The sequence below is a fragment of the Cervus canadensis genome, chromosome 9, assembly GCF_019320065.1.
Source record: "Cervus canadensis isolate Bull #8, Minnesota chromosome 9, ASM1932006v1, whole genome shotgun sequence".
NCBI classification, from domain to species: Eukaryota; Metazoa; Chordata; class Mammalia; order Artiodactyla; family Cervidae; genus Cervus; species Cervus canadensis.
Genome location: NC_057394.1, coordinates 59,665,802 through 59,737,558, shown reverse-complemented (window position 1 = coordinate 59,737,558; position 71,757 = coordinate 59,665,802). Strand labels below are relative to the sequence as shown.

At 43.8% G+C, this 71,757-nt stretch overlaps 2 protein-coding genes across 3 annotated transcripts in view; one reads left to right on the top strand and one right to left on the bottom strand.

Moving 5' to 3' along the window:
* SUGT1 (SGT1 homolog, MIS12 kinetochore complex assembly cochaperone) overlaps window positions 1-7,807 on the top strand; it is a 42,913-nt gene extending 35,106 nt beyond the window's left edge. Inside the window, exon 13 of the mRNA XM_043478351.1 lies at window positions 7,682-7,807. Within this exon, the coding sequence (XP_043334286.1) occupies window positions 7,682-7,783 (102 nt within the window). The 3' untranslated portion in view covers window positions 7,784-7,807. The remainder of the gene's footprint in view (window positions 1-7,681) is intronic.
* A 15,041-nt stretch (window positions 7,808-22,848) lies between these two features.
* CNMD (chondromodulin) lies at window positions 22,849-52,199 on the bottom strand. Of its 2 annotated transcripts, none has more exons than XM_043478350.1 (7): window positions 51,901-52,199; window positions 51,300-51,440; window positions 45,825-45,965; window positions 36,880-36,993; window positions 32,296-32,449; window positions 26,742-26,911; window positions 22,849-23,453 (listed from the first exon to the last, which is right to left on the bottom strand). In XM_043478350.1, the coding sequence occupies exons 1-7, from the start codon at window positions 52,051-52,053 to the stop codon at window positions 23,241-23,243; spliced, it is 1,086 nt and encodes a 361-aa protein (XP_043334285.1). In that variant the 5' UTR covers window positions 52,054-52,199; the 3' UTR covers window positions 22,849-23,240. The 2 variants fall into 2 exon arrangements, with proteins under 2 accessions (XP_043334285.1, XP_043334284.1); XM_043478349.1 differs by having other exon boundaries at window positions 22,849-23,456; window positions 51,901-52,194.
* Window positions 52,200-71,757: the final 19,558 nt, after the last annotated feature.

Sequence of the window (71,757 nt, the reverse complement as noted above, 5' to 3'; positions counted from 1 at the left end):
GATGTTGACAGTTAAGATAGAGAACATTTCTGTTGCCACAGGATTCCCTCATTGTTGTCATCTTATACCCATGTTCACACCCTTCTTTCCTACCCGTCCTTAGCCCATGGGAGCCACTAATCTGGCGAGTTTGTCAGATACGAAGTTTGCAAATATTTTCTCCCAGTCTGTAGCTTGTCTTTTTCTTTTCTTAACAGTCTTTAGCGGAACTGAAGTATAATTTTGATGAAGTCCAGTGTATCAATTTTTGTTTTATGGATCATGGTTTTGGTGTCAAGTTCTAAGAACTCTTTTCTTAGTTCTAGAGCTCAAAGATTTTCTTTTGTGTTCCTTTTTTAAAAAAAATATATTTACTTATTTGGCTGTGCGGGTTCTTAGCTGCTGATCTTTGTCGCATCCTGCAACATCTCGTTGCAGTACGCGGACTCTCTAACGGGTGTGCGGGCTTCAGTAGTTGCAGCCCACAGACTTAGTTGCTCTGTGGCATGTGGGATCTTAGTTCCTTGACCAGGGATCGAACCCACATCCCCTGCATTGCAAGGCAGACTTTCAACCCCTGAACCACCATGGGCCTGCGTTCTTTCTTTTAATAAAAGTTTTTCTTACTTACTACATCATAGTCCATGATCCATTTTGAGTTAATTGTTATATGAAGTATGAGATGCAGGTTAAGCTTCTTTTTTTTTTTTTGACCTATATGTGTTCAGTTGCACCAGCACCATTTGTTGAAATGGCTGTCTTTCCATCCTTGAATTGCCTTTCATCTTTCTCAAAAATCAGTTGAGCATATTAGCACTGAGTCTGTTTCTGGGGTCCCTTTTCCATTGTTCTGAGTGTCTGTTGCTCTTTTAGTACCGCAGTCTAAGTTACTGATGCTATTGTAAGTCTTAAAATTGGACTGATTTATTACCCCTACTTTATTTTTCATTTTCAAAATTGTTTCATATATTTCAGTTCCTTTGCCTTTCTGTAAATTTTAGAATAGTTTGTCTAACGTGGAAAAAGTCCTGTTAGGAATTACATTGAGCTGTATACCAGTTTGGAGAAATTGACATCTTTACTGTGCCGAATCTTCCAGCTTCATTCATTTAGATCTCTGGTTTCTTTCATCATTGTTGTGCACTTTTCAGCATTTACATCCAGTATGCGTTTTACTAGATACACCAAAGTATTTGGTTCTTTCTTTGAGTGATTGTCAGTGGTATTATATATTTAATTTTCTTATCCACATGTTTGTTGCTAGTATCTAGAAATACAGGGTTGTTTTTTTTTAAATGTTTATCTTGTCTTCTGTGACCTTATTGAACTCAGTGGTTCTGGGAGATTTTTTTGGTAGATCCCTTGTGATTTTCTGTGTAGACAGTCTTCAAATGGGGACAATTTAATTTCGCAGTTAATCTCCTTTTATTGCTATACTGATTGACTAGACCTCCCATTATTATGTTGAATAAGATTAGTGAGAGTAGACAGCCATGCCATGTTCCCCATCTAAAGGGAAAAACTATTCAGTCTTTCACTATTAAGTATCATGTTAGCTGTAGGTTTTTGTAGCTGCTTATCAAGTTAAGAAAGTTTTGCTCTGTTTGTTTTCCTGAGTTTTTTTATCATGAATGGCTGTTGAATTGTGAAATGTTTTTTCTGCTTTGAATCAGTATACTTAGGTAGGTTTTTTTTCCTTTAACTTGTTTAAGTAGTGATTTTATATGATTAATATGATTATTTTCTTCATGGAACTAACTTTGCACCCCTGGGATATACCCCACTTGATCAGTGTATAATTCTTTTTGTAGTATATTATTCAGTTCTGTTTTCAAATGTTTTAAGCATTTTTGTATCTATATTTATGAGGGATATTGTCTGTACTTTTTTTGGTGCCATTCTTTTCTGGTTTTGGTATCAGGGTAATACTTCATAGAATGAATAGGAAAGTGCTCAGTCCTCTTTTTTGAGGGTAATGGATTTGTAGAATGAGTGATAATTTGTCTTTAAAGATTCTTTAAACCAATGAAGCCATCTAGGCCTTGATACTTCTTTTTTGGGGAGGTTTTAAATTATAAATTTCATTATCCTGATAGCTTATAGGACTGTTCAGGTTATCTATTTCACATTGAGTGACTTGTGGTAGTTTGTTTTTGAGGGATTGGTCTGTTTTGTTTAAGTTGTTAGTTGGTATGATTTACTTCTTACCTTTTTGACGTCTGCAGGGTCTGTAGTGATAACCCATTTCATTCCTGTGATAATAATTTGTCTTTTCTCTCTCTTTTTTTCTTTGTCTTGCTAGGGTTTGTCAATTTTACTGACTTCCTCCCCCTCTTTTTTTTTTTGGTTCCCCCAAAGAATCATCTTTTTTGTTGATCTTAAAGTTTTCCTGTTTTTTTGTTCTAAATTTCATTTCTTTCTGCTTTTAATTATTTTCTTCCTTATGCTTGGTTTGGGTTTATTTTGCTGTTCTTTTTTTTAATAGGTTCTTCAGATGTGTGCTTAGATTACTGATTCAACCCCTTCATTTCTTTTTTCTATTATATATGTTTATGCTATGTATTTCCCTCTCAGGAATTTTAGCTGTCTCCTATAAATTTTTATTTTATATTTTCATTTTTATTCAGTTCAATATGTATTTTTATTTCACTTGAGATTTCTTATTGTAAGTATATATTCCACTTGAATGTATATTCTGCTCTTGTTGAATGGAGTCTTCTATAGATGTCAGTTAAATCCTGTTGATTGATACTCTTACTGAATTTTTTTTAAATATTCTGAGTTGATTTTCTTTCTTACTTTCTATTCATTGTTGAGAGAGGGTCTTCAGCTATAATCATGGATTTATTGATTTCATATTTAAGTTTTGTGAGTTTTTGCTTCACATATTTTGCAGCTCTGTTTAGTTCATATGTGTTTAGGATTGTTATATTTTCATGGTAGATTGCTTTTTTATCATACAATGTCATTCTCTAGCTCTGGTAATTTTTTTGCTAATATTAATATAGCTGATTATATCTTTAATTTTTGCATGATATTTCCTGTTCCATCCCTTTACTTTCAGTCTGCCTAAGTCATACTTTTTTAAATTTTAGTTTTTACAAATTTTATTGGAGTATAGTTGATTTGCAGTGTTACATTAATTTCAGGTTTACAGCAAAGTGATTCAGTTATATATACACACACACACACACACACATTCATTCTTTTTCAGATTCCTAAGTCATATTTAAAGTATCATTTAGACAGCATGTATTCATGTCATGTTTTTTTTAATTTACTCTGCTGCTACTGCTGCTAATTTGCTTCAGTCGTGTCTGACTTTGCGACCCCATGGACAGCAACCCACCAGGCTCCTCTGTCCACGGAATTCTCTAAGCAAAAATACTAGAGTGGGTTGCCATTTCCTTCTCCTAATTTACTCTACCAATCTCTTTTAATTGATGCATTCGGACCACTTAAATTCAATTATTGATACATTAGGACTTATGTCTTCTATTTGTTCTGTATTTCTGTTTTTGTTTTTCCTGTTTTCCTGTGAGTCCATGGCCATTTTTTAGAATTTCATCTTGATTTATGTAGTATTTTTCAGTGTATTTTCTTTGTATAGCATTTTAATGGTAGCTCTAGATTTTATATTAGCTATATTATACTTAGTCTACTGGTATCATTTTTTGAAACTGAGTGACATTTAGAAATGTTACCTCTCTTTATGTACTTTTACCTTTTCTCATTTATAATTTCTTAAATATTTCTTCTGCATACATTTAGAATCACATCATAAAGTGTAGTAATTTAGAAAACTTAAAAGAGGACAAGCAAGTTCTCTTGTATTTCCCTGTCTTGTGGCCTTTCTTCTTTACTGTGTTTCAAGGTTCCAGTTTCTACTGTTTCTTTTCTGTCTAGAGAGGTTCCTTAAGGCATTCTTTCAGAGTAGATCTGTCCATGACAAATTCTCTGTATTGGCAAGGATTTCTTTGGGTTTATACTGATTGGGATTTGCTCAGTTTCTTGCAACTGTAGATTTATGTTTTTTGCCACTTTTAGGATATTTTCATTCATTGTATCATTGAGTACCTTTTCAAACCTGCCTTCTGTTTTCTTCTTCCTGGAACCTGATGACACAAATATTGGATAGTTTGTTACAGTACTGCATATTCCTGAGACTCTTCATTTTGTCTCTTTTCTCTCTGTCATTCAGATTTATATAGGTTCGTTTTCCAGTTCAACTATTTTCTCTATTCTGCTCTTGAGCCCGTTCACCGATCTTTTTATTTCAAGTGTATTTTTCAATTCTAAAACTTTCATTTGGTTCTTCCTTATATCTTTCTTTACTGAGGTTTCTATTTTTTTTCATTTGTTTCAAGCTAGTTCATAATTCTTGTTGAAACATTTTTACCCTGACTGCTTTAAAAGTACGTCAGATAATTTTAACTTCTCTGTCATCTCTGTTGTCATCTATTGGTTGTCTTCTCTTTTTAAACATATAATCTGAAATCTTTCTGATTCTTGGTGTTTTTCATCAGTGCCAAGTGGTACATAGTTGAAACCTGGACATTTTCATGTTGTGAAACTGTAGATCTTATTTAAACCTTCCTTCTGAAGTAGCTTTCTCTGACGACCACTCTGATAAAGGAAGGGAAGTCACTACTTCACTATTGCCAGGTGGAGGTAGAAATCCACGTATCCCACTCTGCCTCTGTAGACACCCCAGGGCCACTCCTTGTCACTGCTGGAAATAGGCAGCTGTTCAACTGCCCAGGTGGTTTCCACTGAGCCTGGTCAACAGAGGAGGCCAGTTCATGGTACCATAGCATGGATCGAAGTCTAGGCTCTTCACGGCGCTGGCCTGGGTGGAGATGGACCACAGTCTTCACTGTGGTTTTGACTGGAGTGATTACTGTCTAAAAGGTTTCTGTTTTCCTGTTAGTCTTTGTCCTTTGGCTAGAGAAAGTAGCCTTTTGTTGGATTTTTTGGTCATACCCTTTGGCATTTCCAGCTTCTTCAGTTCCAACTCTTGAAAAAATAAGGCAAAAGCAAACCCAAAGAACTCACCACTGTGTTGTCCCTTGGGTCTCAGGGTCCCTGGCTGATTTGTTTTCTTACATTTGTTATTTAAATGACATGCAAGGCTTTTAGTTGTACTTAGTGGAAAGAATAGGAAAAAGTATATTTACTTAATGCCTCCTAAAGGAGAAAGCAGTTCCCTAGCCCCCCACACACACTCTGTGGTTTGTGGGATCTTAGTTTCCTAGCAAGGGATCAAACCTATGCCCCCTGAAGTGGAAGTGTGGAGTCTTAACCACTGGGCCCCCAGGTGATTCCCAGAAATTAGTTTAAATATTGACTTTCTAAGAGCTTGCTAGACAAAATAGTGTGTAAAATTTCAAAGATACGGAATCTGTGTCCGTTTTCATATAGAAGCTTTGCTCATTGTAATTGAACTATACACATTCATAAATAAGCCTTCTGTCTGGCAACATTGATTTGGAACATAGTAAGGACTTGGCTTCTGTCCTTGTGGGAATACCGGCATACCTTGGAGAACTGTGGATTTAATTCTAGACTGCCATTTTAAATCAAATCTTGCAATAAAGTGAGTCATACTTTTTGGTTTTCTAGTTTGTATGAGAGTTACATTTACACTATGCTGTAGTCTGTTGAGTATGTAATAACATGTCTGAAAAACAGTCCATGTATCTTAATTTTAAAATATTTTATTGCTAAAATATGCTAACTTTATCATATGAGTCTTCAGCAAGTCGTAGTTTTTGCAGGAGTAACATCAGAGATCACTGGTCACAGATTCTTGTAACAAATATAGTAACAGTGGAAAAGTTTGAAATAGAGGAGAATTATCAGAATGTGACAGAAACATGGAATGAGCTCACACTGCTGGAAAAGTGACTTAGTAGACTCACTTGATGCAGGGTTGCCCCAAACCTTCCAATTGTAAAAAATGCAGTATCTACAAAGCGCAGTAAAGGGAAGCACAATTAAACAAGGTCCGCCTGTACAAAGAAGCGAACTGTGTCTCTTCTGTGATCTCAGTCTGGTTGGGCAAGAAGACCAGGGGTACAGAGTAAATCAGGGGAGTGCTCAGGTGCACTGCAGTCCATAGGAAGAAAGGGGAAGATAAATGTCATCAGCAAACATGATCAGGTTATAAATTAAATCTGCTTTTTTCAGTTCTCTTAGGAGTAATTTATTACATAGACATTGTCCGATTTTATTCAGTATTTTATTTGAAGCCTACTATGTGCCAGGCTACTGCATTTAAGTATTGGTAAAATATGTATGGTATGTATGGTAAAGTATTGATCTAGCATTTGAATATTGGTAATACATATGGTAAAAAAAATGTATGCTAAAGTATTGATCTAGCATATGTAAGTATTGGTAAAATATGCTCCTTGCCTTTTAGAAACTCTCAGCTTTAGTTTGAAGCCAGGGGTGGGAAGCAGGTTTAAGAAAGCAGATCCTTACAGTTTTAACTGTAAGTTAAATGTAAGTGTGATGTCATCCAGTTTATATTAATGGTAATCTTGCTCACCCAGTAGACAGATCTTACAAGAGGAAGTAGCTAGAGTCCTAAATAGGGTCAAAGAATGCCACAGAGAGATGTTGCCCTGTCAAGTTTGGAGGATAACTGAAGACATAAAAAGAAGCAGGATGGAGAAGAGCATCCCACGCAGAGGAACCCAGGGGAAGGAGCTTGGCAGAGAGTGTGGGGCATTGGCATTGTTCTGAGGCTCCAGTGTAATGGTAGCATGTATAACTATATATTCACCAATAACACAAGTTGGTTATTTTTAAATGTTTAGATTTTTAACACCTTACTTGCTGTGATCCAAGTCAGTGATTTTTTTTTTTATTGTGTAAAGATTACAAATGGTAGTGGTGCTTAGTCACTTAAGTCATGTCCAACTCTTTTGTGACCCCAAACACTGTAGCCCGCCAGGCTCCTCTGTCCATGGGATTTCCCAGGCAAGAATGCTGAAATGAATTGCCATTTCCTCCTCCAGGGGATCTTCCTAGCCCAGGGATTGAACCTGCGTCTCCTGCATTGGCAGGCAGGTTCTTTATCACTGAGCCCCTTTGGGAAGCTCCAAGATAGCAGTATTTAGAGCTTTATTTTTTTTTAGTGTATTTATGAATATGCTAGGATTGTTGGTAGCTGTTATATTCACTGGGTAGTAAATAGATGGCAGATTCTTCCCTGAGACACTGTATCTGTATGTGTATGTACCTTGATTCAAAAATAATTCCAGGGTACACCTGCATGTTTTGACATAGAAGGTTAAGAGACTCCTAGAGTTCTGTCCAACCAGAAGGAGTTTGCCTTGCAAAGTCTTTATTAAGCTCCACAAAAGAGATTATATCATCATTTTCCTTGGGAGCCAGTTTCATCTGAACGTAGTTTTTCCATATATACCTCTCTGCTGATCAGCAGGGAGACATGGTATTTTATATGGCAGTGTCTGTGGACATGGTCCTTCAACATAACTAGAGTTTCCTTTTCAGATTTTTGCAAAGTATAGTAACTCACCTGGAAAGTGTAACGTTAAATTAAAATATTGTGTTGTGTGTGTTGAGCCAAACGAAGCTTGTGTTTGGTGCTCTGTGCTTGGAACATTTTTTGAAAAATAATTGTTTGGATTATATGATCCAAGAATTAATCTATTTTTATTTCTTATTGCAGATGGAGTCTGGTGGTACAGTTTTGAGTACCAACTGGTCTGATGTAGGTAAAAGGAAAGTTGAAATCAATCCTCCTGATGATATGGAATGGAAAAAGTACTAAATAAATTAATTTGTTACCACTGTATTGCGTGTATTCACCTAACGCCCATTGTGTATTAATATTGCATTCTTGAATTTTGAACACTGAGTACATCTTTTCAAACATTATACCTCTTTACCTCTTTGTGCTTTAGAAATTATTTTCCTTCAAGTGTTCTAAAAGTCTAATGAAGAATGAAGATCATATTTTATCACTTTTGTCCTTAAGGATTTCGGATATGCTGAAATGGAATGAAGTATCATTTGCTACTAGACAGATTATTTCTACCTAGTAGTGGGAGTGGAGAAACCATTAATGGTTATATCTTGGGTTATTGCCTTATTTTTGATGCAGTATTCTATTAATAACTTATTAGATGTGGTAACTTTGGGTGAGCATAAATTTCTCAATTTCAGTGTTAGATCGTTTGCTTTCAAAAACTGCTTTTGAATGGAGTTGTAAATAGAATTTTTCTATGAAAAAGTTTGATTTATTTACCTTTTTCTTAAGTTTTTAATGAAAACTTTGAGAAATTATTTATCACAAGGAAATTCCCATTTGATTATTTTTATGAGAAATATTTGTAACTGCACTGAGAATTTTGGTCCTTACCTTTCAAATTCCTGTGTAAAACATTGACACCTGAGTTTTCTATTCTGTAAATTAACTATGTTGAAGTCTAATCTGTAAAGCTGGGTCACACAGTAATTTAGAAGAGCCTAACTCCACTTCTTGCTGCTTTTGCCACAGCAGGATTCCTGAAATTACAGCACTGGTGGCGTGATTTGATTTTTGTGTTTTTTTCTTTATTAGAAAATCTCTCTTCTCACAGCCCCATGATTACTTTTGGTGGTTTAGGGCAGCTGTTGAGAGAGTAAATTAAATATGTATATATTTAGTATGTATTCTGTTTCTAGAATAAATAGATACCATGGGAATACAAAAACCAAAAGACATGATCATTAACTTCAAAGACTTTATAATCTAGCAGAGAGAGAAAATTAACATGCATGAAGGAATTGTGGAATGGTTGAATGGTGAACTTACTATAAATAGAGGTTTGAGATAGAAAAAGTGTTCTATGATTAAAATTCTTGACAGTCTGAGCTGTTGCAAAGCAGAGGCCATGGATGACCTGTAGGCCTGATCGGTTTTCCCATTGTAGTTTCAGAACCAGAGTGCCCTCGAGGTTGGTGTCTGTTAGGTCTCACTGACGTTTTGTGGCAAAGCAGTACTGTGTACCCTCACAGCAGAGGATGGGGTACATGGGAGGCAGATTAGCCATCATGTCCAAAGAGAGTGGGGACTGAGTCTTTTGATTTGAATCATTGGACGTGATGTGTAGGAGAGTTCTTGAGGAGAGAGAGTTGGGGTGATTCCTGACTATGCTTCAACCTGCTGTCCCTGCTTGTTTATGCGCGCCTCAGTTTTCACTTGTCCTGCCCCCTTTGAGTTAGGGGCTACTTTTTTTTTTTGCTCTTGAACATTGAAAGAAAAGGCAACGTGAAGTTCTTGCATGTATGAATTTCTAAGATTTTCTGCTTGGGAAACAAGGCAGTGATCATGCTTTCTCAGTACCATTAGTCCTCAAGGGGCTCTCGTTACAGTTAGTAAGTCAAAGGCCTGCAGCACTACCCCAGAGACAAGACTCCTGGCTCCAGCAAGTCCCTACCACCCATTAGCTTTAAAATCCTTAACAGGCTTACAGCCTTCCTATGTCTTAGGTCCTTTATCTGTAAATAATCTGTAGGGTCTTAAAGTTTAATTAAAAGTCCATGATTCTAAGTAAGGAGGCATTTTTGCCTTTTGAAAGCAGCTTCTTTTTTAGGAATGACACTGTTATAACAGAAGGCAGGGTTTTGAAAAGGTTCTAGTACTATTAATAGTTGTGCTTGCATTTTAAAGGATGTATTATCTAAAGTTTGTTTATCTGTTGCCTAACGATGTGGGATTCAGGATTTTGCTGAGCCACATGGCGTTCCTAATATACATGACTCTGTTACACAATGCCTAGTCTAAATACAGTAGGTTTATGAGTGAAGAAGGGAATTTTAAGAAGTGGTTTGGATGGCTTGCCTTAAAGTAACAGGCTAAAGTACTGCTTCTCTTTTACCATTCTGTGAAATGAAAATTTATGACTCCAGTAAGTTAAAAAACTTCATTTGAGCCTCTTAACTTACTGTCTAGTATCACAACTTGGGTATTACTTGGTCCCACTTTGTTTCTAGACTCCGGTTTTCTTCCTCCCTGCCTGCCCCCTCCCCTCCTTCCTGGGTCATGGCTGTGCAACCTGGACTCCTAACCACCCAGCCACCAGGAAACTCCGGCTCTCCCATTTTCAGTTCCCAGATCTCCACTCCTGCTCTAGTTCTCCTTTTGTTTCTTCAGAACGTACGTTTTTTTCCTCTTAGCATTTGTTTTCTTTTTTGAGGTTTAGTCTTGGAGTACGTTTTTTCCCTTACATTCTCTCTCTTTGTGTGTGTGTGTGTGTGTGTGTGGCTTCAGTCGTGTCCAGCTCTTTGCAACTCTGTGTGTGTGTGTGTGTGTGTATGTGTCTTCAGTCGTGTCCAACTCTTTGCGACCCTGGGAGTACGTTTTTTCCCTTACATTCTCTCTCGTGTGTGTGTGTGTGTGTGTGTGTGGCTTCAGTCGTGTCCAACTCTCTGTGACCCTGGGAGTACGTTTTTTCCCTTACATTCTCTCTCTTCTGTGTGTGTGTGTGTGTGTGTGTGTGTGTGTGTGTGTGTGGCTTCAGTCGTGTCCAACTCTTTGCGACCCTGTGGGCTGTAGCCCACCGGGCTCCTCTGTCCATGGGATTCTCCAGGTTGCCAATCCCTTCTCCAGGGGATCTTCCCGACCCAGGGATTGAGCCTGCATCTCTTACGTGGCAGGCAGGTTCTTTACCACTAGTGCCACCTGGGAAGCCCCTCTCTTTTGCCAATTTCTGCAATTATTTGCACTTTGATGACTTCCCAGAATTTTACTGTTTTCAAAGAATCTTGAATGGGATAATCTGCTTCTTTAAATTTTGCTATAAAGTAATCTCTTTAGATGGCTATACTAACAGATTTGAAACATCAGAGTCAGTTTTGGTAATTTGCTGTCATGTGTCCTAACCATTCGGAGTTACTAACTAGCAAGTTCAGTCTTTAACAAAGGCAGTTAGTGACTGCTTTAATAACCTGGTTTCTATATCTTTATTTGGAGTGAAGAAAAAGATTGGTTTGTACTAATAACTATTATAGTTTCACCTGACCCCAGCATTTTCATTCCTTTGATTTGCAGTGTTCACTAACTGCAAAGCATCGATTCACCATTACTGTTGTCTTCCTGAGTCTGGAAAAACTTGTATGTTCTTAGCAGGTTAACTATATAGGATAAGGAAGAAAATAATTGACCTGTCCTAAATAAATTGTTCAGATAAATTTCAAGTGAACATTTAAAATGAAGCTATGTCACTATGCTATTATGAATAGTTTAGATAGATATTTTAATTCAATACTGAAATACTTTTTTGCTCTCCTTTCCTATTTTACCTTTCTCTCCTTCCCAGTTTTCTACACGTCAGATTAGGTCATTGCTCTGAGAGAGACATCACTGACCCAGAGCAGTGTTGCCTATGAAACGACCTTCTGGTCTGCCCAGTGAACTTTCATTGTACGGAGACCTTCGCCGTCCAAATTAGAGTGCGTGTTTCTGACTTGTCTCTTACATTTCCAAAACAGGTGAACATTTCTGGGTGTTTTGTGTGTGTGTTTGTTTGTTACTTGAGCTACTTTTTTTGGTACCAGCTAGGTATAAAAAGTTTACCTTTACACTCTTGCCTGCTATTTTAGCCCCATGAGAGTTATGAATATCTTGATGACCACATCCTCCATCCAAAAAAAATTATATATATATATATATCCCCATTATCTCTGCATTGGAGGAACCAAGGGGGAGGAAATATAAAAGCTGAAAGGACAAAATACTGATTTCTGTGCCAGGAGGGTCCCATGCAGTCTTTATCTTCGGCTGCACCATGTGCATGAGGAATCTTAAGTTCCCCGAAACCAGGGATCAAACCAGTTCCCCCTGAAATGGAAGTATTGTGTCTTGACCACTGGAATAGCAGGGAAGACCCCATGTGTAGTTCTAAATAAGAGGGGTTTGTCAGCATTGATCCGGTTTCTTTTGACTCCAACAGTGCATATTCGCTTGTAAAATCATCTTACACATACCAAAATATTTTACTTTGGAAACATTTGGGAACTTGTGGGTAAATTGGAAATAGTGAATTACTCAAAAGGGTAACTGTTGGGGGCTACACTTAGATTTGCTTCTGAAATGAATTTAACTCAGCCTTTCTTCCTCCGTCAGTAGACTTATCCCCCGAGTTGGCTAGAATCGTACACGTTGCTAACCGTGAGGGCAGTGGCAGTGGTGGCCGTTTGGTACTAGGGCTTTCCATGGGCCGGGTGTGTCTGTCTGTACTGCCTTGTTTGTGACAGTCTTGTGGAGTAGTGATGCCATCCTGTCAGATCAGAGAAACCAGGCCCAAGTTAAGTTCTTTGCCTAGTTCACACCACTGATAAGCGGTGGAGCTGGAATTTGAACCGAGCAAGGCCCATCAGGGTTCATTCAGTTCCCATGCTTTTTACAACTGAATGAATTGGGTGACTGAGTGATTTTTATTAATGCATCAAGTGTCTGACAGTGAAGCAGAGAATGTGCAAGTTGAAGTTTTAAATTCTTATGCATGGGCTGGGAAGTATATTTCTTAAAGATCAGAATATTATCATCAGTTTCTTAAGTCCTGTTACTAGGAGTCTAGATCTCTTGCCCTTTGTAGAGGTAATTACAAGCAAGTGGTCCTCACTTGTGTGGAAGATTTTGATTTTCTCAAATGCAGATAATTACAGAGAAACAAGATATGCTTACAACTGTACGGTTGAAAGACTAGCACATTATTCCTGACATATTCTTGTTCATTAAACTTGGGAGCTCACACTAGTTTTCCTTGTTCAAATGCTAAATTGTCTTAAGGTTTTTCTCCTACCTAGTTATACATATTAGGATCAGTGAATCCTTGATTTTTTCAGTAAAATTGGAATGATTCAGATTTAGTCCATTTGTTCCAATCATGTTAGCATTTTATGTATGTTCTGAATTTTGGCTTGTCTGTAATCTTCCAAATGTTACCTTTGATGTGCTTTCAAATTTGATTTTTTTTAACTCTTACGTATGCACTGAGACTTCTCATACATATCTCATTGACTTTATTTTCTCTCACAAGGTTCAGTTATAAAAAAGATGTTTCAAAAACAGTATTGTTGGCCCCAAAATTATTTTTTTAAATTAAGTTTAGTAAGTATGAAATAGCCACCAAAGAATGAGCTCTCTAAGTAACCCATCAAAGTAAATATTGACACTTGTTATTTATGGTTAAGTAAATTTATGTTTTCTTCTGTTAGACTTCAAGGCTGGTATGTTTTTAGTAAAATGCTCACGAGTGTGAAACCCCTCACATCTGCCATTTCTGCAACAGCAGCTCCCTGACGGCTGCTGAAGCTCTGATGTTCAGTAGAAGGAAGCTCGAGCCGTCTGCCGGGTGGGGGCCAGCTCCCCACATTCCCCACTCCTGTGTGTTTCACCTGAGGGGCAGGAATCTGCACTCATCTTTCAAATCTGAGATCCCCAAATCTGCTGTGTTCGTTGATCTTTTGCCACTTGTCAACAGCCCCTTCTCGAATTCCTCTTCAGTAATTTTGCCTTTATTTTAAACTTTTTCAAGAGCCTTGTGTCATTCAGAAGTTCCTCCATGTCTTCATGGAGGAAAATAGGAGTGAAATAGTCTTCAGTGTTCATAGATGGGCATTTGCAACTGTACTGCTCCACAGTACAACTGTGAAAGCTCTAAACAACAGTAAACGATTATACATACTGTGTGCTTGATGCTCCAAGTGCGTTAAGTGGCAGTACTGCATAATGGTTCAGTGCATGGACTCTGAAGACCGCCTGCTTGAGATCAATCCTGGCTACCCTGCTTACCTGCTGTGTGACAGCGGGCCGGTGCTTCATGTCTGCACCCCAGTCTTCCTGTTCATGAAACTGCGCTGATACCCACCTCGTGGGCTTTGATGGGTTGAAGGCGTTAATTCCCCAACTGTTATCCTAATCCAGATGGTTCTAAAAACTAAACTTGTGTGTGTGTGACTCAGTGGTTAAAAATAAAGTCTAACTTACAATATGAATAGTCATATATTTTGCTGCAGAAATATTCATTTGTTCACAGAATGCTAATGCTACTGCAGATCCTGCTGAGGTTATTACAGAATACATAATATATCTATATTACATTGTAAAATTCTGAATTCACAAACACATCTGGCCCCAAAGTATTTGAATCAGGTTATATATACTTATATATGTAAAGTGCAGAGAGCGGTTGCTTAATGTTGTGGATAACATCAGTATCTTACATGCATTTAGGCTGAGAGGTTTAAATACTATATAGAAAGCCTTTCTAAGTTCAGTCCTTCAAGATTCAGGATTCTGTCTGAAGAAGGTATATCAGCTAGTTAAAAATAATTGCTATAATTTTTTAAAATTACACTAAGAGCATAAAAGTTGTCTGAAAAACTTTAATTTTGAATCAGTCGTTATTTTAATTAAGCAGAGCTTAAATATGCATGTGTTGTCAGCACTACTTTAAAAAGAATCATGAAGTGTGGCCAGAATATACAAACTATGTGTAGACTGTTAAGGGACTTCCTTTCAGAAGTTCTTGAATTCCATTTTAATTTAAATCTCAAGACAGAATAAAACTATTAGGGCTTATAAAAGCAAGTTGCAAGATCACAGCACTTGGAACCCACAGATTCTGTCCTGTTATTTTCATCTGTGTACAGAGGCTGACAGTTGCTTTTTGCAAGAGTTAGTTCATTGGTCTGTTCCCTCTATCCCCTGCTCCCTGCCCCTCAGACGGTCAGTGGGGAGCTGAATGTCTGTGCAGTACCTTGTATATACACTGTATACTCAACTATAGACTCAAGTTCAGGGGCTTCTCTCTCTCAACTGCCACTTTTTGTCAATCATTTGTACTCTAGCATTGACCTTTTCTGTGACCCATTTTACTGTAGATGACACTTTGCTAATTTAGCTGGTTTAATGTAGTGCCTATGAAATCTGCTAAGAAATTGAATGTATTTCCTTGGAATTACTACTTAACTATTTTGCTGTTTTATTAGTTGCAAAATGATCAGTTTCTTTCATTTTGACTATCGCAGCGGTAACTTTTATAGCAGAAAGGATACTAAGACAGGAATCTGAAATCTTAAAATCCCTATTTTGATGTTCACAATGGTGTTTTGAGGACAGTGACTTAACCCTTCTGAACTTTTTTTGCCCTGAATGCTAATTACCTGTCAGGGCGGTGAGGGCTTAGTTGTCCTGACTCAAAAGTATGTGGCCAACAAATGTCAGTTAAGTATGAAGTCCTGGATTTTTTTTTTCCCCCTCAGTGCTGTTGAGTATTGGAATTCCTAAAAAGAAGGTAACAAATCTGTTACCTGTGCTGTCCAAGGGCTTTTGTAATTCAGCCTCAGCCATAAATATATAAATTTTTTCAGTTGTATCTCTCACTGCTTCACGGTGTACGTAAGATCCAGGCACACAGGAATAGTCTAGGGTTTTGCATACCTTTTATCTAAAGAGCCATGTAGTGAATATTTTAGACTTTGTGTGCCACGTAAAGATTATTACATGTTCTTGTTTTTAGCTTGCAGACCTCTGTCTCTCAGTATCCCTTTTTTTTTTTTTTTTAACCCCTTCTACCCAACCTGGAAAGCCTGTTTCCTACTGTTGTGTCAAAACAGCTCCCATGCCGCCTCCAGGAAAGCTGTGTAGTCTTGTGCCGCTCCGTCCACCACTGACTTTGCAGCAGTCGGATCGGGGTGTCTGCTTATGGTTGAGGCACCTGTTAGAGCCGTTGATAGAGCAAACCTAAACCACAGTGTCATGTGAACATGTTTGAGAGTTTGATCTGTCTTTTATCAAGTCACTACAGTTGACTCATTTCTTTGCTCGTGTGACTGAGCGTCTTTGAGGAGGGTGGCACGGGCTGGCTTCCAGCCTTGTATCTGCAGTACTTCCCTGGTGCGTAGAGAGGAAGCCTTCACAATTTGGTGAATGGTCTTCATGTTGCACGCTGCAGAGAGAAATGTCCCTATTTTCTTCTCTTCATTCTTTAAGTGTCCTCAGTTAGAATACTCTTGTGAAGTCACCCATTCCACACCCCCTCATTCACTGCCAGCTGTGATGTGGCAGTGTCTCGTTGATGCCTTTTTAAGGCACCTCCCAGAGTTTCACTGGTTTTAGGGTTTGTGGGGTGGTATCTGTTCTACCCTATGTGTCCTACTTCATTATTCACTTACTTTTGGATCTTTGATGCAAAGCATAATGCCTTTCACGTAGTAGATATCCAAGTGTTGGAACTGTTATTTTACACCAGACTAAATAGTTTTAAAAAATTGTACTTTGTTTCTAATATGTGACCTTGATATTATTTATTTATCTGCATATAAAATAGTGATTTTTAAAATAGATGATTAGCCTGTGGTCATGAGAACTAAATCTGATTTGTTCTTTGGTTATCTTCATCGCTGGAGGGAATAGCAGTTATGTAACTAATCAAAAACCATGTGATATTCAGGTATTTTTGTGATTGATTTAATTTTTAGTTTCCTTTTATTCTCCCCTCAGTGTTTTAAAACCAAAATATGTGGATTTCCTAAAAGAATGGACTGACATTTACTTTCTTATTAGGTTTAATTAGTCTTTGAGAAGAAATTTTGAGCCCAAGAAAATTAGAGTAAAAGAGGGCAGAGTTTTAACAAATCCAGAATTTGTGTGGAGATATGCACAGTTCTGGAAACCAAGAGTGAATCAAGCAGTTTCATTTATAAGCATACCAGCTTTTGGAGCTGAAAAGTTGAACTGCTTACTAGTACATTTTTTTCTGGAAAACCCCCAGAGAAATGCTGAGAGATTGAATACTATACGAACCGCTTTGGTGAGAGTTGCATACTTTATTTTTGTAAACAATAATATCTTTGTGGTCTTTCTGTCAAAAGCCATACTTTTTTTCTTGGAGTGGGTTTTCACTTTAATATACGTAATACAATACTATATAGAGTAATATAAGTGAAAAATTCATGTTCATGGCCTCATACATGATTAACTGCCTCATTCTGATTAACATTGAAGGCCAGGTATGTGCTAGACCTTGTTTCCAAACCAGGGGGATGCACTGGTGAATGAATTCTCTGCATTTATGGAGCCTAGCTCATGGGGGGTAAATAGGCTGAGTGTATGTTAATGATGTTAACTAGATGCTTAGGGAGAAAACTGCATATGCAAAGAGGACAATCGGTGGTTGAAACTTGATGTAGGAGCCCAGTTGAGAACTCAGAGCAGGTGATGCCTAGATACAGACTTGAAGGAAGTGGAGGGAGCCGTGAAGATGTTGAGACCCAGCACTGACCCAGCACTGCCAGCAGCAGGAACAGCGGCGGCTGGGGAGGCGGCAGGGCTGGGGCGGAGGGAGTGAGGGGAGACGGAGTGGGTGGAGGTGGCGGGGGCCTCCACCTCCCAGGGCCTTGCGGGCGGTCCTGGTGAGGCGATGGTGGCTGATGCCAGGGCTCACGCCGGCTTAAGGTAAAGCCCTGTTGTTCTCAGTGCTGTCACAGTGTGTCTTCAGTTTTCATTAAATGTACGTGCAGTCGAGTCAGATGCAGTTTATAAATCTAACAGGGATTGCAGTGGAGTTTCACTCTGAACACCTGATGATGTGAATGAATTTGAGTTACAGTTTATGACTTAATGGGTATATGTGAAATCCTTAGGTTCAGTATTTTATTAAAATAGTTGTTTCTGTTCTTTCCACATTACAGGTGATATTACATTTTAGTTTAATCTTTGTTTAGCAAAGCTATTTCCTGTTCTGGAATCTAAATATAGAAGACCAGATACTGAGGCAAAATCGGGTTAATTAGAACAACTGATACGAACAGAAACTTAATAAGTGTGGTGTAGGATTAGATGTGTAGTAGAATGGTCAAAGTCAGATCAGCAGGCATGCTGTTACGGGCCATCTGGCGAGACTGGAAGTAGTCTTGGTACCTGTGCTCCCTTAACTATGTATTTGCATGCATTCCTTGTCAGCACGAGACAAAACAGAAATCAGGATTTTAGAGCCAGAGTGAGTAAATACTGACTACTCTAAATCTTTGGTTTTACAAAGGAATTTTTTCCCAGACACACTCATATACTTTTTTCTTCATAAGCGTTCTTTCACTTACACAGGTAGAATTTAACTTACATAAAACTTAACGCTATTTACCCCAGTCTTGATCTCATCTTCTGACAATTGTCCCAAATGCCCGGCAGCTAAAAATTACAGCGTTGGGAAGGTATTCTGTATAAGCTTGAGGGTGAATGACCTTTGCCTGGGAAGCTTGTTTTTTAAAATGTAGGCTTTCATCACTTTCCCCCTGAGATTTGAATCAGTAGGTTTGGATAGGACCCAGTGAATCTGTTTATTGTGACCTGGTGACTTCAAAGTATGTGACCTGGGACCTCACCCTTAAATAAGTGATTTCATGGAGTAAAAGATTAAAAAGTGATGTTACTAGTGCTAATCATCTCTGAAGTCTTATTTCCAAGAAATTATAGAGACAGGTTGAAAAGCTACTTGGGATCTTGTTCTTTGAAGAATCTGTTTCCCTCTAATGTAGATGTGAGGCAGAGGAGAGGTGCTTAGTGATTATTTTTGTTCCTCTGTCAACAGAACCTTACGGTCATTATGATACAAGTCATTGAATCCATATAACCATGTGGTGTTGCACACGATGAAAATCTTTTTCAGTCAAGTGGAGCAAATTGAGACCATTTGGACAATATACTGTTTATCGTTGCTGAGATATTATTAAAATTGAGCAGAGAATACTAGAATAGTCAGTATCCATGGAGTATATATGGAATATCAGAGTATTGATTTAAATAAGGCAACTTCTTTAGTAACTGGAATATTCTCAGCTGTTGTATGATTACACATAGGTGCTAAATGAATTAAAAATTATAATGCTGGTTGATTAAGTCAAGTAGAATGTGTGTTTAGGAGAGCTTTCTGGAGTGGAGCTCTTTTTCACTTTGTAGTTTTAGAGTTTCCTTAGTACCTTCTAGGCAGGAGTATGGTTTTAATTAAAAAGAAACCACTTGCCTTTAAAAGCATAATTTCCTGCTGAGAGAAAGTTTATGGATAAGTTTATTCCAGGTCTTTGACTATGTCAGTATAAAGTAAATCCATTATAAAAAAGATGGGTAATGGCCTATGTTAATAAATAGGCCATTGAAAAGAAAATTTTTGGTAAATAATCCACACCTCGGGAAGCTGAAGAACAGGAAGCTAAGGAAATCATGTTTAAAAAAAAATTGCAAGTAAATGTGTAAATATAATGCTAGTTTTAAGAAAAAGTGTATAGACAGTATTTCTCCCAGACTGTCTCATTGCTATTAAGATTTTTGCAGCTGTGTTACAGATAAGAAAAAGGAGATTGACTCAATTGCAGAAATTTGATATGAAGAGAATTTTTGCACAGGAGCAGGTGCAGAAGGAACAGAAATGTGACATGTGACATCTGTAGGGCTGCTAGTGAAGTCATGGAAGGGACTTACAGTGGGGTGTGCTTCTTAAGTGGTTTTTAATAATTTGGTGTTTAACCTCGGCACTTATTTATAGCTTCGTTACTGATTTTATCAATCTATGGTGATAACATAGATCCTGATAAAGACTGACTCTTGTATATTTGATTTAAAAACTATTAAGACATGGTAAAGGTTCAGTAAACCAAAACACCTGAGAAAATAGCGTTAGCTATTTGCTAGGTTAGGTTCTATCAATACATGCGTAAATGTATATATAGTTGTACTTACCTGTACACAGTAAGTACCTAAAAAGTGAATGTAAATTGATTACTTTTGAATGTAAGCATTTTAAATAAAATCTGTGGTTGAGTCCCTTTATCGTTAAAAGTCAGTCAACACTAACTTAAACTGGTTCTGTAAATTTGATTCTCACATACTGGGCTTTTTCAAAGTGAAACCTGTATATGCATATAAAATATGAGCATGCATATATGTACAAAAGCCCTTAAAAGGAATTCAGCTTTCTTTTATAAACAGCAAAACTCACTCTGCTTGTAAAACGTTTTTGCTAAAGTTTGCATAGTTGACTCAAATTTGCACCTTTCTGTCTGCATATGCTACTGGGGCTATCTGCATGTAGAGTTTTGTTGACTCCCTCCTTCCCCTCAATAAGTCAGTTAACTTAAGAGAAAATGTGACATTTCTATAAAATAAATGTACATAAAACAAATCAGCATATTCAGCTTATGCAGAAATAAAAATTATTCCACTCACACAAGGAATTTCTACTTTGTAAAAATGTAGCTTGTATTTTGGACTGTAATAAAATCTGGTATAAGAACACCTGTTGAGTGGGTTAAGTGATTATTCTGAATATATTTGCTTTTTTAGCGTCAACAGTTATTTGAGGTGATGGTGGGAAGGAGGTTTAAGGATGAGGTTAAACAGGTTTTTAACATTGCAGAGGAAGTTTGTTCAATGAGACATGTTAATGGGACATTAGTCACTTACTGAAACCCAGCAGTACTGTTTCTTCATTTTCTCTGCTGACACGGCAGCACCTATCACATCTAAGACTGCTGAGTCAAGATGGGACTTGAGGACCTTGAGAATGAACCTGTGGTGTCCATACGGATTGGTCTACCTCACCACTGAGGATTAGCCAAAGGACAGGTCGAGATTCAGCACTGCAAACTGGGCAGCATTTGCAGCTTTTGGACCGACCAGGTCAGAGGTCCCTTAGGGATTAGGAGCAGTTTGTGAAAAGTTTGTATTCTGCAGTGTCCTCTCTCCCCTAACCAAATAGTCGTCTTCGTACACTCGATCTCCTCTTTCAAAGTAGACCTTTAGTTTTTTCCATTGAAAAATTTGAGTTGTCATTCTTGCATTTAACCAACTTTGACTTTCCCCTCTGTTCTTAAAAAGCCCAAAGCTTTGGCTCAGATGGTAAAGAATCTGCCTGTAATGTGGAAGACCTGGTCTTGATCCCTGGGTCAGGAAGATCCCCTGGAGGAGGGCATGGCAACCCACTCCAGTGTTCTTTCCTGGAGAATCCCATGGACAGGGGACTCTGACGGGCTACAGTCCATGGGGTCACCAAGTTTGACATAACCAAGCAACTACACTTTGTTTGCTTTTTCTTTTTTGTCCTTAAAACATCCATTTCTCCCCTGCTATGTTGACTTCTTTAGGTGTTGAGTGACTTTCATAACAGCATAATCCTATTAAGTAAATTATCCACCTATATTTCATTTACTTGTGTTGCTTTGAGGAGGGCGCACGTTTTCAAGAGGCAGCCTTCCTTCCCTCGTGACCCGCTCTCCTCCTTGCTAAGCCTGGCACCCTTCACTTCTCACGTGGAAAGCTTCCAAGGGGCTCTGTGTAAAGTGGAAACGACCAGCCCCCTCCTTGCCCAAAACCTTTCATTGGTTTTCTTTTCCTTCTGTGCGTGTGTGTTCAGTAGCTAAGTCGTGTCCGACTCTCGGTGACTCTGGACTGTAGCCCTCCAGGCTCCTGTGTCCATGGGATTTTCCGGGCAGGAGTACTGGGGTGGGTTGCCATGTCCTCCTGGCCCTTCCTCCCCCAGTAAACTCATGCAGTATTGTCTGGTGCTTCTGCCTGTTCCCATCCTGACACGCCTGCCTCCGCCTGAGTGCTCCGTTTCCCTGCTTAACCGCACAGCCTCACGCCTACCCGAACTGCTCCCTCTGCCCGGAGTGCCCTTCTGTCACCGCCTGCCCGGCTCCTGCTCATCCTCGAAGACCCACTGAAGGCCTTCCCTTCCCAGAAGCCCGGTGCTCGCAAGTCTTATCAAGGCCTTCGGTGTACTGACGCCGTCATCTGCCTCATGAGACCGCAAGCACATCTGGGGTGGGATCACCGACTCTGTCTTTTTCCTCTCTCATTTGCAGAGGCAAGTACCTGCAGGCTGCTGGGTGATGAGGTGGGAGGTGGTGTGCAGAACCATGGGCACTGACTTGCTTAGAGGGACCTCCATTTTGAAAATGTCAAAGTTGTGGCTGCAGGAAGCTGCTGTTGTCTGAACAGCGTGACCATACGTGTCAGTGTGTGTCTTCCTTCGCTTTTTTTCTCCAAAGCCCTGACTTGCTGTTCATCCCGTTTAATGTGGGTACATGAGTGTTCGTCCGATAACAAAGTTTGAGAACTAGATGTACAGTAGTAAGGTGTCTTTAGACTAGGGGACTGTCGTGGTATCACAACCTTTCATCTCTCTGAATCTTTGTGTTGTTTTGGAAAACTTACTTTCTTTAGGAAGGTTTTTAATCTCTTAAAACTGAGAGTCAAAACTAAAATGTCAAAAGTAAGAAATACCTGTTCATCTTCCTGATCTAATGCCTCAATTTTTAAAGACAGACCTTGGTCCTGAGGTTGTTTCTGTCATTATAAATAAGCCATTCCTCCTCAGCCGTGTCTGTCAGCCAGCACTGCCCGCCGTGTTACTAGGAGAGTAACTCACTGGTAATTGAACTATGTCAACAGCCCAGCGTGTACTACAAAGGTGGAAATCATTATGCTGCTTCAAGCCCGAAGACCACCTAACGGAAAGCAGATTGAAAGGGATGTGAAGACCTGGTTTTCAGAATGTCAGTGAAAGTGCTTCCCCACAAGTCTGATTAACCTTGGACTGCACTCTTCTTTATGCTAGTGCTCTTTTCTTGGCCCGACTCTTAACAGAGCGGCCTCCTGTTAGCAGAGTTTCCCGTGAGCTGCCACCTTCAGCATTGTTTACTCTCAGGTAGATTTCATTAGATATCTCATTTTCCCTTTTTTGTCTCATTTTTATCTGGGAACTCTGGGGGCACATTTGCAAGAGGAGAAAAGAACAATAAAGATTAAGAACAACTGAGGAATTCTGAGCAAATAACAACAGAAGACAATCGTTTTAGTCAGTGACTTGATTTAAAAGGAACTCAAGTGTACAGTTGAGATCTTTGACATATTGTAAGTAATTTTTCATGATTATTTCAAAATAGCTTGGTAAGGAAGGCTTAAAAGCAGACCTTCCTGGCAAAGAAAAGCAAAAAAAAAAAAAAAAAAGCAAGTAATAAAAGGATTATTATGATATTTTAGACTTAAAACTACCCTCTCAGTATGTTTGCAATTCTGAATAAAGTTCTGTAAAGCAGTTGAAAAGTATTCTGTTCAGTGTCTCGGATAACATTGCTCAGATGGAACATAAAATACTTTATGGTCCCTGTAGCTTCAAGATGCCCCAAGCTTTGGCTGTCTCTGGAGTTTGACTTCTTCACAGCACCTGCTCCCTGAAGTGCTTTCACACCATGCCCAGGATGCGGGCCACCCACCAGCTACAAGGCATGATAACTCTGCAGGCTGAACGGCAGCCCTGGTAGTTATAAGGCCACGGGTAGTAGCCCCCCAGGGGCTCACAGATCTTCTGGCAGTGGGTGTAGCTCCTCCTGCATTCTATACAGCAGATCCCTTCATGATCCAGTCTGGGGTCGAATGTCATGCTTTCTCCTTCCTGCTGCTGTGAAATAAAAAGAGAATTACTTGAGTTTCCTTCATAAGGAGACGTTTATAGCACACACATTCATTTTAAAATAAGGTCTTAAATGTCTCAGTGGTACCAGCAATCACTGTTTTCCGTAAGGCGCTTTCAATCTTTAAAACCTTATCATTCAGAAACCCTTCTAACATGAGGGAACTTACACCCTGCGTGATCTGTTGCTTACAGGAAGATTTTTTTTTTTTTAATGTTATGGTGAAGTTTCTCCATTCTCAGGTGGCACTAGAGGTAAAGAACCCACCTGCCAATGCAGGAGACAAAAGAGACAGGGGCTCCATCCCTGGGTCAGGAAGATCTGGAGGAGGGCATGGCAACCCACTCCAGTCTTCTTGCCTGGAGAGTCCCATGGACAGAGGAGCCTGGCGGGCTCCAGTCCACAGGGTTGGAAAGAGACACGACTCCGCACACACGCACTCAGGGCAGGAGGGGTCAACAAGCCTACTGGCTGAGGCATTCCTCATCTGAGGGGTCAACAGAAGTTTACTAGGAGTAAAAAGTAGGCAGGAATCTCTGGTTATTGAGAGGTTTCTGAGCTACTTCCTTAAAGGGATAAGGGAAGGGCTGAAGTCATAGGGAAGATGTTCCTGCTTGCAAGCTCAACACTTAAGATGGGAAGAAACTGCTATGTGGAAGTTTTTCAGGGCCACGGATCCCTGAAGTCTGGAAGCAGGGCACAGTCACATCCTATCCACCTCCTGTAAAGGGGCTGAAGCCCTCCCCTAGACCCAGGTGCAGGGAGGCCAGCTGCCTGGAGAATAAATTAACTTTTCTGTTTGTCTATTCACATTTTATTCCTTTATTGTTCTTTGAGCTTTAGCAATGAAGTACCGTGGCATCCTGAATTTTCTAGTAAGCCTTGGGTTACTTAAATACTTTTTGCTGTGCGTCTTTTTAAAATATAAATATTAGTCTAAAATGACAAACCAGAAAATAATTTGCAACACATGAAACACTAAGGGACTGAGTAGGCTACATGGGAAAGAAAATGCGCAAATGACTTCTCTGTGCATGAAAAGATGCTCAGCCTTACAGATAATTAAAGACTGGCCAAGACAGGAGACACAGTTTTACACCCAAGGCTATTTAAAAAGTTTGATAATAAACGAGGCCTTGCATTACCATTTAAAGACTTGTAGCTGCTATAATTCCCTGGAAGGCAATCTAGTGTCCTCTATTACAATGTAAAATTCCCATCCACTGTGACCCAGTAAACCCACATGCGACAGTACCTGTGCTAAAAGTGAAAGTCACTCAGTCATGCCTGACTCTGCGGCTCCATGCACTGTAGCCTGGTGGGCCTCTGTCCATGGGTTTCCCCAGGCAAGAACACTGGAGTGGGTTCCCTCCTCCAGGGGATGTTCCCAATCCAGGGATCGAACCCAGGTCTCCCTCATTGCAGGCAGATTCTTTACCGTCTTGATGGGAGATACCCAGGAAAAATGAGTAACTCTCCGAGGCGGCATAAAATTCAGGGTTAAATATTATCTGAATAGGAAAGGTCGGGGAGATGTAGGTCTCTTACGGCAGGGTCAGTGACTTCTAGGAGAGATGAGTGGATCCTTAGAAGAACACATTGGAGGTATGATAGTTTGTGATGAAGTTGTCTGAGTGTGGTGCTGACTTCCACTCTCCTCCTGTGATGAGTCCATCTTCCCTGGTTAATGAATTAATGAAACTCCCGGGGAGGGAATTTATGACAACAGAATTCCTTCTGGAGGATCCGTCTTTAGGCAGATACGGGGAGTTCAGAGAAAGCCTCTCTCTGCACTTGCAGTTTTTTAAATGCCTACAGCACAGAGCCACCAGGAAGGGCTTCTCTGGTGGCTCAGCTGGTAAAGAACCCACCTGCAATCAGGAGACCTGGGTTTGATGCCTGGGTTGGGAAGATCCCCTGGAGGAGGGCATGGCAACCCACTCCAGTATTCTTGCCTGGAGAATTCCATGGACTGAGGAGCCTGGCGGGCTCCAGTCCATGGAGTCGCAGAGTGGGACACGACTGAGTGACTAAAGCACAGCACCGGGGTAGTCCCATTTGTGCTGAAGATGTACTCCCTTCGTGTACAAGACGTGTGGGCAAGACGACATGGGGCACGTGAGTACTTCCTGTGTGCCGGGACCTGTGTTAACAGCCTCAGCTGCTTTCCCTCACTTCGTCTTTCCCAGACCCTGCGCAGGCTGTCCTAGGTGCAGCCTGCTGATGGTATTGGAGGAAATAGTTTACATGCCAACCAAAGCAGAACTGTTTCAGTTTCTATACATTTATCCACACAATGGACTGCAAGGTCACCATTAAAATGAATGAGGTGGATCCATATAGGAGATACAGTAGAATTCCTAACATACTGTATTGTAACTGCAGAGACAGCAAAGTGAGGAAGTTGTGTATGCTCTTTTGTGTTAAAAATGTGTGTGTGTATGTGTACACACTTATGCAGAGGAAGTGGGCAAACAGCCATTGTTAAAGACTGCTCGGAGGAGGTTGTCTGTGGTAGAAAGTAAACTCACTTTTCATTGTATACATTAAAAAAAAATGCATGGATTTTTTTCTAACTAGTTTTTTCTAATGCTAGTTTATTATTTAACTAGTTAAAACACTAGTTACACATACGTACTTATTTTTCTGATTTCACTCCCTGCAACGTATAGTGATGATAAACTATACTTTGTTGAAGATTTGAGAAGTTTTAGCATGTTGGTGTCCTCCTTACAATCACCAGTTCCCAAGGTTTCCGTCTGAAGTGTTTGATCCCCTGTGTGAGTCTGTCTCCCGAATGGACTGAGTGCCCGCGAGGGCAGAAGTCACTCCTGTGTGCACAGGGCCTGGAAAAGAGCAGGTTCTCGGCAAATGTCTGATGACTGGATGAATGTTGTGGACATAGAAGGGGAAAGAGAGTCCTTTCAGTCTGTGTGTTGCCTGCAGGGCACATGCTTGGAAATATTTTTAAATAATCAGATTCCTGATGTGAATGTGTCTTCATGAATTTGCCTGTGACTCAAACGAGCAGAGCCCAGAAAACAACCTTGAGTAAGGAGTACAACCCATCAGGATTTCACACTACAGAAGCCATACTGAAGTGCTGTTACCCTCACTTATGAACTCTGCAGTAAGCAAATTAAGATGTATTTGAAATAATTGAATAAAAGTTGGATACTAAGTGCTGCTTTGAAATCTCGAGCAGAACCACCGCAGCTTCGGTGCTGGGTTTCATGTGCTCAGGTGAGCCTGTGGTACAGGCCGGCACTCACGTGGTAAGGGTTGTCTGGATTGAAGGGCTCTGCGTCCTCCTGGACGCCGGGTCTGGTTTCGTTACTCGGTCTCCCAGGGCCTGGGTTGCCCCGTGGCCCACTGCGTAGTCTACTTGTGGTCGTTGTGGTAACAGTTTTTCTTACCAATTCTCTTCTTTCTCTCTGGATTTCTACAAAAATACGAAAACAAACAAGAACAATAAAACTGCTGTGAGTTATTTCCTTTATTTCATTAAGGAAATTCTGTGTTTATCAGGGTGAAAAACATAAGAAAAGGACACAAAAACAAACACATGGGTAGATCCTATCCTATTTAAATATACACATTTTCTTAAGACTACTAAAGTCTTGGGTTTAGCATCAGATAACCAGACTTTGGTTTATAGTGCCAACTGAGGCAGATGGTGTAAGACAGCTGACAGAATCCCCTTGCAATTCCCTTCCTCAGCCTGGCTCTACTTGCTGGTCAGTAGCTCAGTCATGTCCTACTCTCTGTGACCCCAGGGACTATAGCCCCCCCAGGCTCCTCTGTCTGTGGGGTTCTCTTGGGAAGAATACTAGTGGGTTGCCATTTCCTTCTCCAGGAGACCTTGGACCAGGGATTGAACCCGAGTCCCCTGCATTGCAGGTGGCTTCTTTACCACTGAGCCACCAGAGAATCCCCTGCTTCTACTTAAGGGCTGAGAAAGTAAAGTAGCACATTTTCCCCTAGCCTCCCTTGCAATTAGGAGTGGACAGATGAGACCTAAGCAGAATGCTACTACAGTTTCCAGGAAGGTTTTTGTTTTCTTGGTGAAAGGGACAGATACAGCTTCCTCCAGCTGGTTTACCTTCCTTGAAGGTAGACATGATATCTGGGTTATGTGACTAGAAGTGATAGAAGGATGACAATCCAGCATGCCTCATGTAGCAGACAGTAAGCTAGAAAGAGAGTTGATCACGGTGCCAAAAACCTACCTCCAGAGTTCTAGCTGTCTGAGAAAAGTCAACCTGTATGTATTTGTTGAAATCACTGTTAATCAGCTATTCTGTTACTTGCAGCCCTGTGCATTCCTCCTGGATCTACAATATATGTATAAAGCATTACAGTTTCCAGGAGATTTATTATTATCTTGGTTGATTCTTTTTTGAAAAAATTATTTTTGGCTGTGCTAGGTCTTCATGGCTGCTCCTGGGCTTTCTCTGGTTGCAGCAAGTGGGGGCTACTCTTCATTATAGCGGCTTCTCTTGTTGCGCCTCATGGGCTCACTAGTTGTCCACAGCATGTGGGATCATCCCAGACCAGGGATTGAGCCCGTGGCCCCTGTATTGGCAGGCGAATTCTTAACCACTGGACCACCAGGGAAGTCCTTGGTTGATTCTTTTACAAATTCTGGGATAGAATAAGCAAATACTTTTATACACAAAGGCATCCGATCAGCAGATGCAAATTAGCAGATGCAATTGTTAGGTTTGAGAAGACCAAGTGACTCAGCCGAGATCACAGAGCAGGTGGCAGAGATGAGCGGCTCTGGCTCCCAGCTCTGTGCCCTTGCTCTCCACACTGCCTCGTGGGTCCCACGGCCGCTGAGTAACAGGAATGCAGAGAGGACCACAGCGGGGGCTTTGGTGTCTCTCCCAGCCTCAGTTTCTTCTCTGAAATGGGGATAATGCTAGTATCTAACTCACAGGGTAGCGATAGAGGTCATGAGAATTTTGTCTCAGGGTTTTAGCATAGTCTTTGGCATATAATAAGCCCTCGAATGTTAGGTGATGATGGTATCTGTGAGGCTGTGGTTGTGTGCCCAGCTGTGGATAGCTTCCATGGGTAGCCTCTTGGTTTCTCAGGCAGGGCTGAAGAGGCATTGGGGAGACCTGGATTCAAATCTCACACTCCATTTCTTTTTTTTTTTCTAATTAAAATTTTTTTTAAAATCAGTTGGACTTCTTTTAATCAGTGACCTCAGGAGAGCGATTCAACCACTGACCTTGGTTTCTTCATCTATAAAAGGGGAGTATGACTGGACAGTTGTTAGAATACAGTGTGTATGAAGTTGCTTCAGTCATGTCCGACTCTTGCAACCCCATGGACTGTGGCCCGCCAGGCCCTCTGTCCACGGGGTCTCCAGGTAAGAATACTGGAGTGGGTTGCCATTCCCTTCTCCAAGGGATCTTCCCGACCCAGGAATTGAACCCACATCTTTTACATCTCCTGCCTTGGCAGGCGGGTTCTTTACCACTAGCACCACCTGGGAAGGCTGGGTAGTTGTTGGTAAAGATGAAATAAGGACAAAATGGAAAGCTGCGGCACACAGCCCGCGGGCCGCTTCCCTCTGACCTTGTCCGGTCACTCCCAGTGCCCTGTGGTTCAGCTCCATGACGCTGACGAGGGCAGGGGCTGCCAGACCCTGGCGCTGGGAGGCTCTATTAGAATTAGGTGGCGGGGATCCCGGCATCCTCGGAGAGGGTTTAATTTTGTTGTCTTTATTGTAAAATACACTGCATTTATGAGAGACTGGAAAGGAAATCCCTCACTTTTAATGTCTATGCTATTCCATCCTGTGACTACACCAACATTTAATTTAATCCTTTTCAAATCTGGGGGCATTTAGGTGATTTCCACTTTTCTGCTGTTGTGTATAATATGTGTAATTCTTGGATGGATGGGGTGATGATTGAATACCTACCATGTGTGATTAATACTTAATGACACATTACTGAATATTTCAGAAGGGATCACGCTGTTGGACTGTGAGGGAACAAGTCACAGCTCTTTCTCGGAGGGTGAAGGTTCTCGTTTTATCAATCATCCTGCACTGCCAATAGCATCATCGTCCCAACTCTGCCCCCTACCCCCCGTCCCGCTCTGTCCTTTTTCCATAGCACCTTGTGTGTGTTAAGTCACTTCAGTCGTGTCCAACACTTTGTGACCCCATGGACTATAGCCCGCCAGCCCCCTCTGTCCACAGGATTCTCCAGGCAAGAACACTGGAGTGGGTTGCCATTTCCTCCAGGGGATCTTCCTGACCCAGGGATTGAATCCCCATCTCTTTTATCTCCTGCATTGGCAGGCAGGTTCTTTACCACTAGCGCCGCCTAGGAAGCCCCCCATAGCACCTTGGATTGTACCGAAGAATTTTCTTATTTCGGTATATATGCAGTGTCTCCCCTAGCTACGATGCAAAATTCCTAGGGGGCATGGATTCTTGTCTCTTTCTGTTCATCAGTGCATTCCAGGTGCCTGGAACAAGTAAATGGCACATAATAGACGTGCCAATCACTGTTGAATGAATGAATGAACTCTCTGGGTAAGAGGCATGTCCTCAAACAGAAAGTGGTTAGAGAGAGCTCATCATGGTGACCGAGTTGGAGACTTTGTCCTTTTTTTTTTTTAAGACTTTTGATATGGGCCATTTTTACACTCTTTATTGAATTTGTTACAATATTGCTTCTGTTTTATGTTCTGTTTTTTGGCCAAAAGGCATGTGGGATCTTAGTTTCCCCAACCAGCAGTTGAACCTGCAACCCCTGCATTGAAAGGCAAGGTCTTAACCACTGGACCGCCAGGGAAGCTCCGAGACTTTTGTCCTTGATTGGAAAAGGTGACAAGGTATTGGAGAAGGAGTTCCTGGGTGATGGATGGCCCATTCCATGTGAAGACAGGTGGGGAATAAAAAGACAGAAGTTGAAAGTGTCCAGAGAATGGAGGTATGAATCCTCGATGGAGCAAGACCCAGGATGTACTGTGCTAAGTTGATTCAGTCGTGTCCGACTCTGTGTGACCCTATGGACTGTAGCCCACCAGGCTCCTCTGTCCTTGGGATTCTGTCTGGGGCTAGACCCAGGACAGCAAAAGCAATGGTCCATTTGGCAGCCCTCGCGGCAGACACTGCTCAGAGGATTCTCTCTCACTGAGCCTGCATGTGGCCTCAGAATTCTGAACCTGCTCTTCCAGACAGCTGCTGCCAGTGACTTATAAACTGCATCCTATTTGCTTTGCCTGGGCTAAAATGTAACCACTTTATCCAAGCTTTGGAACTGAATAAGACTTGTGAACTGGAGGAATGAGTTAGCCATGGCAGAATGAGAAGCTGGGACTTTCTAAGCCTGGTGTGTGTTTTTTCAATTGTGGTAAAATATACATATAAGACCCACCATCCTAACCATTTTAAAGTATATAGTCAGGCATTAAGTACAGTCACACTGCTCCACAACCATCATCACCATCTGTATCCCAAACTTTTCATCTTGCAAAACTGAAGTCTGCACGTATGAAACAGTCACTGTCTGTCCCCCTCTCCTAAGTCTGGTGGTTCTAACCCCCGAATTCTCTGTATTTCCATGCTGTTCTCTCTCCGTGTTCAGTGTAACTTTCTGAGAACATAGCCCATCTAAGCTGTGCTATGAAGGGGGCCTTTGCCCCACCAATAAACCAGAGCTGCAGAGCTGGCCTTTGGGAGGTCAGTGGGGTGACTGTGGTGGAAATCAAGACAGTAGATATTTCTGGTGGCTCAGTAGGTAAAGAATCTACCTGCAATGCAGGAGACCTGGGCTTGATCCCTGGGTTGGGAAGATCCCCTGGAGGAGGACATGGCAACCCACTCCAGTCTTCTTGCCTGGAGAATTCCATGGACAGAGGAGCCTGGTGGGCTGCAGTCCCTGGGGTCACAGAGTCTGTCATGTTTGAGAGACTAAACAAGGACAAGCGCTGGGGAGAGACGGAACCCCAGGGAGGAGCCTGGCTGCAGGGCTCACCTGCCCTGGAAACGGCCCCAGGTGTACTCCAACCTGCTGTGAAAGCCCTTCATTTATTTTTCTTGGACTTGGAAGCGGGTGTACGAGCCTTGAACTTAGGCATCTCAGCCTGTGTCCACAGCTGCTTGTGGCTATCTGATGATTCAAGGTTTGAGCATAATAAAGATTTGGCAGGGGCTTCCCTGGTGGTTCAGTGGTTAAGAATCTGCCTGCCAAGGCAGGGGACATGGGTTCGATCCCTGGTCCGGGAGGACCCACAGGCCGAGGGGCAACTAAACCCGTGTGCCGCAGCTCGGGAAGCCTGTGTGCCTAGAGTCTGTGCTGCTCAACAAGAGAGGCCACTACAGTGAGAAGCCCATGCACCGCCATGAAGAGTAGCCCACATTCAGCAATGATGACTCACCACAATCAAAAAATAATTAAATAAATCTTTTACCAAAAAAAAAAAAAAAAAGATTTGGCCGTAGGATAGATTCTTAGTCCCTTGATTCTCTGCTTTAGGGATAAAAGAATGTAAAATTGCAAAGTGCAATAAGGGAGAGGTGGGCAGAGCAGAAGCAGTGGGAGGTCATCAATAAGCCGGCGGGTAAGGCCGAGGGGCCCGGGCCCACCTGCTTCCTGCCGCCCGCTGCTCGGGCCCTGCCCCGTGACCTCACAGCCGCCCTCCCCTCCCCGTCGGTCTCCCGTGCTGATTACTGAGACGCTGCGCCCTGCACCCGGCTTAGCTTCCTTGTCACGGGCTGGTGCCTCTGCAGGGCTCACAGGAAACCCACGCCGGCTGGGGGCGGTCCAAGCAGTTCCAGAGAATTTAAAACGTTACCTTTTGGGTAGGTTGCTTTAAGCCAGAAAATAGGAAGGTCGCCGCAGAGTTCTAAAACTTTGGAACTCAAGAAGCTGTTGTCCTTCACGGGCTGGTCTCCAGCCACCCAGATGAGAGAATTTTCTTCGTATTTAACTGGCATGATCTTGCCTTCCTGTAAGTGAAAAGGAAATGCATGGATCAAAGGGGGCAGAGGAACACGCTTTGTATGAAGATTCATGTGTTGGTAAAAGATTATTTTGCCCTATAAAAATGAGTTTAGGGTTAGCAGATGCAAACTAGTACAGGATGGATAAACAACAAGGTCTTTCTGTAGAGCACAGGGGGAGTTATATTCTATATCTGGTGATGAACCACAGTGGAAAAGAACAGGAAAAGAACAGATACATGTGAAACTGAGCCGCATGGCTGCACAGCAGAAATTAATGCGACTTTGTAAATCAGCTGGACTTCAATCCAATTTAAAAGAAAACGTAATGAGAATCCAAAGGCATGCACACACACGGACTCTGAAGTCCTCATCTCTTTGTAGCTCTTTTCACAACACTCCACACCCCTCACGCCATCTGGCCTTTGGATAATTCGAAGGTGTGAATCTGAGCGTCTTAAGTAGAAGTGAAAATTACTTGATGCCAACTTTGAGATTTCGATTAATCTGATATTTTTGATCAAAGATGCTTTGGAGGAAAAGTGATTGAATGGACTCTAGAATCCGATAGAGGAGAGAGGCGTCCTTCGTGTGAAGTCAATGTCCTCCGGGGCCTCGTTCTGCCGCTTCCAAACCACAATGGAAAAAGCCAGTGATTGGTTCTTTAATGTCTTTAGTTCAAAGTAGTATTTAACATAAACCATTTCTGCATCTCCCAGCTATAACAAAACATATCTCAGATGTTCTTCGCATCAAGCGCACCACTGAGATTTCAAAGCTAAAGCCTGGATTTTCTTCTGCAGTGAGATGCTGAGAATGGCTTGATAACCCGGGAGACAAGTTTATTTTGCCAGGTTGTGCCTTTCATGTATTTATTAGTTTGCAATAGGTTGGAGAAATTAAAATGTTTTCTCCTGACTTCATAGCTAAAAGCAACACTTCGTTTATGCTTTATCCCTCAGGCTTCTGGCAGCATTAAAACAACTTAAAGTTATTGGAGGCAGTGAACACGCAGGTAATCCAGTTATTCACCTGAAATTAAATGGCTCCATCCAGGAAATGAATGCTCTTTGGGTATAGTAGCTTTTAAAAGTTGTACAAAACTGATGAAAAATGCATGAGAGCTAGTGGTGCATAAATCTACCCCATCATAATCTGAAGTGCATGGGGACAGAGTGAGGTGATAGGGAGAATGCATATGCGTGAAACCTACAAGCTAGGAACCTTAAGTAAAAGCGCATGCACATCCTTTCAGCTGCTACCCCATCTCCTTCCTTTCTCTTGGAACACAATCCTGCTTTTGTTTGTGGCCCCAGGAGAGACACCTGCTTTCTCAGACTCCCTGGCAGCTAAGGGTGCCTGTGTGACCAGTTCTAGACAATGCAATTCATGCTAAAGTGTGTGGAGGGAATGCGAAGCCGTCCGCTTTTCCTGAGTCCAGAGAAAGCATGGTTGGCTTTGTTCAGCATCTTCCTGCCTTCCTTTCTTGACAGAGTGGTTGACATTTAGAGCTGGAAGTAAAGGCTGCAAAAATAAGACGCTGGCCGTGGAGTCAATGCCTGGGGTCACCTACTTCCAAGGAGGGAAAAACAATCCTTATTTGTCGAAGTCACTCTAAGTGTCATGGCCTGCTGTGTGTGTGTGTGTTCAAGCTCAGTCGCGTCCAACTCTTTGCCACCCCATGGACCGCAGACCACCAAGCTCCTCTGTCTTTTCCAGGCAAGAATACTAGAGTGGGTTGCCACGCCCTTCTCCAGGGGATCTTCCCGACTCAGGGATCCAACCCACATCTCCTGCATTGCAGGCAGATTCTTTACCAGTGCAACACCTAGGGAAGCTACTGGCAGCCAACACATTCCTAATTCATACAAGCATGTTGTCTGAATTTGGCTTTGTCCACCAGAGAATCCACCACGCACCGGAGAAGCAACTAAAACACAAGAAACAGAATTCACCTCTGTGGCCTCAGAAAAGAATCAGAGGCAAAGACTTAAGTGCAGAGCTATTCACCAAGGTGAATTATATCTGTATTCAAAAAAAATTATTTATTAGTTTTGAGAGAATGGAAATTTGAAGATACCGATATTCAAGAGCAAAAGCCTTTTACAATTATAATCCTATGATTATAATTTTAAATTTTCATTCATATAAACTTTTAAAAAGTATTTATTTATTTGGTTGCACTGGGTCTTAGTTGCGGTATGTGGGGTCTAGTTTCCTACCCAGGGATCAAACCATAGCCCCCTGTATTGGTGGTTTGGAGTCTTAGCTACTGGACAACCAGGCAAGTTTTAATATCAATTAAAAATTATAATCATATGATAACATACAATAATCCATTATCACCTACATTTTGGAAGACCTAAAGTTAAGTGAAACTAATAAGGATGTACAGCAGTATAACTTCAATTATAAAAAGCATATCACACACATTGTACATGAAGAAAATTTACCAAAACACTAGCATTAGTTATGCATGGATTTTGTAACTCTGCATGACTTTCTGCTCTCTCCTTTCATGTATTCCTGGATTTCTATAATGACAAAGTGTTATTTTTAAAAATCAGGAAAAAAAACCATGTTTTTTTAAAAAAAATCAGAAAATGTACTGCAAACCTTTTTTTATACTGCACCTCAGGACATGTGGGATCTTAGTTCCCCTGACCAGGAACTGAACCCACGCCCCCCCGAGTTGGAAGTGTGGAAGCCCCTGTACCGCTGCAAACTCACGATAAGATCTCGGTCAGTTAAGATCTGGTTGGGAAGTTGGCTCTTTACGTCTACTCATGAGGGAAACGTTGAGGATTACAGTTCATTAAAGGTTTCATAACAGAAGCTTAGTGATAAGACCTTGAAAAGGTAACCCAATAAGAGATGTTCAAGGTCAGAACACAGGCGGTCTCGGTCTCATTTCTAGAGAGCGGGTCCAGACTTGTGTTCCAAAGGGTGCAGTTCATGGGCCACAAATGAGCTCATGATCAGAGGAGAGTGATGGGAGGGATGAATGGCTGGGGAAGTGGGGAGTGGAGGAGATACTGAGGACATGCTGGCCAGCTTGAAAAACTGTGTGTTGAGACACCTGGGCCTACTCCTAGGAGAGCAACAATCGAGCAGTTTCCAGGCGCCACTGCTTACTCTTAGTTTTCTTCATCTGCCTTTCGGGAGCTGATGCCTGGCTCACCTCCCTCTTGGGGATCCTGGAAGGATCAGAGGTGATCATAATAAAATTAAGACTCAAAGCAGCATCCGTTTAGTCATCATCTAGCGAGTTCAGGGCTGTGGGGACAGAGTGCACACCCTCGTTTGCAGATGACAGACTGAGGCTTAAAAACCTGACGCCACATTCACAGCAAGCGTCAGAGCTGGGATTTGAACCCAGTCTCCAAGTCCATTTTTCTTCCACCCTACCCTGCTACAACTCAAATGGAAGATGACAATGAATGCGGCTACTTCGTAAGCCCTAAAGCACCAAATCAGTGTAAGGTATTACAGTTAAATATGTCTTTAGAATGCTGTGTGCAACTCTTAATGCAAGCTTTTATAAAACCAAGCTCAAAGGCAAGCTATTAATAATAAATGGATGAAATATGTTTAAAGAACTTCACAAGGTTCTGATACATAGGAAAGGAATTCTATATATGTTGAATAGCCTCATTGGGCTGAACTTGAACTGGTGAGAAGCATTGTAGGGGGTGCCATTCAGCTCAATGTTGGCAAAACAATTAGAACTTCCTCCCAAGAAGTTGCCTGACACACGGGGAAGGAGAGCCTGGTCATTGCTTCCAGCAGAGGCTGAGTGATCAGCTATGAGGAATTTCCAGGAGGACTTCTCCCCTGGCTGAGTGGCACGGAGGCTGGAGTGAGGCTTTAGGCTCCTGAGCCCCTTAATGATCCTAATACCTGAAGTCCTTTAAGTTGTCTTAATTGCTGATCAGTTCCCCGAGTGCGTGCTAAGTCACTTCAGTTGCATGCGACCCTTTGCAACCCTATGGATTGCAACCCTATGTAGCCTTCCAGGCTCCTCTGTCCATAGGATTCTCCAGGCCAGAATACTGGAGTGGGTTGCCATTTCCTTCTTCAGGGGATCTTCTCCACCCAGGGATTGAACCCGAATCTCCTACATCTCCTGCATCAGCAGGTGGGTTCTTCACCACTAGTGCCACCTGGGAAGTCCCTAGCATCAGCAAATAAGGGCCATGTCACGACCATTACCCTTTATGTACTTTAAAATCTGGTTTTCCAAAACCTTCAATTACGCAACATCATGTAAGAATGATCACTTGGAACCAACAAGTAGGACCAGAGTAATTAAGTTCTTTGTCAGGGAAGAAAGAGAGGGCGTTCTGGTCACAGCCCTATCCAGCATCTGGAGGCAGGAGGGTTGTGCCTTCAATGTGTGCCAACGCTCCTGCTGTGTGGAGCCGGCTGGTACCCACCAGTTCAGAGGAGATGCTCTGCTTGGCCAGGGTGTCCACCTCCGGGATGCGAGCCTTCACCTGCGCTTTGATGTAGCACTTCTCTCCTCCAGCGAAACGGATTCCTGTGATGCCCTAGGAAACAACAGTTTATCCATCCTCTGTTCATCCGTTCATTTACTCAGTGTATTGAGAGTCTACTGCGAGCTATGTGCTACTCCAGGTGCCAGGTACAGGGGTGAACAAAACAGGTGGCATCTCTGCCCCATGGAGCTTACCTTTCAGTGTTATTTACCAAAAATGAAAAATAGAGATAAAGTCAGGTGGCGTTAAGTGCTAGAGAAAAATAAAGCAGGGTGTGGAAATAGGCGTGACAGGAGACGGTGCTTTATTTTTTATTGTTGGCCATGCTGTGAGGCATGTAGGATCTTAGTTCCCCCACCAGGGACCGAACCTATGCACCCCCTGCAGTGGCAGCATGGAGTCTTAACCACTGGACTGCTAGGATCGTCCTAGGATGGTCCTTTAGACAGCATGATGGGGAGGCTTCTGTCAAGGTCTGACTTCGAGCTGGGATGCAGTGCGCTAATTGCTCCACCCATCCTGCAAGCTCAGAGGAAATGCCGTCTTCTCCCTGCAGGTTTCTCTGCCCAGCAGAGTCTAAGTGGGTCCCTTCTCCTCTGGCTTTCTGAAAGCCCTCCCCTCGCCACCCCTCATCTGGCACTGAGTTCTCAGGGCCCTTGTGTCTTATGAACATCACCTCCCCACTCAACTCTAAGCCTGAGATCAACCCACATCTCTTCTTTTTTGTTTTCGTTTGGTGCTCCCACAGAAGTTCTCAGAAGATGCTGGTCCAATTAACGAATTCCGTGGACTCAGATTCTTCTTAAGTTGCTGAACCCAGAGGAAACAATAGCTTTCTATCACACTGGGAGCTGAAGTTTGCTCGCAGAACTTATCCAAGGACTTGGATGTTTTGTTTTTGTCCCGTGAGATATAGACAATGTCTCCTCGTCTGCCTAGGGACTGGCCTCCAGGGAAATCTCAGCCGCAAGGCTCCGGTCTTAGCTGACAGCTCAGCCCTGATTCTGCCCACGGAGAGCGTCAGGCATAGCGTTATGTCCTGACCCAAGAGTGTTTACTTTCATTTCTGGTTAAGTCCATGACTAGGGAGTGGCCAAAACCAGTATTAAGATCTACAGATTATATGCCATAACAATGTAGGCACCAACACGAATCTGAAATTCTCAGCTGGGCAATCTACTATTGGGTTGAGACAAATGTCAGGAAGACACAGAACTTGTTCTAATATATCAATACCAGGGAGTGGGAGGGAGAAACACCTTTAGAAACCTAGGGCAGGATTCAGCCCTCCTTTTTTTTTTTTTTTTTTAATATTTTTTTCTTTTCTTTTCTCCTGATTGGAGATTGAACCTGTGCCCTGTGCAGTGGAAGCTCAGAGTCTTAACCACGGGACCACCAGAGAAGCCCCAGCATTCAGCCCTCTTAAAGGAAGAAGGAAGTCACATGTCAGTCACGCTTGAGGATCTTCACAGAAAGTTACACCGAATGGAAGCTCAGAGCCAGGCGCCCTGCAAACATGGGTGGGCGACAGACAGAAGGAACGGCTCCTTCCTCTTGAAGCTCCTCGTCGATTTTCTTACGGCCCGATCGACCACATGCACGTGTAACGCATCTCACTTATTCCTCCCCGCATCACCTCTCACCCAGAAGGAGGAGGAGGCTTGAGCCCTCATTCCCAGCCCTCGACAGAGGAAGAACTCCGGGCTTATTGCAGAGGGTCTCGATTCTGCACCAAAATCACATGGAGAGATTTTAAAAACACAGATGTCTGGGCCTCCCCTAAGAGATTCCCATTTAACTGGCTTGTGGCTGTGCCCAGACACTGGCATGCTTAAAAGCTCCCTGTGTATTTATGATGTAAGCTGGGGTTGAGGACCACCAGTCTCGGGAGAAAGAGACTTGTTCAGGGTGTGTGTGTGTGTATGTGTGTGTGCACGCGTGTGCGCACACTCGCTTAGTCATGTCTGACTCTTTGGGACCACCTGGACTGTAGCCTGCCAGGCCCCTCTGTCCATTTCCTTCTCCAGGGGTCTTCCTGACCCACAGATGGAATCCACAAAGATTTACATCAGTAGCCTACTCTGCACTGAATCTTTGCGTCTCACCCACCCCCACCTAGATTCGTATGCTGAAACCTAACGCCCCGTGCGGGGGTACCTGGAAGTGGGTCTTTGGGAAGGGTGAGGTCACGAGGCTTCCCAGGTGGTACTAGTGGTAAAGAACCCACCTGCCAAGGCAGAAGACATAAGAGACTCAGGTTTGATCCCTGGATCGGGAAGATCCCCTGGAGAAGGAAATGGCAACCCACTGCAGTATTATTGCTGGAAAATCCCATGGACAGAGAGGAACCTTGCAGGCTACAGTCTATAGGGTTGCAAAGAGTTGGACATGACCAAAGCAACTTAGAACACATGAGGTCATGAGGGTGGAGCCCTCATGAATAGGATTAGCGTCCTTTCCCCAGAGAGCTCCTTCTGCCTTGTGAGTAGGACACAGTGAGAAGACAGCCTTCCGTGAGCTAGAAAGCAAGGCCGTCACTAGAAAGGCAACCTGCTGGCACCTTAGTCTTGGACTTCTCAGCCTCCAGAACTATGAGACACACACTTCTGTTGTGTAGAAGTCACCTAGTCCGTGGTAATTTGTTATAGCAGCCTCAGGGTACTAAGGCACAGCCTCTGGACCCAAGTTCCCTCTGTACTAGTGACTCACAAACTTTTCCTTGCAACCAAATCACCTGGAGGACTCATGAAACAAAATACTGTACGGACCCCCCACCAGTTTCTGAATCCGGGGGTCTGGCGTGAGGGCTGAACCGTGCATTTCTAACCAGCTCTCAGTGCTGCTGCTGCTGGTCGCCTAAAGAACACACTTGGGGAACCACTGCTCTCTACCACGCTGTCTCCCAGAGGTCAGTTGTTCTTATTCTACATGTCAATCTATGGCACATGGTTTGAAAAACGAAAGTTTGGGGAGGGGGATTACTGCCTCTGCTGCAGTGAAAAGAAAAAAAAAAAAAAAGAGGAATGAGTTTTCTTTCCGTCTCCTGAGAACAAAGAAGGTAAAGAAAACAGTGAGCAGGCCTGAACATCCCTGGTTTTTCACTTTAACGGCTCCTAACTCTGCATGTCCGCAACTAAGCTTGCCTTCCTGCCCCTAACTCTGCAGGAGCTACGCTTCACACCCATCTTCCTTCGACTCTATGCGAAATACACCCCGTATCTGCATCCCATATCTGGTGTTTACCCTTACAACACTTCCCCTTATTGCTGCTTGTTGCTAATCGCTCAGTCGTGTCCGTGTCCAACTCTTTGCAATCCCATGGACTGCAGCACACCAGGCTCCTCTGTCCTCTACTACCTCTCGGAGTTTGCTCAAATTCATGTCCGTTGAGTCGGTGATGCTATCTAACCATCTCATCCTCTGTCGTCCCCTTCTCCTTTTGCCTTCAGTCTTTCCCAGCATCAGCGTCTTTTCTGATGAGTCAGTTCTTCGCATCAGGTGGCCAAAGTATCGGAGTTTCAGCTTCAGCTTTTTACACATCAGAAAGAAGGCCACAGAGCCACCAGACTCAATTGCTGGGTTAATGATGCCAGCCTATGACTGTCTTTGAAACAACGAAAAAGGAAGGAATCAGGATGCTAACACCTTTGCTCCTCGTCACTGGCTCCTAATTGGGAGTCCTTATTTAAGCCCGCAGACTCCTCTTGGGGGGAGGGTGGGCACAGTTCTTGAGGCGTGAACCTACTGTGTTCCCCTGTCCACCAGCTGGGAATTAGTTACCTTTCTATTTCCTCCAAACTCTGTCGCCATATTTTTTATTTGGCTTTGGTGGGAGGAGAAAGCCAAGATTTTGACCAGCCTCCCACCCGCCTCTGCCCATGTTAGATCTCTTGACTTCAAACCATTGTAGCTTCTGAGAGGAGATGCCGGGGAGGAAGCACCATCTATCCATTACCATTTCCCCAGGGAGAGAACTGACTACGGATGGATTCACAGCCCTGAATGTGTCTAGTATTGAGTTAGTTCTGACAGTCGGTCTACGGGCTGCAAAGAAAACTGAAGCCCCATGGGGATGGGTCCTGTGGGAAGGAATTCACACGTATTAACCACCCTATGTAGCTACAAATCCATATCAAGCAGCCAGAAATGCTAAGAGATTAAACAGAGGGAAGGGAATAGCACAAGAAAGAGGCAAATTTCCTGTTTTTGCAAACAAACAAGACCTTAGAAGCTGGTGATAATGAAGATGTTTGCTAACAAAGGTAGTGAGTGAGGATCCCAATGATCTAACATCCTTTTATCCAAAGTCAGCTAATCTCATTTTAGCCACACAGTTTTTTCTTTTTAGGGGTCTCATTTATTTCTGTGGCTTAAACTAGAAATTCCCAAGGCGGGCAAGGGGACCTTCCCCCAGGAGGGTGATTTAGAAACTTTTGAGGGAGTTTTTTATTGTCACAAAACTAGGGGCTCTCTGACCCTTTGTTGGGCATGGCCCAGGGGTGCCTGGTCCCGACCAGCCTGGGGGAACTCTGAAGAACCAACTGCCCAGAATCTTGGCTGAAAAACTGGATTGTAAGCACTTGAGCCTGGAACCTAACACTGTTTTAATGTAAATGTAACGTGATTTTTGGCACAGTCTTAATGTACAAAGGATTTCCTAGGAGTGGAATTATTATGAAAACTGAGAGAAATGTTACTTTTGTTTACTATTTGAGAAGATTTTGTTGTTTAGTCACTAAGTTGTGTCCGACGCTTTTGTGACCCACAGACTGTATAGTCTGCCAGGCTCCTTTGTCCATGGGATTTCCCAGGAAAGAATACTGGAGTGGGGTCCCATTTCCTTAGGGTCTTTCCGACCTAGGGATCGAACCCCCATCTCCTGCCTTGGCAGGGAGATTCTTTACCACTGAGCCACCAGGGAAGCCGTTTAGAGAAAAATATCGGATATTTAATTTCTCAGCACATACTTAGGTCAGTCTGCATTTTAGGCTGTGGCATAGATAGTGACCCAAGCATATGACTATGACGTTTTCAAGGTACATTAGGCTCAAGTTCTAATTGTATTATAAATTACTTTCACTTTATTTTTTCTTTGTGTTATAGTTAGGTGCCAAATGGATTCTTGAAACCAATAACCTACTTACCTATCAGATAGACTGTGCTGTCCATTTTCTCCCCCTCCAGTTTTAAGTTAATTAATTTGGCTGCAGCAGGTGCTAGTTGAGGCATGTGAGTTCCCCAACTGGCGACCAAACCCAGACCCCTCACCTTGGGAGCATGGGGTCCCAGTCACTAGACCACCAGCGAAGTCCTCCCTCCAGCTTTTTAAATTAAAAAATTTCAAATATACACAAGGTCAAAAGAACTGTATAGTGAAAATCTGTTTATATCCACCATTCTATCTTATTTTTTTAGTTTTAGAAGTATTTATTTAATATTTATTAAAATGTTGTGTCTTCCAAAATTGGAGGCCATTCTCTCTGCCTTTATTTTCTCCTGCTCCTGTGCTTTCTTGGAGAACTATCTTAATTTCTAACCAGGATTTCTGTTACATCTGTGGGTCATTAGGGTTGAAAGGGTTGACTTAAGCCAACAGCACTGATACTTTTGAGGGTACAACTTTCATACATTATGAACAGAACTAGCTTCTGTGTTCCTCAGGGGTTTACAGAGATTCTCGTGACCTAACTCTAGTCAGGCACCTCTGAGTCCTCTAGGCCCCAACCTTGGGCTCTGTCTTGGCCGGTTTATTCCAATTTTAGCAAGAATCCTGCTGAGTCAGCCTTAGTCTGATCAAACTGGATATCTGATCCCCCTGACCTGCCTGCAGCAAAAATCCTATTAGGTCAGTTTAGCGAAGAACGACTCTACCTCTTAGTAATTCCCCATCCACCAGCACCCCATCTTGCTCCGTGGCTGTTATGCCCCAGTTTTCCTTACTATATTCAGAGTTGAGCCTGCTCTCTCCTTAACTACAAAACCCCACAGTGGTAGCCTCCCTTGGATGGAGTCTGCCTTACCTTCTGCAACAAGGGACCGGAATAACTCTTTTCTCCAATGGTGTAGAGCCTGGAGCCCTTCATTCAGTGCAAATTCCCTCTCGGGGGCTCTTTCCCACCACTGGCTCCATACAATTTTGGTGGGGTTAGCAAGGGAGGCTGTTCACCTACAATTCAGAAACTTTCCTACTCTGGGCCCACCTGCATCTCCATCTTCCCCCCTCCCTCACTTCCTAAGCTCCCTACTTAGATCTTGGGAGCAGACCTGAACACGGGTATGGCATATCCTTCCCTGGGCCTGGAAAGCCCTGCCTCTGCCTCTCTGCGGTTGAAATCCTAACCATTCTTCCAGACCTGGTTCAGCTGTTGCTGATAGCGAGTAGGACCCTGCAGGGTTCCTGCACACAAAAGCTTTCTGTGTCCCCCATTTCTTTGATTACAGGAAAAAGGCTTCATTCAGCCTTCACAACCTTTCCTGAGTTCCAATGGCCAGGTTCAAACAGCTGTTAATTAGGGAAGGGAGAGGATGCAGATACTGGGGAAGGACAGTCCAGAGAAACAATGGTGCAGCCTTGGGGCAGGGTCCTAGTTCCCCATCAAGCGATACACACAGTAATATCTATGAGTTGTTTTGCATATACTGAAACCCCTTTCTAATGGGAGAACTTAACTGTATGCTGCCCACAAGTACTGAGACCCCATCAGCTGGAACCAGGAGGTTGATGATGCTGACTCCCACTTACCTTACCACCAACCAATCAAAAGAATGTCCATAGCCAATCACACCCTCTTTGAACCATTACCATGAAACTTCTCACTACCCCCTCCAGGTTGGGACACAGTTTTGAGGGCATTAGTCCACTGTGGCTCCCTTTGCCTGGCAAAGCGAGAAAGCTATCCTTTCTACTTCACTCAGAACTCTGAATACTAATTCAGTGTCAGAGCCCAGAGGCTGGATTTGGCTTCATCGCCACCTCTGCAAAACCTGCTCCACCTCCTCGCTAGCAGCAATGGCCTCCTCCACGAGGACCCCACAGCTCTGCTCATAGCTCCGTGGCAGCGTGTCTCCCAGCCTGACCTAAAGCCACTTCTCTGTGAATGTCCATCTCCTAATGTCCTTGGGAGAGGGAACAAGTGTCAGTCGTCTTTGCATACTCCATGCTTCACACCATCCTTTGCATATAGATAGTCAGCTCCCATAAACGCTTCCTGAACTTGACTGACGGTTTGTAATACAGGAGGAAGTAATAGTTCAGGTACCACAGTGGCTGATTCATGTGTTTTCAGAAGTCCAGGCTTATTTAAACCCATAACAGGTTCTATCCATCAAAAAAATGTTCTACTCACCAGTTCTGACTTAGAGAAATGTGGAAGCTATCAAAGAGAATTGATCAGTTTATAAAATATTTGTGGCCCCGTTGGCCTCTAAGAACAAAACACAATCAATACCATTATGAGAACCGAAGGTTTATAAAACAGAAATATAGGTTTGGGATTAAATATTTTAAAAGGACATTCCTGATACATACACATGTTGAGAGAGATGGATCTTTTCTTATTTATCTGCATAGCTACTTTTGCATATCTTGATATTGTGGCATATCCTGCGTATTCAATTTTGTTCTGGGTTGAATGAAAGATGCATGTGTGGGAGTCACATTTTATGATTTTATATTGAGCAGTGCAAAGAAAAAAATGCCTTTTACCTTGTCCTGGGTCTTGCAGTAAAAGCCTTTAATAGGTCTAGAGAAATTATCTCTGGGACTCGACCAGAACCATTTGCAAAGCTATGACCAAAGGAAATGGAGCTGGGCACTCACAGGACTGCGGAGCCCGTCCCCAGGGCAGAGCCCACGCCAAACACAACCAGCCCTTGTCCTCGCCAAATAATGTCTAACATCAGCCGAGCTCGAAGGTTAGCATCTGTTTGATATTCAAAAGGGCTTGTGAAGTGTGTTTGGCTATCAACAAGGGGAGTTCTTTCATTCAAATGAAAAGCACCTCTAGTTTTTCTCATCAATCAGAGGAAGACAGGTCGGTGAGATGTTTGCAGGCCAATAAACTATCAGAAGAGACATTATTTTTAAGAGCCTTTTTTCATGAGGAAGTCTCACCTACTCCATCTATAGATTTAATAGGAGAGCACAAACAGTGAGGCCTGTTTCTCTTCCTAGAACAAGAGAGAGAATGGGATATTTATGGTGGCCAGCCAGAGAGGAGGCCTGGAGTGACACTTGGGTTCACAGATGTCCACTGAAGCATCCATGCATGGCTTGATGTCTCCAATTGCCTGTAAATTGAATTTTTGAAAACAAACATGTGTGTCCTTTGCAAAGGAGACTCGAATGTTTCATCTGTAATGGGCTCTGTTCAGACAGCAGATGATACACTAGGCGAATTTCTCCATGCTCATTTTCTGGATTAAACGGGAAACCTGGAGCACTGAGACATGTGTGTAAATAGATCCCACCTGCTGTTGATTAGATTATCAGGTCATTAAAGTTTCCCTCTTCTCGATAACTGCTAGTTTTAGATCTTGCCACATTCTGGGAGACCTTGGGCATTTTAGTCACCGTGTTAAGAAGGCTGCTTGGTGAAAAAGAGCTCTTGCAAGTCTTTCTGCCAAGACTTTGGATAGCTCCAAGAACTTGTCTTTTTTCAGTGCTAAGGGGTTGGTTTTTTTTCATTTTGAAAATGTCAAGGGCAGAGAGTGATCCTTCCTCAGAGAGAACACTCGACGTGGTTCAGGGGGGTTGGCGGCACCATGACCGCCATAAGGAGCAGTTCCCATTTGGGTGTGTGTGAGGGGCTCGCCTTCTCCCTGAATGAGGCGTCTCCCAGGCTTGCCTAGTTAAACTTCCTAAATGCATGAAATATACTTACATTCTGGAAATCATTAACTTCAACCGCTTCTTCAGCTCCACTTCCCATTTTAAAGGTCTCCAGGTTGTTCCCAGCATCTATTTCCATTGACCCATCTTGTAATTTCCCATTGATACTCATGGTATAATGGACGTTGTAAATCTGGAAGTGAACACCAGAATTAGTGATGCGTCCCTCTTAGAGCAATTCAGGGCTTATCTTTATACAAATTAGCATTCCTGTGTCTGAGAGATACACTGAATCATCCTTAATAGTAAGACATTTATCTGGGAGGACTTCATTCATCCACCAATCACTTAATACAATGATTTCTTAAATAATATCTTGAAAGTAAAGGCTTTGATCGTCTCTGATACTAATCTGAAGAGCTCAGTGGTTTGCAGTCCTGGTGGCACAGAGACGCATCTAAGGAGAATCTTCAGCTACCACACCTGGGTTGCCTCCACAGGATGGATCAAATCAGAACCTGCAGGGATGTGGCTTGAGGGCAGATCTTTCTTTTTCTAAAGGTCAGTTCTACTCTGCAGCCAGAGTTGAGATCTATTGATGGATAAACGGACATTGAAGAGGCAGAGGGTTCACTGGGCTGTTAACCAATCAAATCTGCAGTGGCACCTCAATTTGAAGGTATTTTTAAAAAATCCTTCAGTCAAGACTTGGCATGGAGGGTGGTATACAGTAAGGACTGCAGACAGGACTGGGGTATGCCTGAGACACAGCCACGTCACAGACAGCAGGTCCACGTGCACATCTGTTTCTACTCAAAATAAGAGGGACTCCTATGAATGACGCTATGGGGCAGACGTAAGGTGTTGTAAGGCGTTGTCACGAGATGTGTGGGGAGAAGGGAGAGAGTTTTGGCATTGTGCGGGAGCACTGGGCAGGGAATCAGAAAAACAGCTGGCTACCCCACTTAGCTCTGCATCTTGGGAGTTGCCGTGAATGCCAAACGATGAAGCGGGAACCTCAGAGGGGGTTTTCATTTATGTCATCAGAGCTCTGGGGTGTCACAGAGGTGGCCCAGAGCAGGTGGGACCGTGAGGTTCCTTTACCCGAATCCCCCCCACCCACGGTCCATCTGCAATTTGACCAGAGCAGCTTTGCTTCTGATCTGTTTCATGTGTTGCATTTCTAAGTAACATCTTGTTTAAAATCCCAGCATTTGAAAAACCCTTTTTACAGTGTACCACTAAATTACAGGATCCAAAGGGCTCTCTCTCTCTCTCTTTAAAAAAATATTTATTTCTTTGGTTGTGCCAAATAAGTTGTGAGACTCAGGATCCTCGATGTTCGTTGAGGCGTGTGGGATCTAGTTCCCTGACCAGGATCGAACCTGGGCCTCCTGTGTTGGGACCATGGAGTCTTAGCCACTGGACCGCCAGGGAAGTTCCCAACAGGGCTCTCTTAGTTTAGACACCTGGTTAGGACACTGGTTTAAAAAGTGATTTAAACCACTGCTGCTCTGCAAGAAACTTCTCTGCACTGTGGGGTAGTAGGTGGGCTTCTCTTCTCTTTCCTTCCATTGTCTGACTTAGAAGCATATTTATGTATATATCTATATCTTCCTGGAGAAGGACATGGCAACCCACTCCAGTATTCTTGCCTGGAGAATCCCATGGACAGAGGAGCCTGGCGGGCTACAGTCCATCCCCACAAAGAGTTGGACAGGACTCAGTGACTAACACACTATATCTTATGTGTGATATATGGTTTAGTGGCTCAGTCATGTCCGACTCTCACAATCCCATGGACTGTAGCCCGCCAGGCTCCTCTCTCCATGGGATTCTCCAGGCAAGAATACTGGTGTGGGTTGCCATGCCCTTCTCCAGGGGATCTTCCCCACCCAGGGATTGAACCCGGGTCTCCTGCATTGCAGGCGGATTATTTACTGACTGAGCCAACAAGGAGGCGCATATATGATACATAATGTATCTCTTGTGTGTTGTGTGAGATACACACTCTTCCAAGTGGACGGAGTGGGAACTGATGACACGAGCTACTTAGTGTCAGGTCGGTAGGTCAGAACTGCAAAGAGCTCAAATTCAATTCAAGTCAGATTTTTCTCCCTTATTATGAGAAACAGCTAACTGCCCCCATGGACAAACCCTGGGGAAAGTATCTGTTGTTACTGGGTCATTACTTGTAGAAAACTCATTATTGCAAGACCCACAAAGCACTGTTTGATCAGCAGAGATGGAGACACGGTGGCTGGTACCCTTGTAGGCAGTGGAAGAGAAAATCCCGGCATTCACCACCTCTGAGCACAGGTCCTTCCCTCCTTCTGATGAACGTCGCCTCCTGCAGGACACTGCCCCCCCCCCCCCCCAGCTCAGCTGATCGTGAGAGCCACTGCTGGGGGTTCTGATCTAGGGGCGTGGGAGTGGAGCCCACCAATCCGTTTCCACTTTGCACCTCGGCGGTCCTCGCCATCAGCCCGTTTGGGGAAACCTGTTTTCTTTGGCTGAGCCTGGGCTCCCTGCAGATGAGGCTCAGAAAGCAGGCTCTGTTTGGCCCCCGCGCTCTCTGAACAGCCACTATTCATCTGAGTTAATTTTGGCTGTTAAGGGGTGCATGGTGGACAACACGTGTGTGAGTTTCTGCTGGCAAGAGTGTCCGTCCTTCACTCATGAGACAAGAGGCTCTTTTTTTTTTCTTTAAGCCTTGCACATAAACTTTTTACTACTAGAGTGATCCTGGATTTAAGAAATGAACTATTTCCAAATTCTTAGAAAATCTTAAGGAGACAAGATCATAACCCTGGAACAGTGGCTTGTGCGCAGAATTCACTTTCTTCCATCATCACCCTTCTCCACCTTCCCACTCAACAAAACACCCTAACCAGGCCTGGGTATTGCATCCTTTTAATGGAGCTGCAGCCCCTGCTTGCCCCAGAGCAGCAGAGGGGGTTTGTGTCCTCCTGAAGTGCCTGGGGTTGGAGACCGGTAAAAAGTACTGAGCCCCCAAGCTCAGGAGAAGGCTGGGTTGGTGAAGCAGTAATCACAATATCTGCTCTAAACTGATGGAGCTGTTAGCACCTAAGGCTATTTCCATTCAAGCACAAAGAAAGTTTATTATGTGCCAAAATTCTGCTCAATATGGTGCCTTTTACAGCCAAGGAGATTTGCTAATGAGTTTCTAATAAAGCCTGGGTTCATAAGATAATTACATCATGTTTGGGATCAACATCTCAAAAAATCAGGCTGAGAATAAAGGCCCCAAGCGATGATCTCATCCCCTCATCCCAGGCGCTTGGGTTGTCAGTTATCTCATATTGGTGGGAATTTCCCATATTTCAATGCCTTGTTCCATTGAAAATAATGTGGATGAAACATGACCTCAATATTTGAGCCCAGTCACTTGTCCCCTCATTATTAACACTTCAATGCTTCAGAGTCCTCTAGCTGATTTCCAGTAAACCTGTCCTAAGGGGATTTATCCATATGAAAGGCACAGGAGGTGAATTACTGCTGCTTCTCCTCTATAAACCAATACAGAGGAACAGAGGCATGGGTAATCTCCAAAGAGTGGGTCTCTGTCTGTTTGACAGAGACTGACCTTCTCTGATTATGTTTTGTTTGGACCATTGAGATTTGCATTCAGGGAAAGCAGACCTGTGCATATGCTATGTGTGGATGGTACCAAACTTACTCTATTTAGTATTTTGTGGTTTGTTTTTCAGACTTAAATAATATGGATCAGCATGGAATATTTTGGGAGTTGGAAAAAAAAAAAACCCTACGACGATTTTCTTCATTCTCCTACCTGTAGAGGAGACAGCAGTAACTTCTATTGTTGGCAATAAAATGTGATTCACCCTTCCTCTGTATTTTTAGAATTTAATACCACTCTCTTGAACCAGACAACCCACCATCTTGCAGTGAAGTAAAAGTTATGATAAAAGGAGGCCCTACTCATTTTGGATGATCTTTCAATCTCTCTTTCTAGAAGCTTGTCAGTTAACCCTATTTGCCTTGAATAATTAAATGCCTTGAATAATTAAATGCCAAATATATAAATGATATATATATATAATATATATATATAAATATATATCATGACCCAAATCTTTACCAAAAAAAAAAAAAAAAAAGCAAAGCTATTTTTGTCCCCAAAGGACCCATACCATGGAATTTTTGTCATCTAAAAGATAGCATTTACATTTCCCAAGGGATGACAGTCTAAACCCTGCTATTAATGGAGATGGAGATATAGAAATATTCAGATATGCTGCTTTCGAATATGAGCATCTGGCCCGGCTTCTATATTTAAAATACACAAATACATTAAGGCACTTCTCAAGTACACATAAAATACTGCGCAATTCTGATCCTACAAATCGATGCTTGTAAATTTGATATAGTCTCTTAAACAGACTCGGTGCTAAATGGCATGCTTATCTACATTAGGCATTTGAGTTAAAAATACAAATTATGCAGTGACTGCAGAAGATGTGATGTGTAAAATGGTTGAATTGCTTTCAGCACCATTTTCCCTAAGTACTGGAATTCGTTCATGCTTTGAATTTTCATGGTGGGAGAGAAAGGGGAAAACCGCAGTCACAGATTCTCTGAGGGCAGTGATTAAGAAACAGCCCTTTGTGTGCACCCTGGAGAGGGAATTCTTTTCCATTAGTTGAAATCAGCTTACACCAGGCCTGGCAACGGTCATCAAGATAAAATGCTCCCCCTCCTTTAGATAGGTGAACAAAACTCAGAGTGTTTAATGAACACCCTGGATTCTTGCCCATTCGGGTCAGAAGCACTTTTTATATTCCTTGAGAACCAGCGGAGCTTTAACATAAATAGTTGCGTTCATAAAAAGTAGGACGGGCGTTAGCAAAACATTTACCGTTAAATCATATGTGACCAGGCCAGAAATGACTTTTAAAGATATTGGCTATCTTTAAGGAAGTTAGATTTTATTTTATTTTTTCCCCTTACAGCAAGAGGGAAGGGCAAATTAAAGGATGAGGAGTGAGAGAAGAGAGAGACAGAGAGAAAAGGAGGGAGGGAGAGAGAAAAAGAGGGCGCTAGTGGGCGGTCAGGTTCATGCCATTATTAGGTCTGAATGTTCCTCCGCTGCCTTTGTCCCAGGTTCAATTCACACACAGCCTTTCTCAGCTGGGAGAGGCCATCGTTTCATTTCTTCCTAAGGGTGAGGAAGGCGAGGCCAGAGGGGCCGTGCCTGACCCGTGGTCTCTCGGCTGTACAGTGGAGCGCCAGGCTGCGATGCGCCTTCCCCGCGAAGGGCCTCCCTGAAACCGTCCACTGCATCCCCCGGTCACACCGCTTTTGAAGCCCAGACTGGCTTTTCTACAAAGTTGCCCGTCAGTGGGAAGCCACGTCTGGAGTTGGATGGACGAAGGGACGAGGTGCCCGGGAGGCCCCCGAGGGGACAGCATCCGCTGGGGCCCCCGAGGAGGGGACACGCGAGTGATCCAGGGGCCCCGGCCACCCCGTGCGCCTCCGGACTTACGTGATTGTCGCTCCCCTTCCAGAAGTAGAAGGCCCCGATGGCCCCCAGAAGCAGCAGCACCGCCCCCGAAATGAGGACCACGGCTCCGACCTTGAGCAGCCGCGCGGGGCTGGAGGGCTTCACGGTCACGGCGGCGTACGCCTGCGGGCGGCCGGGAGAGGACCCGTCAAGTCTGCGCGCAGCGACCGCGGCATCGGGGTGCGGGAGGGAGTGGGGAACAGCGGCCCCGGGCTCCTCCGGGCGCCCCGTTTCCCCGCGCTTCCCCCGCCGCGGGTCCCCTGGTCCTCAGGCCTGGATGCGCGCTGAGCAAACTCTTCGCGGTTCCCGGTCGTCGCCCCGCGGGTCTGCGGTCTCGGCGGGCTCCCCTCCACGACGCCCGCTCCTCGCTCCCTGTCCACCTTCCCCTTCGCGCGCATCTGCGGCTGCCCTCCCTGTGCACCCACACCCGCGTGGGGTGCCACCCCAAGCCCACATCTGGGCGCCCGAATTTGCCCCCACCTCCCAAGTTCGGTGACACGCAAATCGCAGACCCGGGACGGGGTGGTCCGGACCCCAGCAGGTCTGGGGCAGTACCGCAGCCCCCCAGGTGAGCGGTACTCACCGGGGGGCTGCAAAACTCGACGTCGTCGGGGCCCACCAGGGCGATGGGCACTTTGTCCGAGTTCTCCGTCATGACCGCGGCCGCAGGAGCAGGACACCGGGAGGCTCGGCGGGCGCCCTGGGCTCTGGCCTGCGGCCCCGACGTGCCGGGCATTTCAGCGCGGGGCACGCGCGCGCACACCGTGCCCTCCGCCTGGGCCAGCCCAGAGCTCCCCACCCCTCCTGGCGCCTCACCTCTGCCCTGCCTTCCCTCTCCCGCCCCGAGCAGCGGTGAACGCGCCCAGCTTCCCACAGCCCCCTCTGCCCGCGCTCCCCGCACCCCTCCCCAAGCCCCTCGTGAGTCTGAGTGCGCCAGGGTGGGGGAGGGGGAGGAGACCAAGGACGCTGAGCCCCGGGACCCCAGGGCATCCCGGATTGCCAGGACTCTCTCCACCGTCCGGGGATCTCTCAGGATGTCTGAGGCTCTGCTGGGCGCCTGGCTGGAGGCCCGTTTCCTGCAGTGAACTCGTGTGTGTGCTGGGGGGCGGGGGGGCGGCGGAACAGGACACAGAGGAGAGCGGGGTCGTGGGGTGGACGGGGGACCCCGGCCCAAGTCTGCGGGCTGGACCCCGGACAGGCGCGCGGATCGGGGTCTCAGCGATGGGCTCTCCTCCCAGGTTTCTCTGGGAGCCTTAGCAAGAGGCTCAGCAGGGAAACTGGAAGCCAAGCTGAGAAAGAATAAGAATAGGTTCTGGTTGATTAAATAAGTTAAACAAAGAGACAAAAACAGCAATGGCAACATACATACAGCAAAAACACTGTTATTATGTATATAGTGTACATTTTATACTATGGAGAGAGATAGATATAGTATTAATATGTATATTAATTATATTAATTATTTAATTTATTAATATACATATTAATTAATATGTGATTTAATTTAAAAAGCAGAACAGGAGAAATATTTTTGCCTTTGGAAGTGCCGTCTGCCAGTACTAGGACTATGTGTGTGTGCATGCTAAGTCCCTTCAGTCGTGTCCGGCTCTTTGTGACCCCATGGACTGTAGCCCGCCAGGCTCCTCTGTCCATTCTCCAGGCAGGGATACTGAAGTGGGTTGCCATTTCCTCCTCTGGGGGGGTCTTCCCAACTCAGGGATGCAATCCACATCTCTTAGGTCTCTTGCACTGGCAGGCGGGTTCTTTACCCCTAGGTCCCTCTGGGAAGCCCACCAGGACTCCATGTGACCTCATGTGAATCCAGGCTTCATGAATGGGTGCTAGGTTCTAGCTTTGTGCAGAGTCCGATACTGAGGAGTAGGGAGCACTGCAGGGGAGGGCCTGAGGTCTCCCAGCAGAGGGAGGGGAGGGCAGGACTGCGGCAGCAGGACGGGGTGGGCTCCGGAGGGACACCTAGTGAGAGGTGTGAGGACAGGGGAGCTGGGAAGCGCTGAGGGGTGGAGGTGACTGGTGTGGCGGGGTCCACGTGTCTCTGCTGCTGCTGGGCTGGGGATGCTGAGGCTTCAGGCCTAGGAGGACGGGAGGAGTGATGGGAGCCCAAGGGAGAGGAGGATGTTGGGAGGAGCAGTTGTGAGAGAGCCGATCTGATAAGACTAATTTCAGACTTGTTGAACTTGATGCTCAGTTGCTCAGTCGTGTCCGACTCTTTGCGACCCTATGGACTCTAGCCCGCCAGACTACCCTGTCCTTCACCGTGGCTGGAGTTTGTTCAGATTCATGTCCGTCGAGTTGGTGATGCCATCCAGCCATCTCAGCCTCTGTCACCTTCTTCTCCTGCCTTCAATCTTTCCCAGCATCAGGGTCTTTTCTAATGAGTTGGCTTTTCACATCAGGTGGCCAAAGTACCGGATGCTTCAGCTTTAGCATCAGTTCTTCCAGTGAATATTCACGACTGATTTCCTTTAGGATGGACTGGTTTGATCTCCTTGCTGTCTGAGGGACTCTCAAGAGTCTTCTCCAGCACCAGTTTGAAAGCATCATGTGGGGACTGGTAAAGAAGAGCCTGGGGACCATCCTGAGCCTGCCTTGGATTCAGACAAGGCACCACTGGCTGCATCTTCCATGAGGTGGAAGGTGCTGGAAAACCTTCTTGCAGCCTGCAGAGGCTCACCCCCCAGGGGCACTGCTGCCGAGTTCAAGAACTCCTCTCCCCAGGGCACTTGTAATGGGCATTTGGTATGGAGAAGTCAGGGCCAGAGAAGTGGGAGGAGACCCAAGATGAAGTAGTGATGCAGGAAGAAAAGGCAAGTTCAGGAAGGATGGATCCGCAGTATCAGATGCTGACATCATGGGAGAAGGAAAGAATACACAGAAAGGCCTTTGGACTCCTCAGTGAGGAGGGCGCAGGAGCCAATAAGACAACAGTTCCACTTGCTCCATTTATTGGGCACAGAGCGAATGCTGCAAAGCATCATTGTGACTAAAAGTATTTGCAACTCATACCACAGACCAGGAACTCATTTTCTCAAACAGAGAGTTCCTAGGAATCATTAAAATACCACTGGTGGAAAAACTGGCCAAAGGATGGGAACAGAAGTTCCACACAAGGGGAAATTCAAATGACTCTTCAACAGAAGAAAAATGCTTGACAGCGCTTATAAAAAGAAATGCAGATTTAAAGTATTCCTTTTCACGTATCTGACTGGTGAAAATAAACACCCTTGTTAGAACAGTCTATTGGAGAGCATGAGGGGAATGAGGCCCACGTTGCTGTGGGTGGCTGAATTGGTGCAAATTTTATGGGGAAAACTTGATTCCAAAATGCAAAGTGTAATTTCATTTCTGTGGATTTATCCCACAGATGGGCTCACAAGGCTGGAAAAATTCTCTCTATGCAAGGCTGCTCCTCGCAGCGTGTCTGTTAGAACAAAGGCCTGGAAATGGTTTCAGTGTCTGCAGCAGAGAATTCACGGCGCATCCTCACAGAGGGGTCTTGGCAACAATTTGAGAGGATGAAGCAGCTTTGAATATACTGATGTAAGAACACGCACCTAAGATACTTTAGTGAAAAAGGCAAAGGGTAGAAAATGTATCTAAATGCCTCCATTTGTATTTGCAGTTCAGTCGCTCAGTCGTGTCTGACTCTTTGCGACCCCATGGACCGCAGCATGCCAGGCCTCCCTGTCCATCACCAACTCCTGGAGCTTATTCAATCTCATGTCATCAAATCGATGATGCCATCCAACCATCTCATCCTCTGTCATCCCCTTCTCCTTTTGACCTCAATCTTTCCCAGCATCAGGGTCTTTTCTGAGGAGTGAGCTCTTTGCATCAGGTGGCCAAAGTGGCCAAATTTGTATAAAAAAACACAAATGGGGGAATTCCCTGGTGGTTCAGCGGCATATTAAAAAGCAGAGACATTACTTTGCCAACAAAGGTCTGTCCAGTCAAAGTTATGGTTTTTCTAGTAGTCATGTGTGGATGTGAGAGTTGGATGAGTGCCGAAGAATTGATGCTTTTGAACTGTGGTGTTGGAGAAGACTCTTGAGAGTCCCTTGGACTGCAAGGAGATCCAACCAGTCCATCCTAAAGGAAATCAGTCCTGAATGTTCATTGGAAGGACTGATGCTGAAGCTGAAGCTCCAATACTTCGGCCACCTGATGCAAAGAACTCTTTGGAAAAACTCTGATGCTGGGAAATATTGAAGGCAGGAGGAGAAGGGGACGACAGAGGATGAGGTGGTTGGATGGCATCACTGACTGAATGGACATGAGTTTGAGTAAACTCCGGGAGTTGGTGATGGACAGGGAGGCCTGGAGCGCTGTGGTCCATGGGGCAACTGAATTGACTCAGCGGTTAGGACTCTGCACTTTCACTGCCAAGGGCCCTGGTTCCATCCCTAGTTGGGAAACTGAAATCCCACAAGCCTCATGGTGTGGCCAATAAATAAATAAAACAAGAACATATGTATGCAGGACTTGCATGGCGGTCCAGTGGTTAAGAATTCACCTGCCAATGCAGGGGCCATGGGCTTGATCCCTGCTCTGAGAAGACCCCACGTGCAGCAGGGCACCTGAGCTGGTGTGCCACAACTATGGAAGCCTGCCTCTACAGCTCACAGTCCACAGCCAGAGAAGCCACCGCAGTGAGAATCTTGAGCACCACAACGAGAGCGTACCCCGCTCATCGCAATCAGGCAAAGCTTGCACGTAGCAACGAAAACCCAGTGCCGCCAAAACAGATAAATAAAAAAGAAGACGTGCGTGCGTATGCCCTCTGGAAAGACTCACAAGAGGCCAATGGCAGGGGTTGCCTCTGGGGAGAGACAAAGGGCTTGGGGCCACCCATGGGAGAAAGGTGCTCCTCTTTGTACCTTTTGGAACGTTCTGGATTCTGTACTGTGAACATGCACTGACAGTTCAAAAAGATGACTGAACACGCCGGTCAGGAGGGCTGCCATCAAAAAGTCTACAAGCAAGAAATGCTGGGGAGGGTGCGGAGAAAAGGGAACCCTCTTACACTGTTGGTGGGAATGCAAACTAGTACAGCCACTATGGAGAACAGTGTGGAGATTCCTTAAAAAACTGGAAATAGAACTGCCATACGACCCAGCAATCCCACTTCTGGGCATACACACCGAGGAAACCAGATCTGAAAGAGACATGTGTACCCTAGTGTTCATCGTGGCACTGTTTATAATAGCCAGGACATGGAAGCGACCTAGATGCCCATCAGCAGATGAATGGATAAGGAAGCTGTGGTACATATACACCATGGAATATTACTCAGCCATTAAAAAGAATGCATTTGAATCAGTTCTAATGAGGTGGATGAAACTGGAACCTATTATACAGAGTGAAGTAAGTCAGAAAAAAACCAATATAGTATATTAACGCATATATATGGAATTTAGAAAGATGGTAATGATGACCCTATATGTGAGACAGCAAAAGAGACACAGATGTAAAGAACGGACTTTTGGACTCTGTGGGAGAAGGTGAGGGTAGGATGATTTGAGAGAATAGCATTGAAACATGTATATTACCATATGTGAAACAGATCGCCAGTCCAGGTTCGATGCATGAGACAGGGTTCTCAGGGCTGATGCACTGGGATGACCCTGAGGGATGGGATGGGGAGGGAGGGGGGAACGGGGTTCAGGATGGGGAACACAGGTAACCCGTGGCTGATTCATGTCAATGTATGGTAAAACCCACCACAATATTGCAAAGTAATTAGCCTTTAATTAAAATAAATAAATTAATTAAAAAATAAAATAAAAAAGTCAAAAAAAATGAGTGAATAAAATAATAAATAACAGTGAATGGGCAGGAAGTGAATGCTGCAAATGGAGACAGTTCTTTTAAGAACTTTGGATTTAAGGGGGAGAAGAAAGTAAGGAGGCTAGACCAAGGGAGCTGGAGGGTCAAGGACATCCTCCCCAGCTCTCCCAGGCTGGAGAGACATTTGAAAACCGAAGGGGGCTGGGAAAGGATGGGATGGACCCCGAAACAAGCAAGAAGGTCAGCCCTGAGAAGGAGAGAGGGCTGGGGGAGTAAGAGACCATGTGGATCCTCAGGGGGCTGATGGTCTGAGGAGAGCGACATTGAGGACAGGGTGGGAAGTGCGGTGGGTTGCAGGACTCCGCCTCCTTCACACAACAGATGAGGCCTGTTCCAGGCCCGAACGCAGCTGCTCGGAGCACAAAAGACGCCATCCTGCTCATGGTGGAGTGGAAAAGACACTCTTAAAGCAAGTAATCACAAAATAATGGTGTCCCCACATTTCTGATCAACAGTGAAGAGGATTCGTCGCAGCACTATTCACAATAGCCAGGACCTGGAAGTAACCTAAATATCCATTGACAGAGGAATGGATAAAGAAGATGTGTACATATATACAAGGGAATATTACTCAGCCACAAAAAAGGATGAAATAATGTCGTTTGCAGCAACATGGATGGACTCAGAGAGTGTCACACTTAGTGAGGTAAGTCAGAGAAAGACAAGATCTCATGTGATATCACTCGTATACAGAATCTAAAAAAGGATGCAAATGAACTTATTTACAAAACAGAAATACAGTCACAGGTGTAGAAAACAAACTTCAGGTTATTGGGGGGAAAGGTAAGGGGTTAAACTGGGACATTGGAATTGACATATACAGACTACTATATATAAAATGGATAACTGATAAGGACTTACTATATAGCACAGGGAGCTCTTCTCAATACTTTGTAGTGACCTGTATGGGAAAGAATCTAAAAAAGAGTGTGTGTCTGTTGCTCTACAACAGAAAGTAACACAACATTGTAAATCAACTGTACTCCTTCTACAGGTTTAATGCAATCCCTATAAAAAATCCAATTTAATATCTATAAAATGTTTCCCGGATATAAAACAATCTTAAAATTCATTGCTGTTGTTCAGTTGCTAAGTCGTGTCTGGCTCTTTAGTAACCCTAGGGACTGCAGCCCGCCAGGCTCCTTTGTCCTTAAGATTTCCCAGGCAAGAGCACTGGAGTGGGTTGCCATTTCCTTCTCCAGAGGATCTTCTTGACCCAGGGATGAAACTCTGGCTCTCCTGCTTGGCAGGCTGGTTCTTTACCACCAAGCTACTTGGGAAGCGCTTAAAATTCATACAGAATTACAAAAGTGAGCTGGAAGATAGTATAATGGAACTCACCCAATGAGAACAGCAAAAAGAAAAAAAACCCCACTAACCTTTGTAAAACAGCATTTTGACTATATAGAGTACGTCTATAGACAAATTAAAAAAAGGGAAGGCTAAAATAAACCATGTAGTAATGAATTGTAATTAGAATCATTAGTCTGAATTCATGGGTGTTAATATGGGCTGGAAGAAGCACAAGCTGGAATCAAGATTGCCAGGAGAAATATCAGTAACCTTAGATATGCAGATGACACCACCCTTATGGCAGAAAGTGAAGAGGAACTAAAAAGCCTCTTGATGAAAGTGAAAGAGGAGAGTGAAAAAGTTGGCTTAAAGTTCAACATTCAGAAAACTAAGATCATGGCATCTGGTCCCATAACTTCATGGGAAATAGACAGGGAAACAGTGGAAACAGTGGCTGACTTTAATTTTTTGGGCTCCAAAATCACTGCAGATGGTGATTGCAACCATGAAATGAAAAGATGCTTACTCCTTGGAAGGAAAGTTATGACCAACCTGGATAGCATACTAAAAAGCAGAGACATTACTTTGCCAACAAAGGTCCATCTAGTCAAGGCTACGGTTTTTCCAGTGGTCATGTATGGATGAGGGAGTTGGACTGTGAAGAAAGCTGAGTGCCGAAAAATTGATGCTTTTGAACTGTGGTGTTGGAGAAGACTCTTGAGAGTCCCTTGGGCTGCAAGGAGATCCAACCAGTCCATCCTAAAGGAGATCAGTCCTGGGTGTTCATTGGAAGGACTGATGCTGAAGATGAAACTCCAATACTTTGGCCACCTCATGCGAACAGTTGACTCATTGGAAAAGACCCTGATGCTGGGAGGGATTGGGTGCAGGAGGAGAAGGGGACAACAGAGGATGAGATGGCTGGATGGCATCACTGACTCGATGGACATGGGTTTGGGTGAATTATGGATGTTGGTGATGGACAGGGAGGCCTGGCGTGCTGCAGTCCATGGGGTCGCAAAGAGTCGGACACAACTGAGTGACTGAACTGAACTGAATATGGATAGATAAATATAGAAAAAGATATAAAAAATAAATCTATACTCCAATACAAATAAAACAATGAAAGGAAAAAGCATAGATATCCCGAGATAAGTAGCCTCTGCTCCGCACGGGCTAGGGGGCAGTCCCCGAGGAAGGCGCGTTTACGGTGAGAACTGAAGGAAGAGCAGCGATTCCCCGGGTGGGGACAGGTGCAGGGTGTGGGAGTGTGGAGAGACAGCTAGCAGGCCTGGCAGTGGTGAACAGTTCGGCATTTGAAAGAAGAGAGGCTGGACTTTGGAGAGTGAGAGAAAGAATGGTAGGAGGTGAGACTACAGAGAGAGGCAGTCATCTCAGACAAGACCGTGTTAAGGTTTTGATTTTTCCCCCTCGGTATTGGGAGGTCCTAAGGGGTTTGAAACAGCAGAATGACATACTCAGGGTTGCATTTTAAAAGCATCACTTTTATTACAACCCACATAAACGGATGATACATTTTTTTTTACCTGAATATTTTCTGTTAGTATAATTTTGTATGTTTTCAGACACCTTTTCCTGGTAGCCTAGGTCTTTGGCTATATATAGGGAAATATTTTACCTGACTATGGAACAGGGCTCCGCTTGAAATTCAAAAGCCTCTTTTCTTTCCTGGACTTGACATATACTTGCTGTGTGACCTCCAATAAAGTTTTTCACTTCTTTGGTGCTCCTTTTTCTCATCTTTAAGGTGAAAGGAAAGTCTAAAAAACTTCTCAATTTGTGACCTTCTATCAGTTCAATTCAGTCGCTCAGTCGTGTCTGACTCTTTGCAACCCCGTGGACTGCAGCACACCAGGCCTCCCCGTCCATCATCAACTCCCGTAGTTTACTCAAACTTATGTCCATTGAGTCGGTGATGTCATCCAATCATCTCATCCTCTGTTGTCCCCTTCTCCTACTGCCTTTAATCTTTCCCAGCATCAGGGTCTTTTCCAATGAGTCAGTTCTTCGCATCAGGTGGCCAAAGTATTGGAGTTTCAACTTCAGCATCAGTCCTTCCAATGAACACCCAGGACTGATCTCCTTTAGGATGGACTGGCTGGATCTCCTTGCAGCCCAAGGGACTCTCAAGAGTCTTCTCCAACACCACAGTTCAAAAGCATCAATTCTTCGGTGCTCAACTTTCTTTATAGTCCAACTCACATCCATACATGACTACTGGCAAAGTAATGTCTCTGCTTCTTAAAATGTTGTCTAGGTTGGTCATAACTTTCCTTCCAAGGAGTAAGCGTCTTTTCATTTCATGGCTGCAGTCACCATCTGCAGTGATTTTGGAGCCCAGAAAAATAAAGTCTGACACTGTTTCCCCATCTATTTGCCATGAAGTGATGGGACTATGGTCTTTGTTTACTGAATGTTGAGTTTTAAGCCAACTTTTTCACTCTCCTCTTTCACTTTCATCAAGAGGCTCTTTAGTTCTTCTTCACTTTCTGCCATGAGGGTGGTGTCATCTGCTTATCTGAGGTTATTGATATTTCTCCCAGCAATCTTGGTTCCAGCTTGTGCTTCATCCAGTCCAGCGTTTCTCATAATGTACTCTGCATATAAATTAAATAAGCAGGGTGACAATATACAACCTTGACATACTCCTTTCCTGATTTGGAACCAGTCTGTTGTTCCATGCCCAGTTCTAACTGTTGCTTCCTGACCTGCATACAGATTTCTCAAGAGGCAGGTCAGGTGGTCTGGTATTCCCATCTCTTAAAGAATTTCCCACAGTTTGTTGTGATCCACACAGTCAAAAGCTTTGGCATAGCCAATAAAGCAAAAATAGCATGTTTTTCTGGAACTCTCTTGTTTTTTTGATGATCCAGCAGATGTTGGCAATTTGATCTCTGGTTTCTCTGCCTTTTCTAAAACCAGCTTGAACATCTGGAATCTGGAAGTTCACGGTTTACGTATTGTTGAAGCCTGGCTTGGTGACTGTCTCTAAGTCTATGTTTTTCCGTATAGAGAGTCATAGAAATAAAAAAGTAAAAGGTAATAGAAACATCATTTTGACCTCTGCGGGCTAGAATGTCTAAATTGGAGGGGGAGCGAGAATAACAGAGGTAGAGGCTCTTTTGTGGTCCAAGCAAGAGATGATGGTGGTTGTTGTTCTTGTTCAACCACCAAGTTGTGTCCAACTCTTTGTGACCCCATGGAAAACCTGAATGAACTTTTTGGTCAACCCAATATTAACAGGGGCTTCCTTGGTAGCTCGGCAGTAAAGAATATGCCTGCAATGCAGGAGACTTGCAAGAAATGCGGGTTACATCTCTGGGTTGGGAGATTCCCCTGGAGTAGGGAAGGGAAACCCACTTTAGTATGCTCGCCCGGGAAATCCTGTGGACAGAGGAGACTGGTGGGCTACAGTCCGTGGGGTTGCAAAACAGACACGACTGAGAGACTAAACAACAACAAATAAAGAGAAATACAGAGTGTCGCCTAAGAATTCTCATCACAAGGAGAAAGTGCTTTTCCTTTTTTTCTTTTCTTTTTATTGCATCCATACAAGATGGATGTTGGCTGAACCTATTGTGACAATCACTTCACAATATATTTAAGCCAAACCACCATGCTGTTTGCCTTAAACTCATACACTGATGTGTGTAAATTATTTCTCAATAAAACAGGGAGAAAAGGAATCCCATGGTGTCACTAGAACACAATTACTTCTTTCAGGCAGCTGGCACCTCTCTAGAATTTTCTAGTGACAACAGTGAGGTCCACTGGGGGGCTGCGGGTCACAGTTGTCATGGGCAGCCAGCTCTTGGTGCCCTATTCCAGTCCCTGCTCCCCTGGGCTCATGGACTGGCTCTTGGGTTCTGTTTGCTTTTCCTCCCTTGCTTCCTGCTGTCCAGCCAGTCTGGAGTTAGTGTGGGGAATATTTTTATATTGACCAAAAAAAAAAAAAATAAAAATGCATTGATGGCAGATACACTCCAGGAAAAAAAAAAAGTTGCATTCCAATGCTAATTACCAGGGGTGGGTTTATTATCTGCCTTTCCCTATCATCAAAGCAGGGTGATCTTCCCTTTAGTTTAGTCAATTTTGAGTCTTTTGAATTTTCATCAGTCCACGTGGATAGGTTAATTTTCGAATGATTTGTAACTACTCATCCCTAAGCCGCCTCCTTCTCATCTAAATACCGGCGTGTCCTGAAGACATGCTGAGCATCGTGTGTAGGTAATCAGAGCTGTAGTCTGTCGCTCCACCTCTCTAGGTGGCTATTTCTTGGCTCGTTGGCTCAACCTCACCTTTCCACTCTCAAGAACTGAAATGTCCCCCAGTGGAGCTTTATGTGGCAGTTAGCCCTGGGATAGAGTCAGAACGTCCTCCATGTCTGCCTGCCTCCCTCCAGCCTTGCGCGCTTCAAGCTCTTTGCCCTGTAGCTACATCAGCTTTTCTAAAGTGCAACTCACATCGCCTCCCACCTCCGCTCAAGACCCAGAGTGATCTCAGTGCCCAGGGTCAAGTCCATTGCCCCTCAAAGCACAGCCAAGGTGCTGGCCACTTCTCCCGTTGCCTCTTTGTCTTGTTATCGGTCTGTTTCCCCCACCAGACAGTCATGTAAGCTTCTCAGAGGTCAGGACTGTGTCTTACTCACTGTCATTCATTGGATAGATGCGCACTTAATTAATTAATGAAGGGAGAAGCCGTGCAAGGGCCAGTCATATCTTAGAAAATCTTGCTGGAAAGGTTCCTGCTCCTCGCTAATTGCCTTTGTAGAATTATGAATGGTCATTGACCTTACGGTAGGAGCTACTTGTGTGTTCAGTGAACATATTTAGCTAAAAACCAGAACTCGTGGTTTTATAGAATTTTTTACCTTGCTATAGGAAAGGTAGTCTGAGATACCAAGGTAGTCTGAGATACTACCTCTCCTGATAGGAGAGGTAGTTTGGGTGCTGACTATTGGACTGCTTCAGTGATTTATGGGGATAATGATATAGCAAATGAAGACTTAAAACTAGCCTAAGAAACCCAGGACCTATGATCATGGATCACAAGCAGCATGGAGCAACTGGCATCTAAGTTGCACGACCTCGTGTTGCTGAGGACTGTCTTATACATCTCTGGGCCCTTCCACTGTTCAGTGTTCTGTGTCGAACATGGTAGGTCATTGGTAAATGCTTATTGATGATGGTTGAATAGGGAATAAGTCTGTCATCACTGTGTTGAACATAATTGCTCAGGGCAATGGAGACAGGAAACTCAGGAACTTCTAGACACTCTTCACAACAGAGCAATTACCACCTGAGCCCATTCACTGTGATTTGCCCTGGGTTTGCCCCCAGGGAATGGCTCATCCAATTAATAGTTTCTTTAAAATGACTTTAACACACCTTGCCTTGGCATCACTAAGGAAAATAGACTTTAGTGATTTTGGTAAGTAACTTGGTGACTTTCAAGTCCCATCCATATGGGTTTTTATGGTCCTTTCGCAATACTCATCCAGATATGTCTTCCTATGAATTGTGGGAAACTCTTTCTAAGAATGAGGACTGTGAAAATAGATAGGGAAAGCCAATTGAAGTCTCTTTGTGGAGAGTAATAAAAACAGAAGTGGAGAGCAATGAAGATGGGGGCATCCTAAAGGGTCGTAGTGTCTATCTCCTCTTTATCATTGCTCAACAGTTATTGCGGGTCAGCCCACAGCGGGTGCAGTAAGAGGGTAGGATCCCTGCACAGCAAGTGAATCCATATGCAAACACGGTGACCCCAATTGCTTTGCAATAGAGAGCCACATGGCCTGTGCCCTTAAAATACATCATTTGGGCAGCTGCCAGTGGGCTGATTTATCCCAGATGGCCAGAAACAGCCCTGAGATCATCAGTGCTTTTGTTAATTGGGAGAGAGGGGCAGAGGAATTAAGATATTCCTGGGCACCAAGCATTCATTAGCCACCTGGCCTCCCTAAATTATGAGCCTGCCATGATCTTCCCAGTGCTTTGACTGAAATTTTAATATTTGGAATGTATTAATAACTGGGAACATGTCATTCTCTAAATAAGCAATGCCCTTCTGGACTTGCTGGAGAAGGGAGCCCAGAGACTGGTCACACGGCAGGGATACTGGCTGTCCAGGGAGATGAGCGGCATAGGGGTGACCCTGGAAGTCCAATCCACAGCGGCAAATACAAACAGATGCGATGCATGAATGGACCTCTGGGTACTGCCCCTGATTCATAGTTGTTTGTTTTATTAACATTCGTACAGCACCTTAACAGGAGCTTTCCAAGGAAAAATGGCAAAACAGATGAAATAATAGCAGCTAACAATTCTAGTGCACTTATTATGCAAAATCACCATGCCATGCAGATTACACCAAGGACCCTTCAGAGTGACCCCATGGGACACTGTTACCATTCCTTGGGGGTTTATGCTTTCCCAGGCCTCTCCTGTTTACTTTTTAATCCTTGGCACTTACAATAGTTCCTGGCACACAGTAGTTGCTCAATAAAATCTGGTAGATGAACAGTTGAGTCCTCATTTTAGGGGAGGCAGTTGAGCCATGGCAAAGTTAGTAATCTGTCCAAGTTGCCCAGCTTTAGAAAGTGACAGAGCCAGGATTCACAGCCGTATACGCTGTCCTCAGGCATCCCTTTCTTCTGGATGCTCAGAGACCCATCAGCCTCCCATTTAGCTCTGTTTCTCTCAGTGCTCCCTCCTCCAGGGCTTTGCCATGAATTGAATATTGTGTGCTCCCCCTCACCAATTCATATGTTGAAGTTCTGGTCCCCATGGGATGGTATTTGGAAGCAGGGCCTTCGGAAATTATCTTGTTGCTGTTCAGTCACTAAGTTGTGTCTGATTCTGCAACCCCATGGATGGCAGCACGCCAGGCTTCTGTGTTCTTCATTATCTCCTGCAGCCTGCTCAAACTCATGTCCATTGAGTCAGTGATGCCATCCAACCATCTCATCCTCTGCCGCCCCCTTCTCCTCTTGCCTTCAATCTTTCCCAGCATCGGGGTCTTTTCTAATGAATCAGTTCTTTGCATCAGGTGGCCAAAGTATTGCAGTTTCAACTTCAGCATCGGTCCTTCCAGTGGATATTCAGAATTTATTTCTTTTAGGATGGACTGGTTGGATCTCCTTGCAGTCCAAGGGACTCTCAAGAGTCTTCTCCAGCACCACAATTCGAAAGCAGCTGGGTCGGTTAAAAGTTCCTTTGGGTTTTCCCATGACATCTTACAAAAACCTGAACAAACATTTGGATAACCCAGTTATCAGGTCTGGATGAGGTCACGAGGGTGGGGCCCCAAGATGGGATTAGTGGCTCTACAAGAAGAGGAAGAGACTACAGAGCTCACTCTCCACCTTGTGAGGACGTGGCGAGAAGTTCATCTGCAAGGCAGGAAGAGGGTCTTCAGGAATGGAATCTGCCAGCAACTTGCGTTTGGACTTTCCAGCCTCCAGAACTACGAGAAATAAATGTGTGTTATCTAAGCCACCCTGACTGTGGTACTTTGTTGTGGCAGCCTCAACAGTTACAATTTAGACAACCCTCCAGGCACACACGTCAGCATCTCCCTGTCCTGTATCTCGTTCATTGAAGGCTCTGCTTCTACCCTTCAGCATCAGCTGGTGACAGTCAGCTTCCCGCCTCCCCTTCCCACCCTCCCAACCTCCTACATCTGTGTTGGATATCAGAGCTTACAGAGAGAGTTCACATATGTGATCTCTCATGATGTTCAAAAACCAACTTGTGAAACAGGCAGCACAGTGACTGTTATCCCAATTTTACAGAAAGATAAACTGAGGCTTGGTAGGAGCCAGTGACTGCCCACGACCACACAGTGAGGACTAGGCCTCCACTCTCGGACGCGCTTAGCCCAGCATCCCTTTCCCAGACCCGCATTGTGGATAATGTCATAACGTACCATTTCACCCAAGAGCAGGTCGCCTGGCAACTGAAGGCTGATGAGGAGGGTGTCAACTCAAACGAGTGACTCTCCTGTGGCAGTATTTTTGGCAGGTGAACTCAGATTTGGGGGTATCTTAAAGGACTTCAAGTTGGTAGGTGTATATCTTTCCTATACCTGAGCCGAGGCAGGAGTGTGCTTCTGAAAACCTCCAAAAATCTGGCAACTCGTTCACTTGTCCACCCTGCATACCCGATTGACCTTCAAGCCCTGACCATTCTAAGCGTCACCTGCCTTGGCCTCCTGAACACCCCCATCACACCTGTCATACCCACTTCAAAGCCTCGCCCTGCCCTCCCAGGACTATTGCTGGGGCTTCCTAACTGGACCCCTGCCATTCCTTTACCCTGCCCAGGCCTCCTCTCATGCTGGGGACAAAGTGATCTGCTTGAATAACAGATCCAATGACTCCATCCTTCTGCTTAAAAAACTATGCTTGAAAGCTATCAGACATATAATTCGACAGAAGTAAAAAAGGAAAGATAACAGAAATTTTAAAAACCTTTCTTTCAGGGTGGGGAGAGTTGAAAATTGTTTTACTCTTTTTAAAAAAAAAACTCCCCTTTTACTTTCCTTTAGAGAGTAAGTTCATTGTGAGCAGAATTTTATTCATTTATGACACAAAGTGATTAGACACCTTAATACTAAGTAATATGTGGACAAACAACCACACCTGATGTGAATTCTGCTAAGGATTTTCACCTGTCATATGTCACAAGAGTCAACCCAGAATCTATTCTCATTGACTTTATTTTTTAAAGAGCCTAACCAATTTTTGACTCCAAGGAAAGAATCCAAAAGAAGGAAAAGTCAATAAAAGTCAATAAAAAGTCAATAAAAATGAAAATGATCATTGTGGAGTAATTCATAATAAAGAAAACCTAGCAACAACCAAAGAGTGAGTAGTTAAGTAAATTACGTTGTGTCAATTTGATGGATTATCATGCAGTCACTACAAATTAGAATCAGGCAGACTGTGTAGCAACAGAAAATGCTTATGATTTACTGTTAAGCACGCAAAGCGGAATAGCAAATTGCACGTATACCTCATTACAGCCCGAAAAATCATGTTTATACATGGCGAGGATGAGCAGGAAGCAAGGAAAGTGAAAACTCTCCTTGATTAGTTCGGCTGGTGGGATTGTGAGGGCATTTGCTCTGCATTTAGTGTTTGTATACTGTTTTTCATGCTGTTTGTGCAGTTTCAAGAGGACGCTGTTCCGCCCTTTGGGGGTCCACTTTTGAGACTGTCAGTCCCAGGAAGGCACATAAACAGCAACAAGAACTGTGATTCCTGATTATACCTTACTGCCGGGTCTCTCCTGGGGGCCTGGCTCTGCTGGTGGGAATACGCTGATCCAGCCCGATCGTGGCTGTTTGCACAATTGTTCCCAAATAGAACGTTGCTGCAGAAACGCAAACACTGGATGAATATTTATACGCAAATGTGATCATCGCCATGGCCATTTACCATCTTTGTTTTTTCATTTAGAAACAACTCAAGTACAGGCTGAGAAACTTTACCTGGACTGCTGTGGAGGGAATTGCTGATCAGGGTAGAAGTGTGAACTAGATGATCTGGAAGACTGACTGAGTCTATAGGCCTTATGTATCCACTGTGTGACTTTGATACACATGTGGCTGAGGCTCTTCACTGTCCACAGGCCGTCTCCTGTTCCAGGCAGGCCTGGGGCATCGCTGAGGAACAGAGCATAGGAATGGTTGGGCCAGCCTGTGTGCTCAGGTAGACTTGGAGGGCAAATCCCAGTTCTCCCACTGACAAGCTTTGTGACTGTGGCTGTTACTTTTGATCTCTTCGAGTCTCCATTTGCTCATCTATCAAACCTGGACATCAAAACTTATCCCTGAAGGAGTGCAAGTTGGTGCAGTCACTATGGAAAACAGTAAGAAGGTTCCTCAAAAAACTAGAGTTGCTGCATGATCCAGCAATCCCACTGTTGGGTGGATACTCAGACAAAAATATAGTTCAAAAAGATACACACATTCTCATGTCCACAATAGCCCTGTTCACAACAGCCAAGATGTTGAAACAATGTAGATATTTATCAACAGATGAATAAAAAAGATATGGTACATATATACACAACGGAATACTACTCAGTCATAAAAGATAAAATAATGCCATTTTGCAGCAACATAGATGGACCTAGAGATTATCACACTAAATGAAGTAAGTCAGACAGAGAAAGATAAACACCATATGATATTAGTTACACAGGGAATCTAAAATATGACACAAGTGAACCTATCCATGAAACAGAAACACACTCACGGACGTAGAGACAAGACTTGTGGCTGCCAAAAGGGAGGGGAGGTACGGGAAGGCTGAACTGGGAATTTGGGGTTAGCAGATACAAGCTGTTATATATAGAACTGACAAACCATGATATATATGGTGGTATATATATGTATATATCACAGTATATATGAATCTATGAGCCTCACTCATCATTTGTGTGACTTTTATACACACGTGGCCGAGACCTTTCATTGTTCATAAGCCTTCTCCTGATCCAGGCAGACCTGGGGCACTAAGGAACATATATACCATATGGAATATATGCCATTTATGTGCATATATACATACCTACACCACAGGTCTGATATTGAATATCCTGTGATAAACCATAGTGGAAAAGAACATGAAAAAAGAGTGTATATGTATGTCTAACTGAATCACTTTGTTGTACAGCAGAAATTAACACAATATTGTAAATCAACTATACTTCAAGAACATAAAAAAAAAAGCCTATCCTTGAAGGTTGTTGAGAGTATGGAGAGGAACAGGCATATTGTAGGTGCTAAATTAAATGGACTCATCTCACACACTCGCAAAGTAATGCTCAAAATTCTCCAAGCCAGGCTTCAGCAATACATGAACCGTGAACTTCCAGATGTTCAAGCTGGTTTTAGAAAAGGCAGAGAAACCAAAGATCAAATTGCCAACATCCCCTGGATCATCAAAAAAGCAAGAGAGTTCCAGAAAAACATCCATTTCTACTTTATTGGCTATGCCAAAGCCTTTGACTGTGTGGATCACAAAAAACTGTGGAAAATTCTTCAAGAGATGGGAATACCAGACCACCTGACCTGCCTCTTGAGAAACCTGTATGCATGTCAGGAAGCAACAGTTAGAACTGGACATGGAACAACAGACTGGTTCCAAATAGGAAAAGAAGTATGTCAAGGCTGTATATTGTCACCCTGCTTATTTAACTTATATGCAGAGTACATCATGAGAAATGCTGGACTGGATGAAGCACAAGCTGGAACCAAGATTGCTGGGAGAAATATCAATAACCTCAGATATACAGCTGACACCACCCTCATGGCAGAAAGTGAAGAAGAACTAACGAGCCTTTGATGAAAGTGAAAGAGGAGAGTGAAAAGGTTGGCTTAAAGCTCAACATTCAGAAAACTAAGGTCATGGCATCTGGTCCCATCACTTCATGGCAAATAGATGGGGAAACAGTGGAAACAGTGTCAGACTTTATTTTTTTGGGCTCCAAAATCACTGCAGATGGTGACTGCAACCATGAAATTAAAAGACGCTTACTCCTTGGAAGGAAAGTTATGACCAACCTAGACAGCATATTAAAAAGCAGAGACATTACTTTGCCAACAAAGGTCCATCTAGTCAAGGCTATGGTTTATCCAGTAGTCATGTATAGATGTGAGAGTTGGACTATAAAGAAAGCTCAGCGCAGAAGAATTGATGCTTTTGAACTGTGGTGCTGGAGAAGACCCTTGAGAGTCCCTTGGACTGCAAGGAGATCCATCCAGCCCATCCTAAAGGAGATCAGTCCTGGGTGTTCATTGGAAGGACTGATGCTGAAGCTGAAACTCCAATACTTTGGCCACCTGATGTGAAGAGCTGACTCACTGGAAAAGACACTGATGCTGGGAGGGACTGGGGGCAGGAGGAGAAGGGGATGACAGAGGATGAGATGGCTGGATGGCATCACCAACTTGATGGACATGAGTTTGAGTAAACTCCGGGAGTTTGTGATGGACAGGGAGGCCTGGCGTGCTGCAGTCCATGGGGTCGCAAAGAGTCGGACATGACTGAGCGGCTGAACAGAACTGAACTGAAAATTAAATGGACAAACACGATAGTGACCCAATAGCAAGCTGGTGGGCTTACACACACGGAAGCACAGAAGAAGTGAGTTTTAGGCTGGGTTTCAAGGAACATATGAAGTGCACGCGCAACAGAAAACGGCTGCTAACATATGCTACGACGTAAAGCTGGGAGTCGCTGCCGATTCACCGATGGTGAAGATCCCGCTTCTCCTGGGAACAGCTGTACCAAAAGCAAACTTGAGCAATCAAGAGGTTCCTGACTTCTTATTTAATTGCCAAAAAAATATCAGATGCATAATCTGAGAATCACCATAGGCACTCGTTCTGCCTTCCCTGAGTCAAGAGCCTGTCTACAGCCAGGAGAGCAGCCTTTCATGCTACAATTCAAAGAGTAACTTCCCTAATAAGCCGGCTGCTCAGACTCAAGCCAGCTACACATGTCATGGGAACCATTTTCTGTTTTAAATCCCTAGCAAGTCTCCTGGGACTAAGATTTCCACTGACATTGAGACTCAACATGAATTCAAAGAGTCTCTTCATAGTTACCCAAGAGCTCCATAAACAAAAAGAGAAAAACCTGAGACTTTTGCAACCCAGTATTAAGTTTTCCTTTTCTCATCCTGCTCTCTCTTGGCTTAGGAAAGTAAGAATGCTGAAAGTGCTCTTATTGTTTTGTACAGGACTTAAAAAAGCAAGCAGCCAATTTAATGTCTCAAAGTGGACCTTGAACACCCCCAAAACTTCTAATATTTCAGGAATGTGGAAACTGAAGCAATGAGGGTGTTGCATGAAAAGATGAAATGCAAGGTAAATATATGGTATTTTCAGAGTCAACACAAAACCCACCGGGCATGTATGGCAGCTCAGGATTCATTTTAAAAAACCCACTGAGCCAAGTTCTGTGCCAATGCCAGATCTGTGGAGGGGGCTGGACAGAGGTTCTATTCACAGCACTTGCGGGATTTGTGTAGAAATAGCTTACAGATTTTCTGACAACCTCGTCTTTCAATTCAGATGAATGAAGCGCTATTGTTTGGTCACGAGGAACTTTAATAAAAGAAGTTGTCACCAGAGCTGTTTCTCATGGGGTGCATGTGTGTGGAAATGACAGTCTTTAAATTTTTCTTGAAAAATGAAATTAGACACCAAAATCAATGCCAAAATAAGGTTAACTCCGAATGAGAAAACA

Coding starts and splice junctions, on each gene's coding strand:
- CNMD (XM_043478349.1), bottom strand. CDS start 52,053: ATGCCCGGCACGTCGGGGCCGCAGGCCAGAGCCCAGGGCGCCCGCCGA. Junction 32,450..36,879: donor AGAGCATCTCCTCTGAACTG/GTGGGTACCAGC, acceptor TTTCACTTACAG/GAAGGCAAGATCATGCCAGT. Junction 23,457..26,741: donor ATCCAGACAACCCTTACCAC/GTGAGTGCCGGC, acceptor TTTATTTCACAG/CAGCAGGAAGGAGAAAGCAT.